General features: G+C 41.2%; 1 long non-coding RNA gene across 1 annotated transcript; it reads left to right on the top strand.

Moving 5' to 3' along the window:
- Positions 1 to 21,569: 21,569 nt before the first annotated feature.
- LOC139076340 (uncharacterized) lies at positions 21,570 to 62,577 on the top strand. The gene is made up of 4 exons (XR_011527834.1): positions 21,570 to 21,762; positions 57,799 to 58,692; positions 60,197 to 60,739; positions 61,753 to 62,577. It is a non-coding gene; the product is annotated as an uncharacterized lncRNA (long non-coding RNA).
- The last annotated feature ends 9,512 nt before the right edge of the window (positions 62,578 to 72,089 follow it).

The following is a 72,089-nucleotide window of genomic DNA, read 5'->3' as shown; positions in this document are numbered from 1 at the left end:
AGTGTGATTTTGCTGAGAAGGAAGAGTGAGCTGGGAGCCAGTATACACAGGGTCTTTCCTACTGCCCTACAGGCTTTCTTGAGTCTTGGGAAAGTCACTCTGAAGGAATGCCACTTCCCAGTGAACATTGTGAACACCTTGGCAACTCATTTCTGTAGGCAAATATTATCTACATAAGACATGAGGAAATAAATGATGACTTGATCACAGTTGGAGGGCCCACAGGACATAGAAAAGAGAATAATAGCCCACCAGAAGAAAGGAAACTGTGAGCGGTGCTTGCTCTAGGCCCAGCACTGCTCTTGGTGCTGTGCAGGGCAGCTCATTAGTCCTCAGGACAACCCGTGAGCTAAGTCTTGCTGTGATGCCAGTTTACAGATGAAGAAAATGAGGCACAGAGAGGTTAAGTGAGTTGTTCAAGATTATTCATGTTAGACAGTGGCAGAACTTGAATCCAGTTCTTAACCACCACACTATGAAAGCAGTTTAACAGGATGCTAAGTATGAGTCAGAAATGGAGAAGTTGGTACCGAGTCCTCGCACATTCCACAGCAGGGTTCCATGGCAGTTTCCCTGTTTTGGAGTCCCAACATGACCCCTGCCACTGCCATCGAGACTGGAAGAGTCCCATTGCTGGCACAAACACCTACAGGAATGCAATCCCTGCAGGAGAATTTCTCCATGACGAGAGAAAGGGCCTGGTAGGGGAGGTTTGATTAAGAGACACACAACAAAACGCTAAAGAAATACCAGGCTGGGATTTAAGAGGCTTTGAATCACTTCAGCCTGAACCAAAGGGCTAAGTCTGGAAAATCTAACAAGAAAGTCCAGAGCATCTCTAAGGGCCCAAGTGAAGTGACTTAATTAGGCTGGTAGTAAACAGAAGAGACAAAAATGATCAGGCCAACAGCCCAGTCATTGTGTGAAGCCAAATCCAGTTGACTAAATACATTGCCTACCCATAAACTACCTTCTTCATGGTTTACTCATAATCTGGTGAAATGGCTTTGCCCAATAAGCATCTGACTAACCAAGTTGTGCTGAAGACCACTAGGGGGCAGTATCATGGAGAAACAAAGGGAAAGGTCGCCTTTAGAGAAGAGCCCAATTCCTTCATACCATCCATGGAAGTTACTAGAAGGATGCACAACAGGCAGCCGTCACTCAATCCATTCCCTTCCAGTGGTTTTCTTCTTCTCTACTGTTATGTTTCATAGGGAAAAAGATTCATCCTCCCAAGTTTTGGCTTTGAGATTGCCCCAGGATGTAACATGTGGCACTGTCATGTCTTGACCAACAACATTGGCCAATCCCCCAGACCTGCCATGGCTGTGCGTGGAGCATTATAACAGAGCGTCATTACCAGCCTTCTCAGGGTTCCCACTGAGGCCCAGGACAGCATTTATACATCCCTTTCGGGCCACAAAGGGAAAGAAAAACCTTTCATCTTACCTGTCTCTCAGAGCCTCTCCTTTGCAAAGCAGTGTTCTTTTCAGAATGAGGCAGCCAGCACAGAAGACAAAAATTAGCACCCAAATGAGCCAACTCCTTGGTCCCTGCCCGAAACTCTCCAATCATGAGAGTGTTTTCCCAGTACTCAGCACCCGCTGGGACCTCTGTCCCCTCTTGCCTCCAGCTTATTCTGCCTGAAACATCCTTCTCTAATCCTCTCTTTCCTTAGACCTGCCTAATTCTCATTCATCCCATAGAAATTACCTTGGTCACCTCCTCCAGGAAGTCTACTCTGACTTCCCAAGCTTACAACATAAGACACTTAAACATATGGCCCCCTAGCACCCTGTGCTCACCTCACTATAGCATTTGTCAAGCTATGTTGCAATTTCTTAGTTACTGTTGTTTTCTTCTCCCACTAGACTATAAGCTCCATGAGGGAAGGGTCTGTGTCTGGATCATGGCTGATAACCAGTAATCCACAGAGTGTACATTCTAGGCCTTGACCAATATTTGCAGGATGAGCTGATGTTGGAACCCAGCAGGTGTAGAGAAGTGAAGCCATCATGCAGGAGTGGCGTGGGCAAGGACACAGTGACCGATGTCAGGCAGGCCTAGGAAGAATTCCAGTCCTGCCACTTACTAGCTAAGTGATGTTAGATCTGCCAAACCAGAATTCCCTGGTTTATAAAATAATGACCACAACAATGACTAGAAATAATAATGATTAGGTTTGTTTTTATTACAGTACCTACCTCAGGATTGAAACAAGGATTCAGTAAGATATTCTTAGTGATGAAGAGAAAAATCATTAATCTACTTGGAAAATCCTGAAATTCATATTTGAAGAAAGCAAAATGGAATTGTTTTTCAAAGATAGCCTCCAATCGGCCAGAAGCACTTAGTCATCTTGTACAGAGATGAGTAAATATCTGTCACGCTATCATCCGGAATGACTCATAGCAACAGAGCGTCTCATTTCCAAGGGTGCTTTTGAAGTGTTTTTCAAGAGCCGTTTTTAACTCACAAAACTAGCCATTAGGTGGCAGCCGAGCCGGGGTCCCTCAGAGAGAGGAGCGGCCTGACCCCTGAAGGCCGCCTGCAGAGGCCACGCTGCTTAGAAGCAAATATCTGAGTCATCCGGGAAGTGTTATCCCAGAAAATGACACGGGTTTATTTCAACCGAGTGTAAAATATAACATCGCTGGGCCCAGAGTAGTACAATAGTCTGAGCGTAATCTCCCCAGAAATAAAAAATTAAGATGGTTAACAAATGAAGACACAAGAGCCTACAAACTATTTTAGATATTTGCTATAAATTGGATCCCAAGATAATTAAGTGATATTGCAAGCAGCCTCATCTAATCATGTGTCTCCCCTGCTTAAAAGCCAGCAATGACCCCATCGGGTTTCTCAACCAGTGGTGGGGGGACAGGTCGGGAGACGGGCTTCAGGACCCCCAGAGGAGCAGGAGTGGTTTGAGGAGGAACATGCAATGTGCCTACTCCTTTTATAACACAAACACAGAAAGTAAAGCATGAGGGAGTCTATCTAGTGCTTATAGGCAGAAGATAGTGAAAAAGCATTGAAAGGGCATGGAGTTTTAAAAGGATATCAGAAACATGGACATAATATTCACAGCAATAATGATAATATACCATCAGTAATAGTGATATAACTCAGGCTCAGAGAGGTTAAACACTTGGTTTGAAGGCACACAGCTAGAATCCAGAGACAGGATTCAGATCTGAGCATTCTGAGTCCAGAGGGTACAGGAAGTCTGAAGTGGTTGGCAGGACTCCTGAATGCTCTGGAGTGTTCTTCCCTGCCTCCTCTCCTCCCAGGGGCCCCCAGACCTCTCAGTGAACTAACCTGCCTGCAGAGGAGCAGCTTCCTGGGCTGGCTGGACCCGCTAGGAGCTGAGGTGTCACCTGAGGTTACACTGGAGTGGGAAGGGACCAAAGGATAAACAGCTCCACCAAACATGTGTTTGTTGTCGTGCCCTCCATGGCTGGGTCCAAATCAAGGCATGCACTGTTCCAAGATGGAAACCTCCAAGTTTAGAACTTTCCAGCCCAAACAGGCTTCAACTCGTGTTTGTTAAAATGCAGTACTTCTTGCCTTGAACGCTTTGGGACTCTCTCTTCTCCATCTTTCTTCTTTCAAGGGCAGGGCCCCAAGCTCACCATGGTCTCTCACACACCCAGGCTTTGCACATGTTCACTTGGCCACATGTCATCAGCCGAGCCCTTGCCTCCTCTTGCTGAACCCCATTGGCCACCATCAGTGTTCCATGTGCGCTCTTCTCCGCTCCCAGGGGAGTCCGTGACAACCAGCACTGGAACACTTCTCTTGCTGCATTTTACTCCTTTGTTTGCCTCCCACGCTAGACTATGAGCACCCTGAGGGCCTGGACTTGCCCTCCTTCATCCTTGGCTTCTCAGTCCAGCCCGGTGCCTGGCGCAAAAGAGACGCTCACCGTTCTGAATGTTAACCAAATGAGAACTTAAATATTTGTTCTCAGGTTAGAGAGTGGAACACCTTAAGCCATAAAACCGGTTCATATTTAAAAGCAGGAGCAGGTTCTATGCAATCACAGTTCTTGGGATCCCAGTTTCTAGCATGTCTCTTATAAAGATAAAACAAAAGCATATTTGGGCCGGCTGGTGATGGATCGGTTAACTTCACGTGCTCTGCTTCCACGGCCTGCAGTTCAGATCCTGGGTGTGGACGTAGGCACCACTTATCAAGCCATGCTGTGGCAGGCATCCCACATATAAAATAGAGGAAGATGGGCACAGATGTTAGCCCAGGGTTAAACTTCCTCAAAAAAACAATAGAAAAGCTTATTTCCCAGTACTGTCTTACCAAAGATTTCAAAAATACATTGTGAATATTTTATGCTTATATTAGAGAGAGTAATGTAAGAAGCATCTGTTCTCTTCCCCCCAGCTTTGTCATAGGTTGACATTTTGCTGTATTGTTCCCAAATCATTTTTTTAAGAAGTAAATTACAGATACTGTTGAAGGTTCCTGTGGGGAGGAGGAGCTCCAAAATCAGGTTTCTCTCTCTCTCCACTTTCTTGAATTTTGATGTTTTTCATCCCCAATATTTTTAAACATTGACTACATATGTATGGATCCATAAATGAGATTTGTATTGTTTTGGACTATTTTTACAGTATAGAAATGAATACCATTGCACTGATCCTTCTGTAACTTGCTTTCTTCACTCAATAGTATTATTTTTAAGATTTTAAAATGTTGATACACATAAGACTAGTTCATTCACTCTAACTACTGAATTGAAGAATAGATACTGTATCTATACTGTGGTTGGTGAACATTTAGTTACTCTCCATTTTTTTCTGTAAAAGCAATACCACAAGGACCTATCTTATCACATCTACCTCTGCAATTTGAGAAAATGTCTCAGGAGAAGAATTGGTGGGTTATAGGATTAAATGTCAGACTTTTAAATCCTTGCCAAATTGATGAGAGGGAAATAATGTTTCATTGTGATTTTAATTTGCTTTTCTTGATTCCTAGTGAAGTTCAGAAGTTTTTCACATGTGTATTGACAGTTCGAATATACTATTTTTTAATTTGCTCCTTAATATCCTTTGCCTGTCTCAGTATTATGTTATTTACCATTTTTATAGGCTTATAAAAATTTTAGATATACTCTGGGTCCTAAATAATTGTCAGTTAAAGGCAGTGTTAGCTATGATGCTTGGCTATGCTGTTAAACAGAGGTTTTTAATTTTAATATTCAAATATATCAATCTTTCCCTTAATGATTTATGACCTTGTAAGAAATCTTCCTCCATCCTAAGGGCATAAGATGTTCTTGTAAACGTAAAGATACGTTTAGACCTTTTATTCACTTGAAATCTATTTTTGTGTTAGTGTGTGATGGTGATGGGGTCTAATCTCAACTTTTCCCGTGTAACGTGCAGGTGCCATTTATCGAAGTGCCCACCCTTTCCCCACTAATTCGTAGTGCCACCTCCGTCACGGTCAGGTTTTCACATACTAGCATTCTGCTGCTTCCACTCAAGAGTGGAATTGGTGGGTCAGAGGTTATAGACATCTTTAACGTTACTAATATTGTCAAGTTGTTCTCTAAAATGGTTGTATTAATCTATACTGCCAACAACAATGACAAAGTTTCCATTTCTTCGTGCCCTCACCAACTCCTTTTTGGGAAAAAACTCCATTGGTTTATTTATCTATCCCTGAGCCAATATCCCACTATCTTAGATTAGGTACATCTTTGCAATAAGTGCTGTTATCCGCTAAGAGAAGTCTCTTTCACCTGATGGTCCCAGGAGGAGGATGAGAGACATGTGAGACAGAGCCAAACCTTCTTGTTGTGCCTTAGCTGACCTCCGTCTCCTGCCCCTCACCACCCCCCCCCACACACACACACACATTGGCTAGATAAATGCTTGTTGATGAGTGCTACTGAGATTTTGTGGTTGTTTGTCATGTAGCATTCTAAGGATATTGTGAAGATAAAATGAGCAAGTCCCTGTAAAGTGCTTGGTACAAAGTAAGCGCACTATAAATGTAAGCTTTTATTACACTCTCAGTTAATGGCAGTGCACGAGCTGAGTCATTCAAGTTGGAGACCGGGAGCTCTCATGGATTCCTCCATTGTACCTCCACATGCAGTTACCAAGTCTGCTGGTTCTACTTCCTTGAAATGTCTCACACCAGTTACTTCTCCCCTTCCCCACTGCCCATGTCCTGGTTCAGGCCCTCACTGCTGCTTATCTGGATTGCTGGTCTCCCAGCAGCTCTCTTGTCCTTCCAATCCTTTCTCCACGGTACTGCCAGAATGATATTTCTAAAGTAAATTTGATTATGATAGCCCTCATTGCCTTCAGAAAATAATACACATTCTAGCTGTGTGACTTTGAGTAAGCTACTTAACATCTCATGTTTCTGTTTCTTGATTTGTAAAATGGGGATAATGGTAGCACCTTTTGTAGCTGTTGTGAACATATGATATAGTTCATGTATAGTGCATGGTGCATGCTGGGCACTCAGAAAATATTACTGGTTATTAGTGTCTCATTTTCATTGTTTGATGATACCTGTAGTAGTTCTGTGAAGCTGGTTGTGTCTCCAGATCCTCATCATTTTCCTTCTTTTTAACAGTATCTTAAGTCTCAGCATGTGGTTTGGGTTGGATTGACTCCATCCCAATTCTAGGAATGAGTCCCAATTGAATTAAGCAAAACCAGACCAATGGGAGCCACAAAGGTTTAATTCCAGTGGTTCAGTTTGCATCATTGAAATGTGGACTCTCCTTCCCTGGAGATCCTGGGAAGAATAATAAAAAAGAATTATAGTAAACAAGAATATTTGCAGCTCCAGGAGCTACAGGCTGCCATGTAGGACCACAAGTGTTGTCAGCTTTATGAGGAAGCAACTCTATGGAGGGCAAAGTGAAGGCTTGGAATGAAATATGGTTGAGCAGCTGGTTCAAGCCTCACCTGAAGCTAGCCTTGTATCTTGACTTTTCATGAGTCCATAAATTTGCCTTATTGTTTAGGTCTGTTTTAGATGGATTTTCTGCTCAGAGTCTGGAGACTCTGCAATATAGAGTCTAACACAGAGTACTTGAAAATGGGTTCTTGAGCCCTTCCTCTTCTTTAGGCCATACTGTTCTAAAGGAAGCTGACTCTAAAGTCCTTACCTGCTATGGTAGGTTGAATAGTGGCTCCCCAAAAGGCATGTCCACCCAGAAACTGTGAATGTAACTTTATTTGGAAAAAATGTCTCTGTAGATGGAATTAAGTTAAGTATCTCAAAATGTGATATATTGAATTAACTGAGTGGGCCCTAAATCCAATGACAAGTGTCCTTATAAGGGACAGAAGAGGATAAGATGTGGACAGAAAAGAGAAGAAGGCCATGTGAAGGCAGAGGCAAATGTTAGAGTCATGCATCCACAAGCCAAGGAGTGCCTGGAGCCACCAGAAGCTACAAGAGACAGAAGAATTCTCCCCTAGCATCTTCAGCACTAGAGCCTAAGGACACTTTAATTTCGGACATCTAGCCTCTAGAACTGTGACAGAATGAATTTCTATTGTTTTAAGCCATCAAGTTTATGGTCATGAATTTCCACCTTATACAGGAGAAGTTGCCTGAGCGTTTTTCTTCACAGCCGCTTCTTCACTGTGGTCTCCCATTGATTTTGATAACGAATGATTGCTTTCCATATCCATATCCTGAAATTTTATCTGGATCCTTTTATCTCCTTTTCTATCAAAATTTAAGCCAATCTAGGGTGGCCGTATGTGCCACTTTGCTTGGGACTGTTCCAGTTTACACCTACTGTCCCAAAGTTATTATTAATATCACCTTTCCCTCTTAAAAGTGTCCTGACTGGTTAGTTAATTCTATGCTCACCCAAGGTTCCACCCTTGTCGAGGAAATCTGGCAGCCTTTGCCAAACTCATTGTGTTTAAGACGCCAATCATCACTTTCCTACTCACACGTCCTGAGCAAAGATGCCCTGCTCAGCCCTCTGGTCCCTTAATGTCCAGCACCACATGTTTCCCCACTCATGACGTACTGGAGTGGCCACGTGGCTCAAGTGTACCTCATCCATAGGCTGGCCAGAAGCAGGTGATTTTGGTCATCTGTCTCAGAAAGAAGAGCGGGATGTATTAAATTCCTCTCTCAGGAATTTGAAACTGGGAAATCAAGAGACTTGAGTGATTAGGAACACTGCTATAATGGATGGGCATGAGGCAGCGCTCAAGACTAGAGTAACAATCTGTTCGTGCCCAGTGAAAGGGATGGACAGCGTATCAATTAATACTGCCACAGGGTTGCACATCGGGAGTTGTGCTCTAGGGGGCGCAATTCACACACAACGCCTTGTGATGTGTTCCCTGAAGCTGTGCAATGCGGTAGCTCTGATTGTCTGCTTCCTGGCGTCTTTCTGTCCCAGTTCCAGTTGCAATACATCTCTATCAGCGGTTCTCAAACTCTGCTGTACATTAGAATTACCTGGGGAGTTTAAAAAAATCCTGATCGCCAAGTCACACCCCAGCGTGAATAAATGAGAATCTCTGGAGAGAGACGCAGATCTCGGTAGTTTTAGAAACACCCAGGTGAGATGAATGTGTAGTCAAGTCTGAAAATCACTGACAACTCCCCGGGCCCCCTTTTCTGAGGTCACTTGAGTAAGGCTCTCTTGCAGCCAAGAGACCTGTGTCTTTTACTCTTCCCAGTCTATTGGAGGGCATTTGACAATTCCCTTGAGTTCTAGCTGGTAGGATATGGTCTATGACAGTTTTCTTATTGACCACCTGTCATAATTCTTATCTAGAAAAATCTCCTGCACTTTGCCTTACACTCTAAATGGTGAGGTAGTTCACTTGCTGGCTAATGTCATGAGCTGTTTGAATAGGTCTTTGCGCGAAAATGAGAATTATGTAGAACAGAATCTTGCTTCTGCTCATCGCTCTTGCTTCATGGCCCTGGTGCTTCTGTAGACAGGATGAGTCATCTCTCAGCTACAACTGGATTGGAACTTCTTTTAAAACACACAGCAAAAGTTGATTGTGCATTTTTTTCTTCCGATATTTCTTCTTATTGGTTTCAGCCTACTCATTTTCTACCACGTTTCTGTCCCATTGCCTGGATATAAACATTCCTGGCTCAGCAGCAGCAGCTGGCAGATGCCTATAGTTTATAAAAGAGTTAGGGATGTAAGAGCTATATCTGGGAACGGCCACTTCTAATGACAAACTGATTCATGCCCTGGAATTTTCTTTATTAAATGGACAGGGAGAAACAGACTTCTCTGCCCACCAGGTGACTTACTCCTACATTTGCTGGAAGAAACATTGATCATTTGTTGTTATTAGCAGCATCCACCCACCCAGCACCTGAGCACGACTTTTAGAAATGAGGTTAAATCCTCTGATTCCAGAGAGAAAAAATGTCTCATGACCAACAGTGACAGGCAAGACCTGTTTACACCCGGACACCACCAATGTGATTTGCTTAGTTGTCCCTGCAAAAAGGTAACAGAGAGAAAAGAATGAACTAAGCATTTTCCAGGTAGACGTATAGGCCTGGGCTCGTTTATATAGCTGCAAGCACCAGTCTGCCGTGGGCATTAATAATTCTTGGTTTCTCTGGTGATTCCAGTGCCCAGAGATTTGAACATGGACACCAGCCAAAGGAGAAACGTGAGAATTCTGGGCCAGGCATTCCGGAGAAGAAAGAGAAATGCTCATCAGTTTTAGAAGACGCCATGCTCTTTCTGTCTTTGCTTTTACACCTGCTCTTCTTACCTGCCTGGTGAACCCATTCTCATCTTTCAAGACCCAGCTCAAGCAGCACTTCTGTGAAGGTCCCCCTTATTTCCTGCGCTGGGAGATGTGGACCCCAGACATCACGTTATTATTGTCCTTACCATTCTTCTGAGTTCATTTGGCCATGGTCTGTCTTTCTCACTGGTTTAAAAACCCTCTGGAGGTGGGGCTGCCTCTCTGATGTGTCCCTTTACCCCACAGCCTATAAAAATGCCTGCTGGTCCTCACTCACTCTGTTGGTGAATTCGAAAGGCTGCGTAAATGACGCTAGAAGGTAAACAGAAATGAGCATTATGTAAGGATGTCCTATGTGCCCAGCACTTACACACATTATCTCATTAAATCTTCCTAACAACCTTATGAACTAAATATACATATGCAAATATTGAGGCTCAGGAATATTAAGGGTCTTTCACTACTAATAAGGGGCAGGGATGGGAGTTAACCCCAGGCTTTCTGACTCCCAGTCATCTCTCTCCACTCCATGACAGCCTGAGTTACTCTAAGAGCCTCTTTTAAAATGGAACCATAGATTCCTTTTCCTTAAATAGATCATGCTAATGAGCGTAATTCACTTCGCTTGAAAATTGCCATTCTGAAGATATTAACATAATTTTAGCCTCTCATATGCAAAACCTTTGAAAGGTGTAGGTATCCTCAAATGCACAGGGAAGCGGTTCTTTCAGGGAAAATTTGAGCATGACCCACGTACATATTCAGTATGTGAAATTCAAAGCATTAAGTGGTCTCATGAGACAGGAGTCCGCATCAGGGTGTGTCTTTTTCAAAGCGTCAGTTTAGAAATGCAGCACAGAGTGTGTTAGCACCTCTCAAAAGCAGATACATCCTGCAGTAATGACAGAATGATCTCAGACCCACAAGGACTGTAATAGAATAGCCCCATCTCTCGATGAGCGCAGAGAGGCATGGTAGGAGTAAGAGCCACCCTTCATCCTCACTTACTGTGAGCCAGAGACTGTGCTAAGTGTTACAGCCCTCAGCTCGGTGATCCTCTGCAAGCAGGATCATTGAAGAGACATTTGCACTCCCATGTTCACAGCAGCATTATTCACAATAGCGAAAACACGGAAGCAACCCAAGCATCCACCAATGGATAGATGCATAAGCCATTGTATGTACTACAATGGAATATTATTAGCCTTAAAAAGGAAGGAAATTCTGACATACACTATGACATGGGTGAACCTTTAGGACGTTATGCCAAGTGAAATATGCCAGTCACAAAAAGACAGACACTGTATGATTCCACTTATATGAGGTGCTTAGAATAATCAAACTCAGAATGTAGAATGGTGGCTTCCAGGGGATGTGGGGAGTGGAAAATGGGGAGTTTCAGTTGGTGAAGATGAAAAGAGTTCTGGAGATGGATGGTGGTCATGGTTGTACAACATTAGTAATGTGTTTAATACCACTGCACTGTACACTTAAAAATGGTTAAGATAGTAAATTTTATGTTACGTGTATTTTACCACAATAAAAAAATTAGAGAAACAACACAAAAATGGAGTCCATTTATATAGGTATATTTGGAAAATGGACAGAGAGGGGAATGGGAGGCTGGCCCAGGGGTGTAGTGGTTAAGTTTGCACGCTCCACTTCAGTGGCCTGGGGTTCGCAGGTTCGGGTCGCGGGTGCGACCTAGCACCACTCTCAAGCCATGTGGTAGTGGAATCCCACATAAAATAGAGGAAGATTCGCAACAGGTACTAGCTCAGGGCCAATCTTCCTCACCACAAAAAAAAAGGGGGCGGGGAATGGAAGGACACAAACCAATCTGATAATCTGATAATTCCCTCCAGGGTGGGGGTGGGGAAGGAACCAGGATCGATGGTGGCAGTGGGCAGAAGGAACTTGAGCCTTATTTGTAATGCAAAATGGGTACCTGCTTCCTCCTTTACTCCTCCTCTTCCTCCTGGTTCAGTTCCAAACCCTGCTCTACCATGAGTGTGTCTGATTGGCAGCCTCTAAACCACAGCCTGAAACCTGACTACAAGGAAGCATAGGATGTCAATTTTAGCTCCCCGCCTCCCATGCTGTGATAGAAAAGGGTTGGGCTGCGTGTTGAGCTTGTCAATCCACACAGTAATATTCTGGGCAATGAATGCTTTGGCAAAACTGCCAAAGAAAATCAAGCTAAAGAGAAAAGGAGGGAAGTGTGAATCACATGGATTTTTATGATTTCTTACTCCACGAGGTCAACTATAGTCTGAAACCGCAATAGCGTGAGTACACAAGAGAAAGAAGCTACACAAAAGATCTTGACCCCTATGAACCCTGACATTTCTGTCATTCTCCAGGGCACCCTCCTCCATCCAACCTGCTGAAAGACAGCCACCCTTACCAGCACAGTCACTGTCGTGAAGAAAGGCAGCGCCATGAAATGGTTTAGGGAAATACCTGGAAGCAAAGATGTTCATCACCAAGTTATTTATAATTGTAGAATTGAAAATATTTTAAACATTCAAAAATTGCAGAGCAGTTTTATTTATGTATTTATGGACTGAGAAAAAAGTCAAAAGCAACAGCTTAAAATGTTACATACAATTATTATGGGGATTTTCTTTGTAGTTCTTTTTTGCGTTTTCCAAATTCTCCACAGTGAATTTGTATTACTTTCATAGTCAGAAATACAGTAGTTTTGAGGGTTTTTTTAATTAAAGAAACACATACCACTTTCCTTTCTCATCATCTCTATCTTCCACTATTCTTGCTGCCTGTGGTCTGGAGTTTCGCCTCTTTACAGTGCTTATTTTCCAGACAAGAAGTTATGCTCTTCTTTGCCTGCTTCCATCTTGCTCTCCATGTCTGACATCATTTTGTTCCTGTTGAGAGCAGCTGCCTTCCCACTCCTCACCCACCGCACCAGGGGAAGATGAGGCTGTTAAGATGGAGGGATGGAGAATTTTCAGGTGCTCAAGCTTAACCCCACTGGCAAAGACCATAGGTAGGTGGAGGAAGGGACCATTTGGAGCAGAACTAGACAGAGGCACACTCTGAACCCCACAAATACCGACGTCACCTTCCCTGTTAGGAGCTATCCAGTGCCATCTGAGTGAGTTCCCAGTTCCTAGCTTCAGAGGCCACCAGAAAGTCAGTAAATGAATCATATGGAAAGTGGGAGAGCATGAGCTGTGATGACTATGAGAGCCCCCTCAATCAAGGACATACACAGATCCCTCCGTTACACACAGTTCCCTTCTGCTGTTGTCATTTAAGTTCACTTGGTCAGACTGACTGCCCTCTGGTAATTCAGGCCTGGTTGGCCATTGCTAATTTGACCTTTCTGGATCTAAGGTCCAGTCATGGTTAGGAATCCTTTCTTCCTGTTTTGCATTTAGGTAGTACCCTCGTGCAGGGGAGTAAGCCTCCCACAGGCTGGAGTCAGAAGGCTGTGCTGTCACCTGCGGACATCTCCAGGGACATCAGGAAGGTCAGTGACAAGGAATTATTTATTGGGCACCTACAGAATGTAGTGCCCTCTGAGCAGCCCAGACCTGGCTGGAAGAGCAGGAGGTCAGGCACAGTAAAGAGCCAGAGACGGCAGGGTTGTAAATGGGAACCTTGGGGGTTCATTAAGTGAACTAGGCTTGCTGATGGGGAAGCATTTGTAAGGGGAAAATGGCCAGATCCATCAGGTGGGCCTCCTCGTACACACCAGTAAACCTGTGGTCCTTCCAGTCCCTCACTGAGCGCAGCCCCGTGGCTGGCTGTGTATTAGCCCAGAAGTTTGCTAAGACTCCAGTAACTCAGGCCACAGAGAGGAAGGTGTCTTGAGGAAAAGACAAGTGACACAGACTTTCTGAGGAGCTTCTGCCTGTTGTCTGGAACAGTTCGGATGTCTGAGGTCATGCAGCTTAACGTCACTTGCCTGTGAGAGGGGGCTACTGTCCAGTAGCTAGTGAGGCAGGACAAGGGAAGGACCCATGGAGCCCAACACGTTTGTGCTCAACCAGAAGAAAACAACGCACCAGTTAAAAAGGGGGCTGCGGCAGAGGTGGAGAAATGTGGCAGGGCGCCCATCTGTCCGTGGGCCAATTGAGAGGGAGGCCTCCCTCACCAGTTTATCAGGAGTTGTAGCAAAAGGGAAAGCCCCCTGCGGTGACAGCTGGACTTCAAGCTCTGCCAAGCTCCAAGAAAGCAGAGACAGTGTGCATTTTCTTTACCAGCATGTCTGCAGTCCCAAGACAGTGTCTGAAACATCACAGTGGCTCAGAAAATATTTGTTGTCCAGAGAGAGAAACAAGCGAAGTGGGAAACTACAGGTTCGAAAATCTGCAAGTGTACATGGACCATTTCCTACTTCTCTCTACTCAGCATGACCTGGATGCCAGGCCTTTCTGGGTATGTGACTTTAGACAACTTCTCGGAACCTGGTGTTTTGTTTTGTTTTTTCATAGGGTTCTTGTAAGGATTAAATGAGATAATGTCTATCAAAGGGATTTGTGAACTGTGAAGTGTTATGTAACATTAACTTTTGCTGTTTTGTGATGATGACAACGACAATGATGATGATGAAGACAATGACAATAATGACAACGGTTTCTTTTAGAAGAAAATGACGTGAAAATGTGAAGCGAACTTTAGAGAATTTCATCTGTGGTACAGGAGCGGATGTGTCAATGGAAAGAAAGGTTCACAGAAGCCAGAGACCCCACTGCAGGATTTTGCTCACAAGTCTTGCATAATTAGTTACCCTTTATGTTTGTTGGCTTAAACCCCAGATTAGGGACGCTCATTTGAAACAAGGAGTATCTTTTGCTTCTGTTTGTTCCGCATACACCTTACATAGTACATTGCTCACAGCAAGCAGTAAACATTTGTTGGGGAAAAAAGGTGAATAAATGATTTGATGAAGGGTGACACAGCTGCACTGGCCAAAGAAAAATGAGAATATTAGTTGAGCAGAGATTGCTTCCTGAAAGTAATTTGTTCAGGCAGAATCAAAACTGATCTTGCCATTTCCTGATTTAAAAACTCCTTTGTCTCTTCATTGCTCAAAAAATAAAGTCCAAGTGCATTTTAGTAGGGCATAGAAGGTCCTTCATAAACTGGATGCAACCTATCTCTCTAGTCTCATCTTCCATCGCTCCATCTCCCCAAACCCTAATTCCTTCCACAGCTATCTTGACTCACGCGACATTCCAACGACGCTGAACTTCTCAGAGTCCCCTCACAAGCCTGGGCTTTTCTCCCCTTGGCGCACTACTGTACTTTCTTTCACATACAGCTTCAAAGCTCTCTGCTTTGTAAAATGCTCCCTGATGCCCAGGCATTTATTTATTCACAGAACAAGTATTTACTGAGCACCCACTATGAACAAGACACTGTTCTAAGTGCTGTACACAGCGACGAGCCAATCAGACCAGGTTTCTGTCCTCACGGAACATTCACTTAAATGAGGGACAGGGGTTCAAGAGGGAGAGTTAAAAACAGAAGAAAGAATATCAATATATGCCATGTTAGGAGGTAGTAAAAGTGAAGGGGGTGGGGACCTGGGGAAGGGGTTGAGAGTGCTATTTTATTTAGGGTGATAGTCAGGATAGGCTGGGTTATGTCACAATAACAAACAATCCTCTAGAATCTTAGTGGTTGATAACAAAGATATTCTTCCATCTCATGAGACATGACCCCTACAGGTCAGCTGGGCCTTAGCTCCACATTCCTCACTCTGAAGCTAGCCCCAAGCAAGAATTTCTAATTGCCCTGGCAAAGGCTAAAGAAAATGAGGGGAAGCATGCACCAGCTGTTAAGGGTTTCACCTGAAAACAGCCTAAGTCCCATCTGCTCACATGTCATTGGCCAAAATGAGTCACATGGTCACACCTGGGTTAAATAGGATGTAGATGAGCAATTCTACCAACTTCCTGAAAGTAGAGAGAACCAAGTAAATGTGACTAGCCCTAATGATTGCTACACACAGTCAGGGACGGCCTCTCTGACAAAGGGACATTTAAGCAGAAACCTCAAAAAGTAAGGAGCCAGCTGGTAGTTACTGGGGCTGGGGGACATCATCCTTCCAGCTTCTCAGAGCAAATGGCTTAGAGTCATCCTTGACCTTTCCCCTCTTCCTTTCACAGCCCATATCAAATGCATCAGCAGACCCCATCAGCTATACCTTCAAAATACATCCAGATTTGACCACTGCTCACTGCCTCTACCTCTGGTTCCGGCCTCATCTACTCGCCTCTGGATTGTTGCGGGAGCCTCCTAACTGTTCTTGCTGCTTCTGTCTGTGGCCCTTGCAGTCCCTTCTCCCTGCAGCAGCCACAAGAATCCATTCCAGATTCAAGTCAGATCATGACACTCCTCTACCCAAACTCTCCTATGGCTTCCCATCTTTCTCTGAGTAAAATCCAAAGTCCTTCCAGGGTCTTCTACTGTCCGTACCCCCACCCTCTGCCCAGCCCCACCCCAAAACCTCTCCAACCTCATCCACAGCTCTCCCTCTCACTCACTTTGTTCCAGCCACACTGGCCTCTGTGGTTTATTCATCCAGGTGGGTCAATGAGGATTTGATTACCTGCTCTATGCTAGGCACCATTCCCAGTACTAGAAATATAATGGTGAAAACACAGTCAAAACACAGCCTATGCTGTACTGTAATTAGTCAATTTACCCGTCTACCTCCCCTGTTACACTGTTACCTCTGTTTTAATATTATTCACCTTTGTGTCCAACACTATGCTTGGCATGGTAAGTGATCAATACATGTTTGAGTGGAGAATGGAAAAATGGATGGACATAGATAGACAGACAGACAAACAGACTTCAGCTTTATTGGAACTGTGGCATGTGCTATGGGTTCTCTGAAGTGGAATATACCAGCCTCTAACAGCCGAGGTCATTTGCAAGAAAGCCTAAAAAAAAAGAAAAAGAAAAAGGGGGCCGGCTCCGTGGCCAAATGGTTAAGTTCGCGCGCTCCGCTGCGGCGGCCCAGGGTTCAGATCCTGGGCGCGGACATGGCACCACTCGTCAGGCCACGTTGAGGCGGCGTCCCACATCCCACAACTAGAAGGACATGCAACTAAGATATACAGCTGTGTACAGGGGAGGTTTGGGGAGATAAAGCAGAAAAAAAAAAAAAGAAAGAAAGAAAGCCTGACGGCAAAGGGTCTGAATTGGATCAGCATTTTCAGGGAGACTATAAAAAAGAACAGACTTTCTGGTATGAAAAAATAGATTCCAGATTTGAAACAATTTAGTCTTGCTACATGAGTCAACCCCAGGAAAGAAACACAGGCTTAAGTGGCAAACCACAGCCCATTTGCATACCCCATGGTTTGACTTGAAGTTTGCAGAAAGGAAAGAAGATGAGTTGATGAGGTCAGAAATAAAAGTAACATATTATCCATAATATTGGAGGAGAGTAGATAAGGGTCATTCAAGGCTCCGTTTAAACTAAGTTTTCTGTCTGAAGCTCGTGGTTAAAATTCTTAAATGTGAATATACAATCTTTCTACTTTCCACCCATGCCAATTTCAGAGAGCTCAATTATTAAAATGTGGACCAGAAGCAAGTTTATCTAACTTGCAAGTTGTACCTTTGGCTGCACGGAGAAGTACTAATATGTGATGCAAATCTAGAAAAGAAATTCATCCAGAATATGCAAAAAACGTTTCTTTATAGAAGCCCCTACAAAGATGATCCCTTCCCTTTTAAGAAAGAGAAAGTTCCTCCCTTCTGTTTGGAAAAAAGTCAGCCGTGTGGTCTTGCTGCTTTTCGTGGAGATGAGCTTCTATGGTTTGCTCTCCTTCTGTCATCTTCTGCCACATGATTGGGAAGCTTGCCTTCCTAGAGCTAGTTGAAAGAAAGAGTCAGGGCAGTTAGCAGGAATGTGGGGAGACCACCAGCCGAGTTAGGAAGTCCTGAGCCCCCCAGGCCTGTTGACAGAGAACTCATGGCCAACACATAATGACACGAGTTGTCAGAGATTAGTGGGCAGTTCAAACAACTGGGTCTGTTCTAGATCTTCAAGAATTCTGCAAAGTGAGGAAATTCTGCATCTTTCCCAAAAATTAAAAGGATGTACCCTATATATTATGCATCAGCATGCACAATTTGTATTTCTCAGAACACATATGGACATGTTTATAGAATTACATTATGTTCCATATAATTGCTAGTTGTGACTCACAACCCAGGCAGGTGGTAAGCTCCTAATTAGAAGGGGTCATGTTGTCTACTCTTGAAACATGATTAATGGTTTTTATACACGGCTGAGTCCTTAACAGAAGATTAATATATGTCTATTGGACGAATGAGTGAACAGTAGGGTCTGTTGGTAAATTTCGGATGAGACAGCAATATAAATTAAGTGACAGTTTCAGGTTAAAAGGCTGGAGTGGGTCCTAGAACAGTCGTGTAGTAGTAGCTGAAAGCAAACTTAGAAAGGATGAAGGCATACATGTGCACAGCATGCAACCGAACAGCCTAAAAGGTTGAGGCTCCTTTTTTGGGGAGTACACAAAAAAGGAGACTTTCAATGAAAGGTTTATTTTCTTGAGAATTTTGTTCCTGTGGTGATCTGTATAACTTGCTAATATCTACTTGGCAATAAGCCATCTGTGAAGAGATGAAAATTCTCTCACTAGCTGACACAGAACCCCTTGGAACCAGCTTGCCTCTGGAAAGAGTGAAATCTCCCACATTACACACGGGCTCAGTGTGTCAATCTCAGGGCTCGGTGAACGCCACATTCACATTTGTATGAACCTGGCTATAGAAAGGGCAATCTTAAACTTACATGAGAATGAGAATTGAAGATGCCAGACACCAGAGCAAAGACAACTTAGGACTCAAAGTAACACAAAGACAAACAAAACAAGCAGAAGACACAAGGTACAGAAACCCTCAAGCCACCTAGAAATGAATTACATTTACTTACGCCTCGCCCATGATCTCCATAGGTGTTTGTTGGTGGGCGCAGATGGCACTAGCTGCAGATACAGGCAGCCCTCCCTCACTGTGGCCCCTCCGGACTGGCTAAACGAGGCTGAGCACTCTCTGCAGGAGTCCAGAGATCCGAGTTCTGGTTTCTGATTTGCTTCTTACTAGCTGATTGAATGTATCTTCTCTTAATTTTAGTTCTTTTATCTCTAGATTGGAGATGAAATACATGCCTGCCTTTTTGTGGAGGAATAAATGAAGAAATGCGTGTGACCATACTATAGAGATGTGAGTTCTAGTAGGTGGATGATGGCAGGATTTTTCAGAGGGGGAGAGATAGAGGTCATAGGGGATCAACGGTAACCACTAAGACAGAACCTCATAGCTGGCTGTCACAAAGTTACTGGGCTATATCAGTGTGCCCAGAGGAGACTAGCCTTAGCGGGGGTGGACGCATGCTAACCAAACTTACAAGAGATCACTGTTTGAATCAGAATGTCAATCTATTTAATATACAGTGGGAGATATCCCTTTACAGTAACAGGAATGCTTGTATCCACTACCCAGGGAATCTTCTTCCTTTATTATGGTGGCTGGAAGGTTGTTTTAGTGAGAAGATTGGTTATAGTTCTCAGTTAGATGCAGTAGAAAATGATTATGGTGGATTCAAGTAGAAAAAGAATTTATTAAAATTATATTGGATAGCATTTGGAATCATGAATGGCTATAGAATCATGTTTGGGTACACAGCCAAAAGCAAAGCTCCGGATCGTGCCTTAGAAGTGGTACGGTGAAGACATTCTGCTTCAGCCACTCGATATTAGGTACCACACTTTGCACTGAGAAATACTAAGGAATTTGAGCTATTGGGAGTCAGAATAACAAATGCCCACCACAGTCTACGCCTTTGACTGTCCAACATTAACAGACACTCTTCTTATCCTAAATGCTCCTGCCTAACAAAATGTAACTATCCCTCATGCAATTATACAATTTCTCACTCCCTTCCCAAGAAGATAATACCAAGCTTCATCAGGTACCACACCCAGAACATGTCCTGGGTCTCCGAAAGAAGCCTTTTCTCTTCTAGTTCAAAAAGAGGAATATCTATATTGATATTCTCTGATATCTATAATCTCCTATGGACTGGGTTGTAAAGGAAACTACTACCAACGCATTCTGTGCAAAATAATGGGGGGAAGAGAAAAAGTAGTTAAAATATAAACATGACACTATAAGGAAGAAAATAAAAAGCTGAAACTGTGTAGTTACCTGTTGTTCCACCATCAGTCTCTAACGGGGCCTACGGGTAAGCCAAGAGATATCTTCCAAAGGTGACTTGCTCTAAAACCTTAGGGAATCCTCTGTGATAACCCCACTGGGAGTTTCCATAGGCTTCGATCAACGTCACAATCTGCCACAGGTACATTGAGCATTGTTGCTCTGCTACTCCAACCGTGAGCTGCAGAGAATTCTCTTGCTCCGGGTTCCACTCAAAGCTGCTTGCCTTTCAACCGGTAATGGGTAAATGCAGAATACCCAAAAGTGGTGTGTGTTTTCTATAAAATGCAAATATTCCCATTAAGCATTTCCTTTTTCCTTAGTGGTAGGAGTTACGAGATGCAGCAAAACAAGTTTTTGGCTTTTAAGGTTATCCCAATGTACCCCAGACTGCTGGACCCTCAAAAAGCTTCCCTGAGGTATCAAGACTACTGTTTTCATAGGCTTATCTCCTGACTTCTGGCATCCTCAGTCATAGCGATCCATATCGAGTTCCAACAACTTTTTGTTCCCAGGTATTGATCTCATCCACGTAGGGGAACAGCATGTTCTTCTGTAGGATGATGAGATAATCAAGCTCCCTGCAGACTGACCTGTGACATCACAGACAGGGAGCTGATACAACCCGGAGGCAATACACTGAAGGTATTCTTCTCTCCCCACTAGGTGAAAGTAAACTACTTTAGGCATTTTCTGTGTGGGAGGATAGAGATCAACGGCTGCATAGTGATGCCAAGGGAAGTGTATATTTGCTTTAGTAAAAAGAGCACAACTAGAAGAGTAGTCGCAGTTGTAATTATTCCCTGATTAAGCTTACAACAAATTGCTGTCATTACCCAAAATCTATCCATTTTTAAAACTGGCCAATAGGGCAATCAAATGGGGATGTGAAAGTAATCTCTCTACTGTTTCTTTTCAGGTCCCTGGTGATGGCATTTATGTCTTCAGTTTTACCAAGAATGAGGCATTGCTTTTGATTTACTGTTTTAGTATGGAAGGGGAGAGCCAGGGGTTTCTAATTCACCTTTCCAACGAGAAGAAACCTTATTCCATGGGTCAAGGACCCACAGAGGGTATTCTGAAGATTGCTGAGTAAATCTACGCCAATGATACTCTAAGAAGCTGGGGGAATAACTAGGAGTCTCACTGAGCCTACTGTGAGATAGAACCCAGGTTGCATTTCCTTTTATCACATGACCTTGATAAGCCTCCACTCTAACTTGGCATTAGTGTGGCATTCTGGGTTTCTGGAAATCAGTGTTGCTCAGAGACAGTGTCTAATGTCCTGAATAGACTAGGTATTTCTTCCTCTAGTAAGTGATCACAGGACCGTTTGGAGAAGCTGCAGGATGATATACAATAAAGCACACATCAGATGATTGCGTGGTCCTTCTGCAAGCGGCCCCAGCCTATCTCCATTCAAGGAGCTCTAGTCTGTAAATTTACTCAACTTGGGAATAGAGAAGGAGAGATCAACTCTTTTGTGGTGGCTCAAGTAAAGCCTTTGTTCATAATTCTTAGAGTTCAGGAGGGTTACAAATTAAGTAGAATGTTTATGGTCTGCTTATCTATATTGATTCTCAGGACTTAAGATCAATTGGATCAGTGGTTGTCAAAGTGTCTGGACCAGCAACATCAATACAACCTGGGAACTTATTAGTTAGAAAAACAAATTCTTGGATCCCATCAATACCTACTGAATCAGAAACTGGAGTTGGAGCCCAGCTGTCTACCTGTGGTTTAATAAGACTTCCACGTGATTCTTCTATACACAAAGGTTTGAGAACCATTGACATAGTCACTTACAAAAGTTGTTGCTTGTGGTTTATCCTGATTTACATACTGACTTTGATGCCTATAATGCTGGCCATACTTGCTTTGCCTCTGATAGTTAAATAGTGTTACTTGGCCTCTGCCAGCCCAGTTTCCTGGTATCCCCACATAAAAGAGAGATTTCATTTCAATTGCAGTATTTCTCATTAGATTCCCTGGCCTACAGTTTATAGCCCCTACAGTACTTTTCAAATATGCTGACATTCTCCCCAGCAATCAATGTATTTCTCAAAGCCTTTTGATGGAGGTGTTTTCTGGGGCTTCTTAGGGAGATATATTTAGAGTGTGGGTGAGCAGGTCACACACTGAAAATCCCCTCCATCAAGCCTATTTCCCAACCCTTTGGCTTCCTTACCTTATATTATGGCAAAGAATTTCTAGTCTCTCAACTTCAATAGATGAGGCCCACCATTAAAGTGAGGTTTGAGTCAGCCAATGAAGCAAACATTTAGAAACATTCCAGCTGCTTAAACTGGTAGATTGAATCCAGAGTCTCTGCTAAGTGATACATCTGGATAAATTCAGTTTGATCTAAAGTTATATTCTCTATGCCTTGGTCTAGTACCCTCAACATCCATTTCCACAAATAGTCACAATATTTGCTGATATAAACTGACAAAATTTTGCCATCGTTTAGTTATGAATGTCTTCCCTCTGGGTTGACTTTGTAATGGGATCCCTGGTGCAGGCTGGTTTCTGACCCTGGTTTAAGTCTGGAGATAATGAGGAGTAGGGAAGATGGGGTTTGAGGAGAATTGACTGACCCTTTCAAGATAATTACCTTAGATAAGGTCATTTTCAAGTCTTCAAGCAAAATAGGAGTAGCCTTGTAAAAGAGCAAAGAGGAGCTGCCACAGTTGGCAAGTGAGTCTCCGTGGAGTTTTGGGGTTGAGGGGACTCTGAGTATGTGGGTGTTTACTCATTCAGAGTGTGCTGCCACATATCCTCATTCCAGTGTCCAGAGTTCCAGTCTTTCCCAAACAATGCCCAGATCCTCATATAACAGACCTGGAGAAACTGTGACTTCAACTGGTGCTGGAATTTAAAAACCCTTCAGTGTCAAACTTTGAGGAATTTTCTTTGTTTGTTGTTTGTTTGGTTGGCTTTTTTTGTTATTTGTTTTTGACTCTGAATTCTTGGTTCGAGGCAGGGACTGAAGATCAGGAATCGGAGCTGCTTGTTTTCTAGTTCTAAGCCGTCCAGACCATGGCAAGCAAGCATCCCATTTCCAGCCAGATGTTTAGATCATTCACAATCTCCATTGCAAGCAACATGAACCAAGTCTAGCTAACCTAATCAGAAAAAGGGTTTATTAAAAAGTTTTTCTTCAACTCTTCAAGTTGTTGTAAGGGCTGGAAAACAAGGCTCAGGACTTCCCAGTCAAGAATGACACCCAAAACCATGTCCAGAACGGGTCCTGTGAGTTCACACTGGCAGTGCTACTGGGCACAAAATACTAGATGCTGCCACTGTCATCACAGTCATTGCTGCCTGAGAAACTTGATTTTCCTGCAAACGTTTCTGCTGCTCTCTCACCAGAGAGTGTTCCTTATGATTCATGACTCTCAGGTGGGTGCATCTGATTGGTGGAGCCTGGATCACATACTGGTCCCTAGCTGCAAGGGAGGCTGGAAAAGTGAATATCTGGTATTTTCAGCTTTACAACAGAAGACAGATTTATCAAGTAGGTGAATTTTCCCAAAACATCGCAGAGAGGGGTTTTAGATGTTGAGCAGTCAAAATGGATCTACATGCCTACTACAGTAAACAGCATGGAATCAGAGTGAAAAAATGTATTTAGAGACTATCAATAGCCAATGGCAGTGGTCTGTGATGTCTGAAGCATCTCTCTTTAGAATCAGGAGATAACTACAGTGAGGATCAGGGCATCTTCTTCTCAGCACAAGGCTGGGGGAGCACTACCAAATGCCAGCTCTCTGGACTCCCAATGTCCTGGCTTTTCACTGTTCATTCATTTTTAATGAAGCATCAATTAGACTAGAGCAGTGCTTCTCACCTGGGGCCAATTCTGCCACCCAGTGGGTATTTGGCAATGTCTGAAGACATTTTTGGTTTTCATAAAGGTGGAGGGGGATGGTGGGGAGCTACTGGCATCTAGTGGGTAAAGGCCAGAGATGTTGTTAAACATCCTCTAATGCATAAGACAGCACCATACAATATAAAATTATCCAGCCCAAATGTCAATGGTGCCAAAGCTGGGAAACCTTGGGCTAGAATCAAGTCCTTCCCTTCCTGTTTTGGGCTTTGGGATACATTCTATTTTTAGATGACTTCTACAAGCACCTGATCTTACCTATCAAATACTGATTTTACGTCTTTGGCTTCCCAGGATGCCTCATCATCAACCCTAAGTCTTCCCTAATGGTGTTTACTACATGTGACCTGGGGAACTTTCTCTAGTCTCCTTGAATAGGATGGAAGTTGTAATTCATCTTAAAAGTCCAAGAAGATTACGTATCCCAGGAGTTTTCAACTGGGTACAATTTTTCATCCTAGGGGAAAGTTGGCAATGTTTTGAGATGTTTTTGGTTGTCAGAACTGAAGGAGAGAGGGGCAGGCCCTACTGGGTGGAGGCCAGGGATACTGCTAAACATCCTCCAATGCACAGCCCCACAATAAAGAATTATCTAGCCCAAAATGTCAGTGGTACCAAAGTTGAGTGCCCTGATGTAGCCTTGCTTAGATGAGACCTGGGCTAGGAGATTAGGCAGGTTGAAGGAAAATGGTAATCACAGAACCAGGGCCCCAAGATGCAATGTAGTTATCAGAGGGGAGGGCAGACTTGGGCTGGGCAGGGTATCCTCACTTGATCCCAGAGCCCTGTACCTTGAGGGGGATTCGAGAGAAAGAGAAGACAGCAGTACAGAAAATGGTGACAGTCCAAAAGGCACAGGAGAGCAAAAGTCAATCCTCACGTACCCCATTATTTTCCCTCAGTTTGAAGAATGGTGAACAAAGATCCTGAAGCCTGAGAGAGGGCAGGGTTAGATCAGCAGGCCAGCCCTTTACCTGGTGGAACAGGAGCCTCAGCTGTGGGGCCTGCCCTCAGTGACGAGGACTTGGCTGAACTGATATTTGTTCTGCTCAAGTCAACTCACAGTGATTGAGTGAGCATCTGCTATGGGGATTCCATAGACTGTGGAGGATTCAGAGGTGAATAAGATACATCCCTGCTCCAGGAAGCTTGAGATCCAGAAAGAGCGATATGGCAAGCATATGGTTGCCTCTCAGACAGGGAAGAGAGCATCACCCCAGAGACACGAACAGCCATGGGAGCACCAAGGAGGGCAGGGAAAAGGAGGAAGAAATACATTTCTATGTAGGATAAGCTGAAGAGAAGCATCTGCTAGGAAGGGAAGATGCTAAGTGAATTCTCTTGAAACTGCATTTGCATAGCAAGCACATTATTTTACTTAGGTTGCATTTCTATTTGGGGTGGCTTACTCAATAGGTTGAAGGAGATTATAGGGAGTTAACGGCCCTCCAGCCACCATTTGGTCCCACCATGGACCTTCCCTGAAGATTCTATTGTGGCTGATGCACTGGGCTTCGCCAAGAGCAGCAGGGGTGACGTGTGAGAACAATATCCAGAGAGGAAGTGTCTCAGGAGTTGTCACGTAGGGACAGAAGGTCCAGGAGGCTCACCTCTTCCACACTCTACTGAGAAGGAAAGCAGGCTTTGTCGGGGGAGCACCCATCATTAACTAGATCACTCGACCAGGATCATGAATGTGGAGCCCAGGTGTCCCTTCAGATGCCAGACAGAAGGGGAAGAGTCCATGGTGGACATCACACACACATGCACCAGCACAGGCATGTGCACATATGCTTGTGAGCACACACATGTATGCATAAACACACAGGTACACAGAGCTTCACATGACCTTTGACCTACATGCGTACCAAGCACTTGGGGTAAAGAACCAGTGACCGGGTTTGTCTTCTGAAACATACATACTCCCCATTCTGAAAATAGGAAGAAAAGCAATAGTTTTCAGCCAGCAGTTCACCTAAGTTATTCCATTCTTGTGGCTTCATGTAGTGTGGTGGCAGGGCAACCTTAGTTAAGCACACTGGCTGTGCATGGCACAACTACAGGGGTGTCATTCTAGTCATGCCATGCAATGGCTTCATCCAGTGGAAAGAGCACTGGATGTGGAGGGATACAAACTGAGGTTCAAGCTCCAACACTGGTGCATGCAACCTGGGCAGACTTAGACACCTTTACTCTAGGCCTCGATTTCCTCACCTGCACAATGGGAGGTCCCATTTACCTCCAGTAAGCTTGTTGAGGGCTCAAATAAGAGACAGGATGTGTGAGAGCATTCTAAAATTTATAGAAATATGGGGTCTCATTGTTATTATTATTTTCATACTAGCCACCTACCAGCACAGTTCCAGCATTCACTGAAAGGCTCATACATTCTCTTAGCCCCCTCCTCTCCATATTGATGCCACTCAGATATTCCCAGATCTCACCAGCCTGTGGGTTCACATGGAATCGCATTAGTATTAACCGTGTAACTGTAGGCCCTCAACCCCACCCCCCACCCCCACCATGACCCCGCCACCTTCTCATTTATCTGGGATTCTTCAAGTGTATCTCATGCATGTTCAGTGACAAGTGTCTTCACGCTCTTCCACCCTAACCTGCTCATCAGGGTCTGCTGCCTGCACTGAGGCCTTCTTACCTTTGTCAAGCTTCTGGGCCCTTGGAGAGAATAGAACTCAGTGCCCCAGTGTCTCCATTGCCTCCGCAGGCACTGCATCCCTCACAGAGGCTGCACTGAGCCTCCAGATAACAGAGCTTCATGGCGTGGGTGCCCCCTCCCCTACTCTGCCTTGTTCTTTGTCACCTGGACTCCGAAGCAGAACTCTCACAACACACAAAATTCCTTTACCCAAGTGTCCTTGGTTTCTTCCTGCAGACCATCTTTCAGAGGGTCAGACGTGACCCCTGGTGTGAGCTGGGCTGGGAACTGGACACCGACTCACCTCTTCTCCATCTCTCTCCATGTCCATGCCAATGCCCCAACTTCTCCTTTCCCCCCTCAGCCAAAAAGGAAGTCTTCATCCCTATCATCTTATGGCTGGTTGGGGGTCCGGGGGAAGGCCCTCTCTGTTTCCAAAGTTCCAACTTCCACACAGCTTTAGCCAAGACCACCCTGCTACATTGGATTTAGTAAAGTTATAAATAAAGGAATTGGGGAGATTTTAAATTTTGGAACCATCATAGCCAACAATGACTTTGAGAATGGGAGGGTGAGTGTTTCAATATATCTTGTTACAGTGGCTTGTCATCGTGACTCACACTTAGAAAGCCTCCATTTAGCACTGCATCAGCATAATGTTTTAATCCAGAAAGCAAGTGGACTTTAGTCATTGTCCCAATGCTACGTAAATAGATGCGTTCTCTCTAACTCAGAGATCAGCTTTTCCTGCTGTCATCAATCCTTGGGAGCTCATCTAAAGGATGACACACATCCCTTTCCCAATACACATGCATCCCCCCTCCCAGTCTTCTCCAGAAAGTTCTGTTCAGGGGCCTGTCTCCAGAGGCTCACGTCCAGCCTAATGAAAAGACGTGTCTTCTAATTCTCCCTGAGAATGAGTCCCAGGCTTGAGTCCCCTGAACAACCCTGTGATCCACTTCTCCATAGTGAACTTGTGCTTCCTTTGGGGGACCTAGTCTCTTGAAGGATACTCAATGACACTGCTGTTAATGAAGGGTATGTTCTGACAACAGGAACTTCGTTACTGGGAATAAAATTGGACACATAGGAATGCACCCCTTGAAATCAGTAACGGTCCCAATAACCTCCTAATAGCCAAACTCAGTGGATGCTTCCTAATCTTCCCACTTGATTTCCCTTCTACCTCTGACCAAGTTGAATCAGGGAAGCAGGAGAGATTAGTGGAAATACACAAACTGGGTTCAAATCCTTGTTTCACCTTAGTAGTCATGGGACTCAGGGCAAGTTAATTAGCTTCTCTGAGGTTAACTTTTCTTCATCTGAAAAATGAGTAAGGTGATGCATAGGGATTTCCAAGGAAGGTTATAACGCATATAGAGCTCCAGGAATACAGAAGGCCTGTGATAACTAGTTACTATTACTCTTTTGTTGTTACTCTGATTGATCAGTTTTACTCTTAAACATTTCCTTGGATATTGTGACACCTCTACACCCATGATTCTCTTTCTACATCATTTTCCATTCCTCATTCATATACTCGACAATATTTATTAAATGTCTACTATGTGCCAGGCTTTTTACTAGGTACTGTGGTTAGAAAAATTGATAATACACAGTCCCTATCCTAAAGAAGCTCACAGTCTAGTGGGGAGAGGAACATGCAAGCAATTATGACTCAATACGATAACTGCTATCCTAGAGGTCCACACATGGTGGTCTGGACACAATGGCCCAATGTGCTGAGAGGAACCTGAGAAAGCTTCAGGCTTGAGCTGAGCCTTGAAGGATGGATCTAAATTTGCCAGGCAAAAAAAGAAGGGAAGGGTGTCCTGATCAGAAGCAGCTACATGCATATGACCGGCAAAAACCACCTGGCTAGTAGCAAAATCAAAATCCTCAAACAGAAAGAAATGTTGGACAATAACATTTATTTTAGCTGAAGACCAAGCATGACATGGTCATTTTTGTCCACAAACTTTTGGATATGGAGGCAGTCTCATACATGATCAAAGTTATTCTTCAACATCACTTAGGAAGACTGATACAATCACTCTCAAAATGGCCAATAGTGTTGTCTTGGCTCTAGGGGGCATATGGTATGAAAACCTCTCTAAAACTCTAGAACCACAATTCTCATGTGTGAGATGTTCACACTAGAAGAGACCCATTAAAACTCAGACCAACTGAGGAAAAGCAAGTTCAACTTTTCATCTCAAACTCATATACATTCATTGAGTGGAATGGTTGGAAAGAATCACTATGGTTTAAATATAGTTTTTTACTCTGTCTCCCTCTCCTCTTTCCCACTTTCCAGGGAGTATAATTGATTTTGCTCAAGTTGAATTCATGTATGATGTGACTTCCTCATTTAAAGCCCTCCTATCAGAATTTGCTGAGATTTTCCTTTTATAGGCTGGAATATAAACAATGTAGTCCCATAGTTCACATTTTTATTACAAAAACTATAGAAGAATTCAATAAAGTGTTGTTTAAGAGCCCTTTAAAATAAGTGCCTGGGTTTGGTTGGTACCCTTATACATTGTTGATGCCCTTTTGAAAAGAAATTTGGCACTATTTATCTAGTCATGATGGTCAAGATCATGGTAGTGAGTATATTTATTGACTGCTAATTTATTGTGTATTTGTCATTGTGCAAGTAATTTACGTGTATTAACCCACCCCACTCCCCTTTGTAATACTATTATTATTATCCCTATTTGACAGATGAGGAAACTGGAGCACAGAGAGTTTAAGAAACTCACCTAAGGTCACACAGCTAGTAAATGGTAGATCAGGGATCCAAACACAATCAGTCTGACTCATGCTCCAGAGACTATGTTCTGAGCCAGTCACTATACTGCCTTTTATTGTATCAAATGCTAATCTCTCTTAACCCAGTTATTGAATTTCTGGGAATCAATCCAGAGGAAAAAAATCCTAATCATGGACAATGTTATATTTATAGAAGGTTTATAACATAAAAGAAGATTCATAACATAGTGTTATATGTCATTGGAAGCAAGCCAAATATCCAAACATTGGCGAACAGCTAAGTAAATGATGTACATCCAAACAGTTGACAACTTCAAACCATTAAAAATGGTGGTCATGGCTTCCAAGTAAACAAGATGGATTGGACACATCCGTATACTGTTGCTCCTTCCCTAAGTGACAGTGAAAGGATCTTTTTAAGAGCCTTAAATTGACAAGGACTAGAGTAAAAGAAGAGGCGACAATAACAATTTTATTTGCAAAGCTTGAAAGTAGTAGATTATCAAGTAGTAAATGACTTAGCACATCTGAGAAGACTGACTCCTAAATGGACAGTGGGGGAAATGTAGGAATTAACCTAATTTGTATCATAGGATTCTTTAAAGGCTCAGAAATTGGTGCATCGACTTAAAAGTGGAGAGAAGGGAGGTGCACTAAAATCAGGAGGAGTGGTTGAAAGTCTAAGAAGCAACAGGATATCCCATTATCTCCTCTGCTATTCTGCACAACCGGGAGAATAACCCTCCTCCAACCTTGGCAAATGGCAGGAGGTTTGCTCCTGGAGGGGTTACCACACAAGCATTCTGCAGTGGATGGATCAAAGGGTCTCTGAACTAGAGTGCTCTCATCAGAGCACATAGAGACACAGCTCATCACTCTCTCTTGAAACATTTCTTCAATTGACTTGTAGATAATTCTCTCTCTTGGTTTCCTATCTTCCTTACCAGTTCCTCCTTCTCAGTCTACTTTGCTAGTTCCTTCTCATGTCCTTGAATTCTAAATGTTGAAGTATTGCAGGATTCTATCCTTGGTCTACTCTCAATATATATTATTCCCTAGGCAATCTCACCCAATTTCATGAGCTTAAATACCATCTCCTGAATTTATGTCTCCAGCCTCTTCCCTGAACACCAGATTCGTATATCCACCTACTACTCTACACATGCATTCCACATGTGTCTCAAACCTAACATGGGCAAAATCAAACTCCTGATGCCTCACCAAAACCTGCTTCCCCCCTAATTTCCCCCAACTCAGTACATGGCAATTCCATTCTTCCAGATGCTCAGACCAAAAGCCTTGGAGTCATCCTTGATTCTTCTTTCTCTCTCACCTTATAACCAATCCATTAATAAATCTAGAAAATATATCCAGAATCTAACCACTTCTCAGCCCCAATCAGGCCACCATCCTGGTCCAAGGCACTACCATGACTTGACTGGATTGACACAGTAACCTCCTAACTGGACTCCCTTCTTCTGCCCTTGACCCCTACAGTTTATTTCCCACACAGCCATTAGAATGTCTATTTCCCCCTTACTCACTAGCTCAGTATGCTACAGCCATAGCCTTCTTGCTTTTCTCCTAAGATATCAGGGACTTTTCCTGTTGCCTTTGCTTGGGAGGCTCCTCCTCCATATATTCACCTGACTAGCTACCTTACATCTTTAAGGTCTTTGTTCAATGACATCTTCTCAGTAAAGTCTTCTCTAACCACTCTGTGTAAAATAGTCTCTTACCCTAGCTCTGCCTTTTCTTCTCTCCAGTTTTTATTTTTATTCATAGTATTTATCACTTTTTGACAAATCATTTATTTTTAAAGTTGATTGATTAATTGTTTGATTGTCTGCCTTCCTACATGCATCACAAAGGCAGAAATTTTTATGTTTTATTTATTGCTGCCTTCCTAGTGCTTAAAATGGTGCCTGACACATGGCAGGCACTCAGTAAATAGTTAGTGAATGGGGAAAACCAGATACAGCTAAAGTGAGATTAAGAGGATATTTTCATACTGGAAACAGAGTATCCCTACTGCACTCCCCCAACCAGAGCCCAAGAATATTCATGGCAGGGCTTTGAACTCCATGCAGGAAATTGGAATAGCTTTCTCTGGGGAGTCTGCCAGCTCAAAGGAAGAGAACCAAAGACACTAACATTAAGCTCTCAATGAAAATTTCCAGACAGTTCACCTCATAGAGATGATTACAACTAGGGTGACCTGAGCTGGGGCCGAGGGGTTTCCTGATACGTCCAATTTTCAGAGTTGAAACTGGGACAGTCCCAGGGCTGGCCTTATGGCATAGTGGTTAAGTCCAGCACACTCGGCTTCCATGGCCCAGATTTTGTGGGTTTGGATCCTGGGCACTGACACACACCACTCGTCAAGCCATGCTGTGGTGTTAACCCACATACAAAATAGAGGAAGATTGGCACAGATGTTAGCTCAGGGCTAATCTTCCTCAAGCGAAGAAAAAAGAAAAAGGAAGATTGGCAATAGATGTTAGCCCAGAGTGAATCTTCCTCACAACAAAACAAAACAAAAAAACTGGGACAATCCTGGGCAAATGAAGGTGGTTGGTTACCCTATCATAATCAGTAAGTCCCACCCATAGGCTCAGAGTTTCCAACCTCTCAGCTTTGATCAAACTTACTATAATATTATCAAGATTACTGAACATCTGAGAAGTTATCAGCCTGAAAGCCTGAGACAAAAATAAGTATTCAGTAAAAAAATAACTTGGAGAAAACAAAGACTACGCATGGAGGAGGAAAAAAAGTCATGGATATCCTCAGAGAGATAAGAGAATATTACAATCACGAAAAAAGACAGAAAATTGGAAATTAAAGATAAGAAAATTAGAGAATTAATCTGGAAGCTCTAATAGCAGGAATTCTAGTAAGAGAGAAGAGAGAACACAGAGGAGCAGAATCATTAACAAAAATAATTGAAGAACATTTCCCAGAGCAGAAAGACTCGAATTTTCACATTAAAAAGGGCCCACTCCATGACCAGCATATTAGGTGAAATTAAACCTACACAAAGTAAGACAGAGCAATATGAAATTTCAGATCATTCGCTACAAAGAGAAGCTCCTACAAGAAAGAAAAACAGGTCACATATACAAAAAAGGAGAAGTAAGAATGTCCACAGACTTCTGAATATCAGCACAGAAAGTTATAAGATAATGGCGCAATGTCTTCAAAATTTTGAAAGGGAATTATTTTAAACATAGACTTCTATACCAAGCCAAACCATCAATCAAGTATGAGAGTAGAATAAAAACATTTTCAGGCATACAAGGCCTTAACATTTTTACATCACATGTATCCTTTTCTCAGAAAGCTACTGAAGGATGCTCTCCATTAAAACCAAGGAAATAAACCAAGAAAAGAAAGACTACATGGAATACAGGAAACAAAATCAACACAGAAGGTGAAGTGAATCCACAGAATAATTTTGAAGTAAGATTTCAGGATAAGAACTGTAAACCAGATATAAAGGGTAACCAGCCCAGAATGGAGCAAATCACAAGAATCTGGAAGAGATTTCTTCAAAATGAAATTGATAATTAAACAAATAATTCTGATGGTCTGGAAGGAAGAGTTAAACAACTGATAGAGCATTTGTGATTGAAACTCTCTGAAAACTGAGCAAGCAAACAAAGAAAGGATAACAGAGAAAACAAGTGAGCAAAAGAGAAGTGACCACAGTTTATTACATGGCTTAGCTGTAAATAGCACTTTATGGAAAATATCATATAAACATTGAATATTAATCAAACCAAAATTATAAATAATCTGCATTGGGGAGATGTAGTAGTGAGAAGGACATACCTATGTACACGGAGGGGTGAAAGAAAAAGAATTACATTCCATCGTCTATGTTTGGAATAAATAATGCTTAAAACTGAAAAATTAAGTGCAATCAAGCCTGTTATTTACAGCTATGGAGGTCAAAAGCAAAAGAATCACTAAAAAAGTTGAAAGAGGTTATCCATCGTCCCACCTGTGGGGAGACGGGCATTGCAGGGTGAGAGGTAAGGGAGTGGGAACCAGAGAAACACTGTTTTTAAATCTTGTAGAACTGTTTGACTCTTCAAAAGATGTGCATGTAAAATTCCTTAATTTCTTATTTTTAAGTAAACATTTTGTTGAAATATTACATAAGCAGAGAGAATTATACAGATAAGTTCAATGCATTTTTCACCATGTGAGCACACCATACAACAGCACCCAAATCAAGAAATAGAACTTTGCCAGAAAGCCACCTGTGTGTCCCCTTCCTAGTCACCAACATCCCACCAAGGATAACCAGTATCCTGACTTCATGTCAGTATTCAACCAGTGACATCATAACTCAGTATTCTTTGCTTTTGAAATTCATGTTAAAGGACTCATATTTGTGTACTCTTTTGTTTCTGGCTTCACTTGCTGGTATGTCTGTGAGATTCATCTACATTGTTCTGTGTAGCAAGACTTACAATATCACTGTGCAGTATTCCCTATAATGAAAACACCACAATTTATTTATCCATTTTCCCACTGAGAGACCTTTGGGTCCTTTCCAGTTTGAGCATTTTTGTACATGTGTGCATGTATAATTTTGATAAAAGTAAAAATTATAATGAAACAACATGGAGACATGCATGTGGTATGAAAAAGTAGGATATAAAATTATAGGTACATCAAGACTGAGACTATTCATAAATCCATTCAACCACAACAAAAGTTTTTAGCATCTACTATGTGCCAGGCAATGATCTGGGCACTGAGGTTTCAACATGGCTTGAAGACAATATAGCTTTTTTCTGCCTTCCAGGGACTTAGAGAGTAAGAGAGAGAAGAAATCTGTAAATTACATGTCAGATGACTATTGTGGAGCAGAATTGCAGGGATCTAGTCTAACTTTGTGACATTTCTATTGAGATCTGAAAGAAGAAAAGAGATTAAACTGGGTGAAGGGGCAGGAGGAACTGGGAGGAAGAGCCTCCCAAGGAGGAAGTACAGAACATTCAGAAGGCCCAAGGACGGAAAGCACAGAGTGTCTGCAAAAAACACGTCAAGCCCACAGTGCCTGGAACACGGAGGAGGGGGAGAGTCCTGCGGGCCTCAGCTATTGAATGCCATTGATGGGCCAAGCAAGCTGAGAACTGAAAGGAGTCCACTAGGTTTGGGACACTGAGGTCATTGGTGACTTTAACAAGAGCAATTTCAGCAGCCTGGTGGGGGCAGAATCCAGACTAGGATGAGTTAGGAAGGAGTAGAAGGTAAGGATATAAACTTAAAAAATAACTAGAAGGAAATATATGAAAATAAAAAGTTGTGTTCTAAATTAGGATGAGATTATGTATGTCTTTTTTCTTCATATTTTCTTTTAGATCCATCATCTATTTATCTAGCTATTGATTTTTCTTTTTCTTAGGAAAAGTGAACTAATACCTTCAAATGTAAAGATTTACGTGACGGTCAAAAGTTACTGTAGTTCTTAGCGGGGTGTGCATATCAATTTTATTCTTAGTCTTTCTGGATTACATTAATATCCTACATTGTAAAAATGAAGTATTTTGAATGTTTCAGAGATACATTGTTTTCACAGGATTGTGAAAACACTGGTAAATGTAGGAATAATAAAGAATGTAGGGCCTGGGGAGTCCACATTTTCATTTGCTAAACACACACACATACACACACACACACATTTTTAATACAAAACACATGGTGTGGTGAGGTCAGTCGGTCTGATGATTCAACTTTGGCCCAGAATCAGAGACAGCTTCACAACTGCTAGTGCCTTCAGGCCCCAGGATGGAGGCAAATTGGAGCTGACTGTCACAAACAAAGAGAAGTTCATGTTTATGGAAATGGTTCCTTCTTCAGGGAATGTACACCTTTGCCAGAAACACTCTCTACATATTTATCTATGCTAAAGGCTCTATTGAGAAGATGAAAGGTTGTATTTTATTTGAAAACCAAGCCAAAAGTAATCCAAGTAATATGCAATATTTAGGGAAAGATTATTCTCCTCCTCATGAATTCTCATACCACTTGAACACTATTCTCTTGTGGCCCTTTATATTTTCTTTGTTATATGTATGTGTCCTGTCTCTCTTGATTTGGTAACTCATCTCTAATTTCCTCGAGCACTAGTCCTTGCACAGAAAAGCAACTTAATAAGTTCTCCTAAGTTTATTCCTTCATACATTCGTCCAGCATGGCAGCGGACAAGGTGTAGAAATCTTTACCTTTTATGACTGTATTTGCTTTTCCTCTTCAAACTTGCCTTGGTTTTCAATGCTCCTTTGGCTACTAGGTCACTGTTGTTACTGAATCTGCAGAAATCTAACACGGTCTATATTGCATCAAACTTTGGTCCAGGGCCCTCTGAGTAATGAGTAATAGTTTCATCCATCAGAATATTGACCCAAGATTTGAACCAACTGCACACATTATGCTCTTTTTCTGGGCTAGTCTTACCAACAGCAGCTATGTCTTATAATTAACATTATAATTATAATAACATAAGCCTTTGTAATTAATTTGCTCACTCACCCTCTATTCCCAAGAAACAGTGACTCATTATCCTTAATTTGCAAAAAACGCTCTATTTTTTAATTTTATATTTAACATAATGAGATACAAAATTAATTTATTCAGTGTCTTATAAAAACAGAATTGCTAAGATAGGATTAGAGCACAATTACCAAGTTCCAGGTATTAGTGTCGTGTCACAGTCATTCTAACAGTTGAAGTCATCTGTCCATCCATCCATTTATTCATTTGGTATAACTTTATTCTGCTAAACTCAATAAAGACAAAAAATTATTGTTACTGCTCTCAAAGAGTTCACAATTTAGTTGACAAATACCCACAAGAAAACAAGCAATTTAAAAAAAGAGAGAAAGAAATAATGCAATGATTGGAAATGTGTTGTGTGTTCTGCAAACACATCTGTAGCTTTCTGACATTTGAGTTGATAAAAGTTTTCATACTTTCTTTGAGACCAAACTATTGTTTCCCAAAGACAACTAACATACCATCAGCACCATTTGGGTAGGAATTTTACAAGTGGGAATATTACAGTTATTTGAGAACCGTTTTAGGATTTATGTGACACTGGTTTTTGAAGTTTTTTCTTTTAAGCCATGGAACTTGTCCTCCAAAGGAAGCTTTACAGCCATGTAAACAAACCAAATACAAATGAGTTGCCCTAGATGAAGGCCAGCAATAGGTTGGAGCCCCAGCCAATTGGCTTGCCCAGAGTTTTCATGAAACCCCAAAGCTTCCTTGGAACACCATCGTAAACCAATGGAGAAAAGTCACCATCCTTTCAAGTTTGAGTACCAATGTGTAAAATTAGTCCAATTTTTATCAACTATAAGAATTAACTTAGGGTCTGATATCTGAATCAAAACTGGCTAATTTAAGAATGCTCAGCCTGTGAGTAAGAATGCTCTACTCTGTTACTAAGCCTCAGCAATACTTCTGTGGCTGTTCAGGTTTATCAGTGGCATGATTTTTTTTTGTCCCCTTACCTGTATAATATGAAGAATGCTTTCAGCAATTTTGAATAACTTTGCCTTCTCAGTCTCAAGAACTGAAGAAGTATTTTTGAAATCTAATCGTGTGTCGAGATTGGAAACACAGTGGTTGGCAAGACAGCCACGCCCCTTCCCTACAAGGAGCCATACTTGGAAATAAATACCGCTAGGGAAGACCACAAAGTCTAGGCAAGTATAAAAGAACACAAGTTCATTATAGCTGACATTCATGCAATGGTCTTATAAATCAGTTCAACAAAATAATTATTGTTACCTACTAAACACCATGCACTACATTAGACGGAGGGAGAAAAAAATGAATGCTACCTTCACGTTCAGGAAGCTCACAATATAGTACATAACAAGGAAAAGACAAGCACACAAACGGCAGGCCACTAAATGTCAAAGTGGACCAGCATCATGGTTTCTGAAGAGGGTGAGATTAGAATGCCCATTACAATCAGGTGCGGAGAAGCTGCATGGCTCATTAAGATGATAACTTTCTTTGGCGGAATCAAAGGACTTGTAGAAATTCTCTTCTCTCTGAGAGACGGGTGGGAAAGAAGAGAAAGGAGAGGCAGAGAGAGAGATCAATTTATGATATCTTCACTCAGATGCTTCCCTTGGATTTGGCTTACTAACCTCTTCTTTTTCCTTCTTCCCCCTCTAGATAGGTTACCATCCAGCCAGCTAATCATCCAGTCATGCCCTTGACTCCTGGCTCACCCTCACTACCTCCCCCATCCATATCCAATAAATTATCAGGCCTGTTGATTCAGCTTACTACATATATCTTGACTATATCCACTTCTCTCTGTCTTTCATGCTCAAGCATCCTTTTTTTCAAAGCACTTAAAAGTGTTATAATGCATTATCTGCATAGTTAGTGGCTTGCTATCTCAAATCACCCCATTTACCACACTCTCCCCATCTCCACTGTAAGCTCCATGAGGCCAAGGACCATGTCTGCTGTGTTCACTACTTGATCTCCAAAACCTAGAGCAGAGTCCAACAGAGTATATGCTCAGAGGAGGGAAGGAAGGAAGAAAAGAAGGAAGGAAATAAGTCAATCAAAACTCAGTAATAATTACTTCTTGCATTAAAGTCCCTTATGATTATGTGAAAACGAAATGTAGAAAGAAACTTGTGCATATTTTTCTGATTCACTATAAGACATTATTTCACTGAAATAGTCAACTTCTGACAAGTCAAACATTCAAACTTAGTCTGTTTTATGATGTTCAATTTAAGGATTAAGAAACAACACAGTGTATATGTATATCAAATCACCATGATGTACACTTTAAGTATCTTACAGTTTTGTCAATTATATCTCAATAGAGCTGAAATTAAAAAAAGAAAGGAAACAGAATTACACATCCTTTTAGGAGTCTATACCGTGCAGCAACAGAACCCAATTGTTCAGATTATGTCTTTTAATTAACCTGCTGACCTGTAAACACTGAATGGCTTGTGCAGTTGAATTTGCTATGCTCATATGGAGGCCCTGCCAAACACCCGGGAGCACTTGAATGAGAGTGTGTCCCAGACACATGTATGAGCGAATCCAAACTTAGCATCTGTGATATGCTAAGTCCTCAGTTTATGCTTATGTTTATTTCATTTACCAGGAAATACAATAGGCTCTTGTGTCCCCTGTTAATTTGGAAACATGTCCCCCGCTATCAAGGTTGTCTCATAACATAGTCACAAGGTTTCCATGACTAGAGCCAACATTTCCCAGATCGACACACTTTAAAGCAGAACTCAATTTCAGCAGTCTTTTTCAGGAGGGAGGGGCCTCCAGCTCACCTTTGGAAGAGTAGGACATCTGCTTTGATTTGGTAAACGGTGATGTTTCATCCCCTGCCCGCCTGCTGCAGACGGCTGCATATCACAAAACCCTAAATGCCACTTGAGGATTCAGCCTCCAGGCTGGATGCTCTTTATCCGGTCCAACCCGGCAATTCCCACCAAGCAAAGTCAACCTCATTACGGCCATTCCATCTGTCTCTAGTCTTGGAAAAGGTTAAAACTTTGCAGAAGCTTAATGAACCATGTCCTGCCCTGAGAAATACAGATTTGTTATTGCTTTGCACAGAAATGAAACAAGTGGAATAAAAACAGGAGTGGATCATCTGAGTCACAGGATGTGGGTGAAGAGCTCATACTAAATTGAGAACTTAATACTAATTCATTGAACTGACAGCCAGGATATTTGAGGTCAAGTTCTTTCTCTGCACACTGAGCTGTATGACCCTGAGTAAATTATTGTACTCCTCTGGGCCTCTGTTTCCACATCCCCAAAATGAGAATAATAATTTCTATCCTAACTTCCCTTCAGGACTGATAAAATGATGAGATAACAGGTGTGAAAACACTTTCTAACTCTAAAGAAAACTATAAACTAAAAGGTATTCCAAAATAGAGGTAAAACCCCAAAAATCACTCCTACTGGGAGTTTGAAGCAAGGATGTAGGTTCCTTTGCAACAAATCTGTTTTTCTAGATGAATGTTAAATTTAGCATTTTCTTGAGTGTGCTTCTGCATTTCAAGAGCAAGTTTTTAGAATTGGGAAGGACAGAGGTTAGAAGAGAGCTCATGATTCAAATTTTTCAACAGAAATTTCAAAAAGTAGACAATCAGGTTCATTCATGCATATGCTTATACACTGGTTCTATAAAAAGTCATTCAAGTCCACAACTGTTTATTGAACACCTACTATGCTCTAAGTGCTGTGCTGGCTGCTGTGGATGCAACAAGGATAAAGGCAGACCTGATCCCTGCCCCTATGGACCTTCCATCAGAGCATTTTTTGAAATGCAAGAATTAATCAGATGTGACTTCTACCCTGAAGCAGTTATAACTAGTAGAAAAGGAAGTGACCATAAAGCAAAACTGAATCATTCTCCGAGGACTCTGCCTTTAGGAGCAAGAGGAAAAGAAGAATGGTTCTCAGCAATTCTCTCTCTTTCCTGGACCTGCAAACAGCATCAATAGCGCATATAGACATGATTTACTAGCTTCTGTCCTAAACCCTCCCTCGACCTTATTCATTTTCATAGAAAAACTTCTTACAAGACTTGTCTATTGTCACTGTCTCCATTTCCTCTCTACACTTGCCTTCCTCAAACCAGTTCAACTGGGATTCTCTCCCTACCACTCTCTTGAGACTGCTCTTGGCAAGGCCTACCAATGGCCTCCATCTTGCCGAATTAAGCGGTCACTGAATTCAGTGTCAATATCTTGTGTTGATATTTTGTTCTATTTACTTCATGATTTTGAATTCTATAGTTGTATCTTAAAAACATCTCTTTTCTCATGGAGAGTCAATCTTAGTCAACTTATTGAGCATTTTCTCAGACACTGTGCAGAACAGAATGGCAAATGCTCACCTAATCCTGTGTCCAGGAGAGACACTGCTCTTCTTTATGGTACTTTTTCCACTCAGCCCAGGTAGCAATCTCAGGCTCCTTCTCAATACAGGGCTCTGGACAGCTACCACCAATGATCATAATTTACAAGCAAAATGATACCTATTTGCTACCCCTGGTTTAGACGACATGAAGACTGGATTTGATGAATCTAGATTTAACAAAATAAATATTAGATTTAAGAATAGTTTGCTTTGGAGTCTTGAGGTCTTGAAAAGACTTGGTAAATAACCTGCATTGATCTGTCGGAAACTTTCAACAGGTGGGAATTAACCTCACAGCCCCGCTGCCCTGCAGACTGTGCTCTTGCCTGCTCCTTACAAGGGCTACTTGTGGAGAAGGTATGCTTATACTTCTGGCATCTTCACCTTAGCTGGTTCACTTGGAAGGTCCCATTTACATCTGTATGCTTCACAGTATTTTTGTTCTCCTCGAGCTACATGCAAGACGGTGTTGCGGAGAGAGAGCAGACATGTGAGTGTGAACCAAAACTCTGCCACTTACAAGAAATGAGTCTTGCTTAACCTCTAATGACTCAGTTTTTTCATCTTCAGAATAAGTTTGTTCATCTTTCAACCCTTGTGGGGTAGTTGCGAGAATTAGAGAAAACGCTTAGAAAGTACCTGACACATAGTAGGTCATCAATGAATAGTATAACTAGATAGGCTGAGAATTTAGCCAAGATGTATAGCTACAAAAAGAAGTAGAGTGGGGCTGGCCTGGTAGTGTAGTGGTTAAGTTTGTGCACTCTGCTTTGGCAGCCTGAAGTTCGTGGGTTTGGATCCCGGGCATGGACCTCATCAAGCCATGCTGTGATGGCATCCCACGTACAAAATAGAGGAAGATGAGCACAGATGTTAGCTCAGGGGCAGTTCTTCTCACCAAAAAAAGTCGAGGAACCAAATTACCTTGTTCATAATAAATTTAGTGTGGTAAAATTCAGTCTCCGGGGGCCACAAATATCCACAGACACCATGAGATTGTCAGTGGTAAAAGAGAAGGACAAAGACATTATCTGGACGTCGGGGTGGGAGTATAGAGGAGAAAAATTCAGAGATGAAACAAAACACTGAAATGCTACCCTCCATTTAAGTGATTGATGTGCATGTGCTGTTCTTAGTCCACTCTGGTAAAATGGTTCTATGAATCACAGATGGGGCGATGGGAGGTAGGTGGTGATTTTAGCTTCTGCTTTGTTCATTTTATTAACAGCTATGGGGAATAGAGACCCTGAACCTCTCTTCCAAGTTAGAGCCTGTGGTTCAGCACAGGTTGCAGACCCCACCATTGTCACCTCCTCAATACCTTCCTCACCCACCAGGAGGTCATTTAAACATAGACCATGGGGCCAGCCTGGTGGCATAGCAGTTAAGTTCACACACTCCACTTCGGAGGCCTGGGGTTCGCCAGTTCGGATCCCAGGTGTGGACCTATGCTGTGGCAGGCATCCCACACATAAAGCAGAGGAAGAGGGGCACAGCTGCTAGCTCAGGGCCAATCTTCCTCAGCAAAAAGTGGAGGATTGGTGGTGGATGTTAGCTCAGGGCTAATATTCCTCAAAAAAAAAAAAAAGATAGACCTCACTTCCCCGGGAGCCAATGGAAGAGCAATGGAAGCAGAATAGCAGTGTGATCTGCCTTCTGCAACAGTCAGGGGTTGCTGTTTTGGCAGGAGGAGAGGTCTCAGTGCCATAATGAAAAAATCAGCCTGTGTCACTTATAGCCACAAGGCCCCTGTCAGTCTGACACAGCTGTAATGTAAAAATGCATCTGCTCCTACCCAAAATGCCCCAGTCTTGTCCAAGCTTTCTCCATCTATAGGACCAAAGCTATCTTGTATTCTCAGCAGCAGCATGTTTATAACAGAAATATTATATAAGTCGAGATGATAACAGAGTTCTACCCACTTTTCTGGAATACCAGGAGTATAAGCTTCCAGAACAATTCTTGCTTGTATATGACAAACACAAAAGATCTCAGAGGTTGTGGTTTAGAAATGACGTCCTTTCCCATGGAAAGGAAGCTCGCAAGCCTCAGCAGATGACCTGGGTTGTAAACGGAGACCTCTACCTCTCAGCCTAAGAGTCTGCTCTTGCTCTTTATAACCGGCTGCACGTAGCTGAGAGTGACCACACCAAAAATAAATTCAGAATCAGAATCACTGCACTCTGATGATAGCAACAGATGGCAAGGCCCTGTAGGTTATCAGGAGGCTTGTAGGTCAGGCCCAAGTTCAAAGAGGCACCACTCAAGGGAACGTGCACTGTATTTCTCCTAGTACTTCCCATGGCTCCGAGCAGAGCCATCTATCATTTTTCTGAGTGTAACATTCACCAGCTTGACCTAAGAATGTAAAAATGAAAAGCTAAATGGGAAAGTCCTGTATGGTCATTGATTTTTCACAAGCAGCCATTGACCTTGGGCTTAAGAAGTATTTTTCAAATCATAAAGCCATAGATCAGGTAGGAACCTGGAGTTAAGGGTTATCCTACAGAGAATGCACACCAAGCCTCCAACCCGCCAATCCTCTATATTCCTTCACTGTAAGAGATTCTATGCCAGCCTTGATAGCTTGTCCTAGGGCTTAATGGCTTCTCAGTCAAAAGGAACTGCATCTCATCTAATTTAAATCTCCCTTACCACACACAGTCAAAATGTATTGGCTCAAGATCATAGCACACATGCAAAAAGGCTGCTTGTTCTCCTCCATACAAATGCATATTACCTCTTAGAAGACATTTATTTTTTATTTGCAATTTGTATCTCCCACTTAATAAAATGATTAAAGTGTCAGCAGAGAATTATTAACCATACTTTCTCTCGTCTGGCCAATAAAGATCTTTTCCTTTTCAATAATTCCTGCGTGGTTTCACACAGACAAATCAATTCTGAGCTGACCTCCCTGACCTGTGGGACCCACCACTGCTAGGCTTCACCCTCCTGTCCAAATCCATTTCCACCACTCTTGCCCTCTACTCTGGTGAGGTTGTTCGTCCATGAACAGAACATCTTCAGGCCTCCTTTCACTCACGTTGAGTCTCTCATCTGTAATACTCGTTTTCCCATCCAATCTTCCATGGCACTTTCCATTTTAGCCCTTACTAGACTCTCTCTGCTTTGGATTCCTGAAAAACTGTCTGCACTCCACCATTTAGCGTTTCATAATCCCATCACCATTCACCATTGTTCCACATGAGACCTGTCCCCTCCTCATTTTTTAAGTACACTTTTTACTTTACAGCAATTTTAGATTTACAGGAAAGTTGCAAAAATAGTACTGGGAGTTCTCATATACCCCTCACCCTGTTTCAGTTCCCCCTAATGTTATCATCATACATTATGATAGCATAGTGGTCAAAACTAAGAAACCAATATTGAAACATCACTGTTAACTAAACTCCAGGTCTCATTTGGATTTCACCAGTTTTTCCTTAAAGTTCCTTTCCTGTCCCAGGATCTAATCTGGAATACCACATTACATTGAGTCGTCACTTTTCCTTAGAAGTATCTTCTTGTCTTCCAGTGAGAGTTTCTCAGTTTTTCCTTGTTTTTTCATCGCCTTGACCTTGATAGTTTTGTGAAGTACTAATCAGGCATGTCCCCCAGTTTGGGTTGTTCTGTTGCTTTTCTTATGATAAAACCATGGTTATAGGTTTTTGGAAATAATAGTACATAGGTGAAATACTCCTCTTATCACATCATATCTGGAGCATGTGACAGCCACAGGACATTACTGGTGAAGTTAACCTTGGTCACCTGGTTAAGGTAGCATTTGCCAGTTTTCTCCACTGTAAAGTTTCTATTTTTCCCTTTCCATACTCTCTTCTTTGGAAGCATGTCTAGCTCACACTCAAAGTACCTTCACACTCCTTTTTAACCACCTAATTATTTTCGCTGCAGTTTTGAAGGACCTTTCTAAATTGTCCATATCTCTTCCCAAAGTTCATCTCTAAAAGGAGTATAACACCTTAATATGGATTCAATCAACAGGATAAACATTTCAAAAACTTCTGCACACTATACTCTGGTCAGTTGTTTTTATTCTTGCTACATTACCCTACCCTATAACTCGTTGCAGCTATTAGAAATATTAATATAGAAATATAAATATCACATAGTCAATATTTTTTAATCTATCTCTTTCAAAAGGTATTTAAAAATATATAGAAAGGAAATGATCTTAGATCCTTTAAGAAACAGTTGCAGAACAAAAAAAAGAGGAGAACTGGGCTGTGAAAGACAAGGCCTATCCGGGGAGCATTTCAGCAATACTGAAGCGATGAAAAGATAAAACTGGAACTGAGAGCTCAGAGCAAGTTGAAGGAGGAGCACAAACGTAGTAAAGTGTCAGTGTAGGTGGCAGAATGGCCACAGGGGAAAGAAAGGCAGTGTGTGGAGCTGCGTTTCTCCTCTGTAGTTGTACAAATGAAGAAAAAAAGTTAGGTATTTTTATTGATTGGCTCAACATTGGGTAGAAAGTTGGGGGTGAGTGACCAATAAGATAAACTAAATTTTTAATAATTTTATGACTCTACAGCATTCAAATTAATTGGAAAATTGCCAGAGTTTTGCTTTTGTTCATGCAATGTTGATCTAGCCCAGATCAGTGTTTCCTGGTGTTTATGCAACACGACACTAGTGACATGAGACTGTTCTCCACCAAAGGTTCTGGGATCCATATATTTTGAGTGCTTTGCTATAGACTACTGCAGACTGCCATACTATAGACTAGGGATTGCCAAACTTTTTCTGTAAAGGGCCAGATAGTAAATATTTTAGGCTTTGTGGGCTACATATGGTCTCTGTTATGTATCCTTTTTTTAACAACCCTTTAAAAATGTAATATAGATTTTTAGCTTGAGGGTTGCGCAACAACAGAATATCCAAATGTACATTAGCACAATAAAGACTGAAGAGATCTGTAGGATAGAAATCTGTTAACATTGTTTAACCAGATTTATCCCAAACTTACTTAACCGTGGAAATCTTTCTCTGTTACTTATTTAACATCTCACATAAGTAGTTTATATGGAAAATACCTTGGGAAAGTCTTGCCTTTTTCACAAATAGAGAATAATGAAGTTTATCCCTACCTCACCCCATATGCAAAGAAACACTCCAGATGGCTTAAAACCATCAACAGGAAAAGTGTCGGAGACTACCTCTGTGAGCTTAGAACATGAATAGATTCCCAAGCAAGACTCCAAAAGTATTAAGCATAAGGCAAAAATCATGGACTTGACTACATCGAAATTAAGGACTTCTGTTCAACAAATAGCACAATATAAAAACTTAATAACTGAGTAAATGATTGGGTGAAAATATTTGCAATGTCAAAAATCATAAAAGATTATTATTTCAAGGAGCTCTTGCCAATTAATAAGAAAAAGATTGCAAACCTAATTTAAAACATGGGCAAATGATATGAATGAGTAATCTATAAAGGGAAAATCAGAATGATTAACACACATAAGAATAAGATGTTTGACCTCATTAGTAATCAGAGGAAAGCAAATTGAAAGAATTAAATACTCCTTTAGACTCTACATTGGTTGGCAAAAGTTTAAAAATTGGATAATAGTCAACGTTGGCAAGGATGTAGGAAAATAGTTTTTCTCATGGACTAGTAGAGGAAGCATAAGACCACCGCAACCACTCTAGAGGAAAAATTGGCAGAACTTAGCGAAATTCAGTACGTACTCACTCTTGGGTATAAACTCAGAGAATAGGATCCACAGATCCAAGGGTGACGAAAACAATGTTCATCATAGCATTTTATTTTGTGGTAAGGGCATGGGAGACAAGCTAGCTGCCCATCACTAGGGGAATGGATAAATAAAATACGGTAGGAGCTCATTTTGGAATATTGTACAGTAGTCAGAATCAATAAATTGGAGATACATAGAGCAACATAGATAGAGCTCTCAAAAATAGTGTTAAGCGGAAAAAGTAAACAGTGAGATCTATAGCATAACGTCAATTGGTTAAACTTAAAATGTATATACATATTTAAATATATGATATATATATATATTTAAAGATTCTTATCAAAGTATATATACCAAACACAGAGGTGGGGTAATAGGGATGAAGGGAAAAAATAGTAATAAGATAAAACTAGGGAGGACTTTGCACAGATGAATGATCTTATTGTATCATGAATGGAAAAGTACAATAACTCAACTCTTGCCCGCTGATGCTAAACTAAAAGTCTTAGTTATATCAATGTAAATGCCTATTACTATTCTACTTTCTCCAAGATTCATCCTCCTTCAAAGAGAAAAATTAAGTTGATCGTATGGTCTTTATCCCCACACTGACCTATTGATCAGTACTCAATAGAGAACACCTTGATTTAAACACATTAAGAGAATTTTTTATGTGGGAAAATATACATAACACCAAATTTATCGTTTTAACCACTGTTAACTGTACAATTCGTAACATTGTGTATTCACAGTATTGTGCAACCATCACCACCATCCAGAAATTTTTCATCTCCACAAACTGAAATTCCACACCCATTAAACAATAACCCCCCACACTTCCTCACCCCAGCCCCTGGCAACCACCATTCTACTTCCTATTTCTATGAATTTCATTATACTAGGTACCTTATATAAGTAGAATCATAAAATGTTTGTTCTTTTGTATCTAGCTTATTTCACTTAGCATGATGTCTTCAAGGTTCATCCATGTGGCAGCATGTGTTAGAATCTCCTTCCTTTTAAAGGCTGAATAATATTCTATTGTACATATATACCACATTTTGTTTATCCATTCATTCATTGATGGACACTCAAGTTGTTTCTACCTTTTGGCTGTTGCAAATAATGCTGCTATGAATATTGGTGTACAAATATCAGTTTGAGTCTCTGCTTTCAATTCTTTTGAGTGTATACCCAGAAGTGGCATTGATGGATCCTATGATAATTCTATGTTTAATTTTTTGAGGAACCTACACACAGTGTAAGTGTACCATTTTTCATTTCCACCACAGTGCACAACAGTTCCAAATTCTCCACATCCTCGCCAACACTTCTTTTTTAAAAATTTTTTTTGTTATTAAGGTATAATTGATCTTATTTTATATTTTGTTTTGTCTTTTATAATAATCATTCTAATGGATGAGAAGTATCTCATTGTGATTTTGATTTGCATTTGCCTAATGATTAGTGATGTTGAGCATCTTTTCATGTGATTGCTGACCAGGAAGAGAACATTTTAAATTACACAATAAATTAAGAAACTCGTTTTATCTATTTCTCTGCATAACTTCTTCCATGAAGTCTTGAACACTGATATATTGATTTGAAGTCTTTGTTATAGAATAAAACAAAAGAAAGAAAAAAATACTGAAAGCTTTAAGGATGCCTAGAATTGTCAGCCAGTTAATCAGCATTCACAATTCATTTTTCTGAGCAAGTATTAATGCTTACCCAATGTCTTAATCAGGGCAGACCATTTGCAGTAATGACCCCAAAATCGTAGTGGCTTAACATGGTAGATGTTTTTATTGTTCACATCACACTCCAATGAGTGTCAGCAGGGAGCTCTGTTCCACAGTCATTCAGAAACTTGGCCTCCTTCGGGCTAGTAGTCTGCCATCTTAGGAGAGCTTTGGAGTCCGCCACTGGATCCTCCGCAGTTGGCCTGCTGTTGAAGAAAGAAAGTATAGCCCAAAGGCATCCCAACTGTTAACTGCCCAGTCTGGGGCTGACACCCATCACTTCCTCTCAAATGCCACTAGTCATACGGCCCCACTTAGATGCAAAAGAGCTAGGGAACGTAGCCAACGAAGAAGAGAATGCCAATTTTAGTGAAAAGTTGCCGAGTCTTTGCCACAGCTAATAATAAGAGGTTAGAGGAGAATTTTAGATTTGAGAAGAATTTTTTAAAATACAGATTTCTTTTACTGTCTAGAAATTATTTTTAAGACTGCGAATTATTTACTGGTTATAATTCTTAAATTTTGTACCAAAAGTATATGACTTTCTCAAAGAATACATTCTCCTGAGTACCTGGAGTGATAATTTTGTTAGTGTGATTCTTGGATTTTGTTAGTGTGAACTCTATTCATGTCCCATATGTAAACAAAAGCTCTCTGTGAAAAAGCAGTTCATTTTGGGAGGTACTATAAGATATGCAAGAGTTTCTTGAGTGTGTAAAAATAATGTGGATTGATTTTCCCAGATGGAGAAGCAGGATGAAGCAAATGCACCTAGGACCTCAGCATTCATTCCACCTTTGCATATTTTGTATCAATTTCAAGCGAGATCACAAACTACAACCTGCTACTACAGGACTGCAAAGTCAGAGTAAATTTCCTATCACAAAATTATCGAGGGTAAAAAACGCACACATGAGGATCTCAGCAAAATGGGCTGAATTAGAGCTTTTCAGCACACACTCTGAAAAACAGAAACACAAAACGATCACGGGCGGGCTATAAATTGTCCCGAGTTACACAATGGAGTAATAAGACAGACGACCTGGAAAATGTGAGCTGGCAGGGTTGTCTGAGATTGATTAGTTTGCTGCACTAATGCTCAGGTAATAGGATGCCTTTCAGCTCTATTCTGCTTATTTTAGTTCAGATTTGTTTTCCCTACTGCCTTAAAAATTAGAAGCGATCCTGTCGCTTCATCCCTGCAATCATACAGAAGCTCACTCCCTTCGCGTTCCTCCAAAATACACAAATGCGATCTTTTTTTCTCTGCAACAAAAATGCGGTTCACGTTCATCCACTGTCATCAACACAGTTTCACAAAGGACTTCCTAAGGGACTAGTTTCAAAACATTGCAAAATGTCAAGAATTGGACAGGAGGATGAGAAAACAAAAAGGCAACAATCTAATAGATGCAAAGAAGGAAGCCATGAGCAAGTTACAAAATTGAAGAGAGAGATGTGAGTGAATCAATCTCTAGGCTACAGACTTCACAGGGAAACTGAAAAGGAAGCATTCGTTCCAAACCCACTAAGGAGAGGCCTGACGAGGTGTGTCAAGGGGCATGTGGGGAATTTCAGAGCCACGTTTTGGGAGTAGGCAGAAAATCAACCAAACAAATCAATTTAGAAGAGATAGCCATGGAATGACTTGATGCAGAGGGGACAATGGGAAAGACAAAGGACAAGCTTAGGAGTAGATACATGATTTGCAGCCTGTCAAAAATCTCCAACATGAAAAGTTATGCTGTAGGCAGTCTTTTATAAACCTCCATCTAGGTAATCCTAGTTAAATTGCTTTCTGCTGGGGAGAACTCCAGGCTAATCCAACCTGGAGCTTTCGCATAGAGGTTTGTGAGCTGTCAATGTGAGTATTCTGTTATCTGAGGGGGTGTTGTGCACAGAAAATATTGTTTATAGTTACTGGATTTAGAGTTAAACTAGTTGATGAAATAACAAATTTAAAATATTGTTTACTTTAAGACCTGAGGTTAAAAATCTTATTAGACTATTTATGTATCTGGTAAATTTTGTAAAACAAAATCCAGGAGGTCTTTGATTGGTACCTGACCCACTCACATTGAACATTCTAAGCATCTGTCACAATGAATCCCATTTACAAACTTAATCTGATCCTTTTCAACATTTTAAAGTTCATTACTAAAAATAACGTATTCCATTTCTTTTTAAGCCCTTCAAATGCCTAAATAGGGAGGCTTACAAGCAGAAGAAGTAACACTTACTTGAAGTACTTAGAAACTTTTGTAAATCTAATGAATTAAAATTTTAAGTTCTTTTAAACAGTGTCATACTGCTTACAGGCTAAGTCCATTTTTTGTATTCCTTTTTGCTTAAATGACAAGCCTAAAATCAATTACACATTTTAAATCAGATGCACAAGAGTGACCTGTCAGTTTCTCTAAAATACTAAATTCTCTAAGACATGACATACACTTTTACTATCAAGCGTTCATGAAATATTCCTATACTTAACACATGTGTATTAATATTAAGGATTTGTTATACTTTGTCATCTCTATATTCAATTCTTATCTTATAGTTTCATATCTTAGGCAAATTGGGGTTATTACCTTGACAATGACCGCAATAGGATCATTCTCTCAGGCAGCCTGAGATTGCTTATTGATCACAGATCTGAGGCCAGCATACAGACTTGGGGGATGAATAAATCCAATAGGATTCTTTCTGAGTCATTGAAGGACATACTGAGCCTTTTGGAGATGACCTCTATGACAATGAAGAGCATCAAATCCCATATCCTTCAGATAGGGTGAGTTGCTCCTGGTTTAAAGTTATACTTTATGTAATTCTTTCAGCTGATAATCTCAAGTCATCAACACCTTACCCAGACTATACTATTTTCTTTTGTATATCACTGAATTTTAGATTCTTTTCTTATTATTCATGTCTGTAGACCACCAACTTCCTGGCTTTTTAATGAAATCCACTCCTCTCACACTTTTTCATGCTGTGTGGTTACAACTCTAAGCTGATCTAGGAGCAGGACGAGGAAACGCAGCAAAGGGGATGGACTTGTGTGTGGATTCTGTCACTGATTCTGGACCGGGTGACTCAGCCTAGAGGGACCAAAGAGAATGTTTTCTCCATAACACCTCCCCCGAGTGTCCCATTCAAACTTCCTTCTCTTCCGTGCTGCCAGTTCCACAGTAGTACAGGGCATGTGCAAAGTGCAGCATGTCCTATTTTACTGCGATGAGCAGGATCTCAGGTCACAAGCTGTAAATTAGTTGCCTGTTCTCAGTCCCCGGCCACTCCATGCGGTTTGACTTAGCTCCAAGTATTCACATGTGGTAGGCTGAATAATGGCCCGCAAAGATGTTTGTGTCCTAATCCCCAGAAACTGTGACTGCATTATCTTATATGGCAAGAAGGACTTTAGAGATGTGATTACATTAGGGATCTTGAGATGGAGAGATTATCCGGGATGATCCAGGTGGGCTCAACAGAACTACGAAGAGTCCTAATAGAGGGAGGCTGAAGATGAGAGTCAAAGAGGGAGATATAATGGAGGAAGGAAGAGATTAGAGCAAATGGAGGAAGGGGCCACAAGCCAAGGAATGCAGGTGGTCTCCAGAAGCTGAAAAAAACAAGGATTTTCCTCTGAAGCCTCCAAAAGGAACCAGCCCTGATGACATCCTGACTTTAGCCCAATGAAACTGATTTTGGACTTCTGAACTCCAGTACTGTAAGAGAACAAATTTGTGTTGTTTTTAGCCAATACATTTGTGATAATTTGTTACAGCAGCATTAGGAAACTAACAGGACCAGTCTCTTCCAGACAGCTGTGATTTTGGTCATGCTGTGTGGCTCCTCCTCAGATCTGAACTTCGAATATCACAGTGCCCTTTCTGCCGAGGCCACCCCTATCTTCATGCAGTAGGGTCATTGGTCATGTGCTCTCAAATGCATTCCCCTGCAAGCTGCATTTTCCGGACTCCCATCACCTGGCTTCTGGCAGGAACCAGCCAATGGAAGATACTAGAAGACTAGAGGGCAGGATGGAAGGAGAAACCAGTGCATTTCTTACCCTCTTTCTATGCCATGGAGAGGGTACCTCCAGGAGTCACTGCGTCTCCTCCACAATTCCTGCTCCCAACTGTCAGGATGACCCTCCTAAGTCCTGGCCTCCACAGTGCAGGACGCCCATCCTCCCCCCCTACCCTCCTCCTCCCCGCTCCACGAAACTATCACTGTGGCTCTACCACCTCCTCCCTTGTCCCTCTAGCCAGGGGTGGGAGCAGCTGCTTTCTCTATTTGCTCATCTGTGTTGCCTCACCTTCCCCCGTTTGGCTTTTCAATTCTTCTAAACACAGTGTATCTCATTTTCTGTAATAAATTTCCACCATGAAAAAACTTGAGGCGTTTCTGTATTGTGCCACAGTAATACTGTTTTTCTCCGTGTCCTCGGTCATTGCAGTGCGGGGAGGGAATGTGGCTCTTTTCTGATCCTGCAGTCTACCTCGGAACCTGAGAAGTTTCCTGCCTCTCACTTCTCTAGGCCTCCTGGAATCCTGACCCAGAAACGTCCTCTGACTCTGGCCCACAATTTCCCAAGCCCTGCCTTTTCCTGAGGGTATGCCCTTGAATATTTTTTAATTTCATAGCATCTCAACAGTCTTCTTCATACTAATTTACCATTTGTATATTAGTCACCAACTCTGGCTATCTTAAGCTAAAGGAATTTGTTGGAAGGACACAGGGCTCAGAGAATCAACAGGAGGCTGGAGGCATAAAACCTTTAAAGTCAGCAGGAACCGAGGGAACCCAGAGGACGAGGTACAAGAAGAGCCACCGCCACGCAGTGCCGTGGGTTGGTCAGCCCCTGCCCAGGCTCCTGCGATGACAGTCCGTTTCTCAAGTCCTTTCAGCACCTGCTCAAGATTCCAATTCCTGAGACAGTGAGTCTGATTGGTTGAGCTCAGATGGTGTGTTGTCCCTTAGGGAGAGAAGGATGGATTCCTTTCAGTTTCCTTAGAGGAAGGCATGTGCTCTCTGTGCCATCAGGTTGACACATGTCGGGGAAGCACAGTTCCCTCCAATGAAATCAGGATGCTATGAAAGGGTATTGATGTTGGATGGCCAATAACAATAAAATGACCATTTTCTACCCATTATCTTGTGTTTCCAAATCCATGACTGACCTTTTTGATATTAACCTTCTCACAGCTCCACATTTCTATTTTATCTCACAAACTCTTTGTTCACCTTTTAATCCGCATCTTTTGAAAAGGCATTATTCTTGGACTGTATCGTTGATGGTTTAGGATTTTTTCAAACTATTTTTTATAATTAATTTCATCATCTGCAACATATTTAATGAATGTGAAGTGTGAAGACACATTGTATTATCATCCCCTGTAAAGCAAGTTCAAATGAGACATAACATTTCCAGGCATTGAATAAGTTCCCCAGTTTAGTGCTTTGGGATTCCAGTAGACATCTGGGATAAATAAGAGGGTTTTTTCTTTTTAAACTTCTGGTTTAACTGTCAACAAAACAGCATGTTCTCCACAAAAATGCTCTTAAGATGCATGGTATTTCTCCAGTGAGACAAACATACCATTCACCAGTCATCAGATATTTATAAAGGGAGTCCTTACTTCACTATTGCTCCACTGCCCATCAGGAAAGGTTTCAAGCCTCAGCCTTCATTCCTAGGTTTTCTGTATCAGCCAAATCTCCTTCCCAGGAGCCCTCATAAGTTTCATCTGCACCATGCTTGCTGTAGCAGATGAAATCAAGTTGTTGCACGTGGCGCACATCAGTGCTTTGGTGCTGGGACCAAAGTGAACATTTGGTAAACAAGCCCGCTGCCTTAAATTCCCCCTGAATCACTTTTCCTGTTACACAACCATTTGGTAAAGGATATGCAGTCCACACAGACGAGTGGTGAAAACAGTGGCATTTCTCTAAACCAGCATCAGTCTACAGAATAGGAATGGGACTCTTGCTTCTTTTGCTTTGTGCCACAGGCCTACAGATGCTGACCCTCTCCAGGACGCTGCTGCAGAATGACCTCTCCCCCTCTCTCAGACACAGAAACCTCCACCAGCTCATGCTGGCTGCCCAGGATGTATTATGTAAAGCTTACTGGGTACTGCCTGTGGTGAGTCACCAGGTCAGATTGCGCTTGTCTAGAACAGAGAAATCCTTAACAAAACGCACAAGGTTTCCAAAGAAGGAGGAAGTTATTGATAACTTTCCTTCCATCATTCTGAGCTACATCACTAACTTGTCTTCTGTGTTATTTTTGGAAGCAATTTCATTCCTTGCTTCTTGGTCCCTGGTTACTTATCTTACTTTAGCATATTTCATAAAGAAGATGAAGAAGATCAGCCTCTTTTTTGTTATGCTTTGTCTTCTTTAGAATCACAGCACAGCATTCACATACCACATACCAAGGGACTATTTAAAAATATGAAAACAAACGACAATATTGTCTGCCTCATACAAGCTCAATAAATACTTGTTGATGAACTGCCAACCCCCAACCAAAAAGAGAAGGAATGTCAGTTATACAACGATTCTCTTTATAGCAAATTCAAGAGCATTCACTTATTCACTCATTAAATTTATTGAGTGCCTACCACAGTCAGGCACCAGACTAGGCACAGGGGAAACAATAGCAAACAGAGCAAGATATTGTCCTTGCTTTGGAGCAACAGATATTAATCAAATAATTACACAGATATGCAAACTACAATGGTGACCAATGTTAGGAAGAGATACGAAATGCTATAAAAACCTACACTAATGGGGTTTGATTAGCTAGGCAGGTCAGGAAAGCCTTCCCTGAAGAAATGGTACTTGAGTTGAGATCAGAAAGATGAGTGGAAGTTACTCAGCTGAGAAGAGCATCCCGGGCTAAGAGAATAGCTTTGGGGCAGGAGGGAGTATTGGTGGTAAACACAAAGAACTGGAAAGTCATTGTGTTTAGACAGAGAGAATGAGGAAACTCAGGGAAGGATAGGAGCCTGAAAACCTAACCATGGGCCACACTAAGGAGTTGTCTTATCATAAGAACTATGAGAAGTCACTGAAAGATTTCTCAGGCCCTGGAACAAGAAGACCAGGATCGGGTTCAAGGATGGGGAACATGAAACCTGTGGGTACCAGTCAGTTCCCCTCCTGGGCTTTTTGAAGCATCAAAGTGGATATAAGAAAAGCATGGGCAAAAGATACCTGCCAGGTTCCCCCTCTGGTTCTCATGGGTCTCATAGTCTCATGGGTCTCAGTAGTTTGTCAGAGTGACCAATCCCTTAAATGTGACAGTCCTTGAACCGTGGAGTTTCCAGTATTTTTTTGTCTACCCACGTAAGGAACAATTCTGGCCACTCAGCAGTCCACATTACCCAGGCCTAAAGTCCCAGTTCTGCATGATGAAATTCTTGCTGGACTGTATTTAAGGATTTTCTGTGTCTTTGTTGCAGAACCTAGGAATTCTCTGTTTAGAGACTTTCTATTGGCAAAGCCTGCCTGTTGTTGATCACAAGGGTTTTGAAAAAGGATGAGTAATACAGAGGTTTTTGTTCTGGAAGCATCACTCTGGCTGCAGTGTGTGGGACAGTTACAGGAGGACCACAGTGGGCGCAGTGGGAGCAGGTAGGAGGTGAGGTGGTTTGGACCAGCATGGGGATGACGTGCTACTTATTTAGTTATTTAGGAGATAAATGTCAACGGGGCTTGGTGGGTGATGTAGGGATGAGATTCTAGGTTTATGAATCACTCAACTAGATGGATTCTCAAACTCATTAAAAACCCATAATAGGAGGGCTTCCACATGGAAGGAGCTTGGAAGTTGCCATTCCATCCTAACAACAAGTAAAAAGCTGAACAGACTGAAAAATCAACAGCTCTTCTTGGATCCACAAGAGGAAGGAGGCAAACTGTTGCCCCATGATCAGGAAGACAGACAGCAGAATACAGGGAGTTAGGGCTCACCAGAGCAGAAACTGCCATGGGAGCCAGTGCCCGGGAGGGAAAACATGATCTGCAATTGATGAATTGCTGGATCCCGTGTGTGGACAACTCTGAGTTAAGAACTCCAGGGGGCCCCAGTCATGCAGGGGATAGAGGGACAAACATTGTGAGATTTACCTCCAGGAGCTCCACCAGGTTCCCACAGTAAACATCAGAGAAAAAAATTCCCTCATGTTTCCAGCAGGGGGAAGGGAAAAGGAACCATTTTGAAATACACCGGAGCACTCTACTCTTCTTAACAAAAGCAAGGGGAACTAGTTAACCAGAACTTAACCTGCTGGGGTATTATCAGAGCCTAACTGACCAGGAGAAGGGAAATACCCAGCTCCAGCCAGCTCTAGCCATCCTGTCCCACCTAAGAGGGGAGAAAAAAAAAACTGAGAAACGCTTGTGAAGGTCACAGTCCAGAGGCACAGGCTAAGACTGAGACGTAACCACAGGACTATAGAACTCTTCTCCTCCCCACGCCTCGCCACCACATCACTAAAGGCCCATTTACAGCAGTTTCTTTTGCCCTGAATGTCATGTTCACCTATCAAGAAAAAATTATAAAACATACTAAAAGAAAAAAACACAGTTCGAACAGACGGAACGAGCACCAGAACCAGACATGGCAGGGACGTTGGAATTATCAGATAGAAAATTTAAAACAATATGATTAATATCTTAATTATAAGGCATATAACATCTTATAATGGTTCTGATGGATAAAGTAGACAACTTACCAGAACAGGCAAACAATGTAAACAGAAAGATGGAAATTCTAAGAAAAAAACAAAAAGAAATGCTAGAGATGAAAAACACTGCAACAGAAATGAAGATGCCTTTGTTGGGCTTGTTAGTAGACTGGACATAGCTGAAGAAACAGTCTCTGAGCTATAAACTGGTAATAGTGCCATTCGTTAAGATAGGGAACAGGGCAAGAGGACCCAATTAGGTCTTGGATATGTACATCATCAAAAGCAAAACTTTTAAAGATGAAATGTTTCTCTCCATGCTGAGAAGGAACTGTGGCAGGTTTGCCCTGTGTACAGGGAAGTGCGTAGGAACTGTGTGGGAAAGCAAGATGGGGAAAAACTGGGCCAATGAGGAAAGACACAACTTCGATGGAAACCACAGGTAGTTGTTATTTTCCATACCATTTTCTTAAGACTACAGAACAAAGTGTATGAAGAAGCTATGCAGATAAACATAGGAGACACCAAGATGGAAAGAATTTCCCAAGTATTCATTATCCATCAATTGAAATTTTTTATGCTCTGAAGCCAAGTAAGGCAGAGAAACTAGATGTTAGATATCTGTTAGACTCCAACAGATGATAGCTGGTGTTCAGAGGTCAGGCTCTATGGAACATCAGCACAGCTCCAGGCGTGGTGATGAGAATCTTGTTTGGTGGGAATGAACCAAATCCCCCCAGCATGTCTAAGATCCATTCTATTCCTAAAATTTGATAATGCTGTATTCACTCCAAACAAGACTCAAAACACAGGCCATCATATCTCTGATCTGTTTTTGATCTCACAGGTGCGTGTCACATCTTCCTTCTTATGGCCACAAGCTTAAGTTGGCATAGAATTGGGGTATTAGGCCCATCTGGCTGGAAATTCCCTAATAAGCCTGGGAATTCCAAAGGTGATGATGGAGCCCAAGGGGAAGAGAAGGTAGGGATGCTGCAGAAGCACGGATCACAGCAGGGGCCAGTGAACAGGTCCCCTTCCAAGACTCTGCCCTCCCACACCAGTTATTCAGTCAGCACTGGTATTGCATTTGGCAACAGAAACATAGAGAAATGTAAGGTGACTTGGAGTGCTAATTCAAACTATACCTGGCAAATATTATCAGCCCCCTCATTTCCACTAAAATAAATCAGTTGAACTATTTTTATTCAGTAATTGTACTCTGATTTTAAACAGTTACTAGAAGCTAAAACTTAGCTTTTAGCTTCAGAGTGATGCTCATTGTTAATTTTTAATCAGTCTGCTGTATCAGTGTCCATTTACGGATGACAGACAATTAAAGCAGAAACACCTTTGTTTATATGTTTTGTCTGCAGATGTATGTCTACAGATGAGAAGGAACAAAGGAACTCATTTACTGAGAAGCAGAAGATGGGCCTTTTCTCCATTTAGAGACAAGCAGTACAATCCTGTGGGTGAACAAGGTTTCAACACCTGCTGCAGGATGGAGAAGAAGGGCTTTGGGCTAAGTACCAATCCCGGCATACTGGTGCTAACTCGGCTATTTTTGCACTATTCATTGCGATGCACCAATGTGAGGGGCAACCCTATAAATATTACCTGCACTATAGTGGACCATAACCATACCATCAAGCTGCAGACTGAGAACTCTATGATCATTTTTGCAGAAAAAAATATATAAAGTATTTTATTCCTTAATGCAAGCGTAAAAGGGTGAAATTAAGCTGAACTACAGCTATACCTGGCATGATACTCAAAAGCATGGATCACTGGAAGTTGAGAGGAGCAACCAAGAGAGAGGGTGATGAACCAGAACACAAAAGGATCTTGGCAAACCGGAAGGGTGTATCGTATCTATCAAGCTGACGTTTAATAGGATGAGTATAAGGAATTTCCCTCGCAGCCAAAAACCAATTCCACAAGTGTAGGTTGGAGGATATGTGGTTTAGCGATAACACAGGAAAAAAGTTTAAGGTTTTCATTTATTTTACAGTCCATATGATGTGAATACACAAGAATAATTAATCTTGGTTCCATTTATAAACTATGAAAGTATCGGATAAAATATATGTAAATATTTTGCTCTGGTAAAACCTCAATACAACCTGATTATTGTACCCATTTCTCAGGAATACCTAAGAGGACCTATTTTGGTTAGGATAAGTCTAGGCTACTGATTCAATGAGATCCATTGACAGAGTGGCTTAAAGAACAAAGAAGCTTGCTTCTCTCTTGTGTAATAGTCCCAGGTGAGTGCATTAGGATGGCAAGTGGCTCTGTTCTGTGCAGTCATTCAGGGAACCAGGTTCCTTCCACCATCATTACTTCATCACCCACTGGGGTGTTATCATCTACTACAGGGTGGCCACTATGACCAGGTTTCAGTTGAAGGGATAGAGAAAGGGCATAAGGAAGACATAGCCACTGTCTTAAGGTTCTGAGCAATAATTGGCACTCATCACTTCTGCTCATATTCCACGGTCACCCAGTGTGCCCATCCCTAACTGCATGGGAGGCTGGGGAAGGGAGCTGCCCCAACCACCTGACTATAATTCTACGGTAATGAAGGAAAGAAAGAACCGATTTTGGTGGCTAGACCGTAGTCTCTGCTACAAACCATTGAAGAAACAGCGATCAGAGTCACGGGGACAAGTTGCATATTGTGTTAAGAACCTATCACATTAGAAGAAAATAAGCATTGTGTTTCCCGTGAAAGCGATTAGACTAGTTTAGTTCTGTGTGGCTAAAGGGGCTCAAACTAAGATAAATAGGTAAAGGACTTTCTAAAATGGTTATCAGAAGATAAGAGGGCTTCCTTCTAGAGGCGGAAATTCCCTCTTACTAGAGGTGTTTGAGCAGAAGCTGGAAGACCTTTGAACTTCTTTTAGGGGTTTTATAATTTTTTCAGGCATTCTCAGTGGCCAAGTGAGATCATTAATGCCCCTTTCCAGCACTGGGTTTCTAAGATTCTATCTAAACTTGTGTTTTTAGGTAATGGGGTAAGGGAAGGGAATCTCAAAATGTCTTAGGTGCTTGCTGTATGGAGGCCTCACAACAACCTTGGGAGGCAGGCCTTGTTCACATGTTACCGATGCTCAGAAAGGTTAAGGACCCAGAGCTATTAGGTGGCATTACTGGAAATGCAATCAACACTGGTCTGATTTCTAAACCCACCAGGTTACCATCTTGCTGCTGCCTCCCACAACGAAAGTCAAAACTGAATTGTGTTCCCTCTTATTTACTTTCACTCTCCCCCCACGCTCTAAATCCTTTATCTTATCAGGGTCCACTATCTAGATGGGACTGGCTGTTCTGTAGGATTTAGCACAAGAAGATCGGATCACTTTGACATCTGGTCCTTTTTCCAGCTCTTTCCACTGGGGCAAATAGCTTATTCATCACCCACGTTATCCCTCAGCCCAGAGGCAGAGCTGCCTATTCATTCAGCAGCCTCTGCCCCTCGCTCCTCCCTAAGATGGGTGCCGGGATTCTCCTGTAACCCCAGACCAGACCACAGGGAATCATTTTCTGCTTTCACCTGCCAGTGTTGTGGACAAAAGTCAGGTTTAATTTGAAATTAATTCTCCAGCCCTTGTGCATTGAAATGGATGTCAGAAGTGAATTAATCACCACCAAAGCTTCCACCATAGAAAATGTACCCAGATTCCCTCCAAAGAGAGGATGACTCATGTGAGCACCTGTTTTGTCTCCTTAGTAACTGGTCTTCGATTTCCCTTTTGTATTTGCATGCAGGCGAGCACAGCAAATTGACTGGGGGAAGGGAAGAAGTTCACGGCATACGGCATATGGAGTGTGCTCTCGGCAGAATGTCACCTGTAACACTTTGCAGACCATCTTGCGCTTTGTGCACTCACTTGGCGTCTCTGTTATAACCCCAGCATTGATTCAACTGCAGACTCAGGGTGAACATAAGTCTGGAAAATTATTAATGGTCTCAGGGAAGGTTTGGTGACACACAATGAAATTGGTACTGGTGTAATCTCTGTATTGGGAAGATACATTCATCTCTGTATTAGAAATATGCCTTTCTTGCCTTTAACCTTTGCTGCAATTAGAGTTAGGCACACAACTCTATCAAGAAGGAGGTGGGTGGGGTGGAAGGGAGAGGTTCAACCAAACCACTCTTCCGGCTTAACCACAGGAAACGATATTCTGAGAATTGGTTTTATGTGGTTCTGTGTGGTTTTGTCTATCTTTTTCACAGAGCCCTCTCTCGCAGGCACTGTGGTAAAATACAAAGAATATTTGGATCAAGAGCTTGACACCCACGTCCCGGTATGTCCTCAGCCACTAATGAGCTGGTGCCTGTAAACTAATCACTTGGCTTCTCTGGGTTTCCTCTTTGGAAACTGAAGGATCCAACTAGATGACGCCATTATCCCTCTCAATTCTGAAACTGGGACTCCATTTCCCAGGATCTTATTGAGTTTTAAAGTTAAAACTAGGTAGCTTAACACTTAAATTTATTGGGCCAGAGATCATCCAGAATGGAAGGTTACCTATCCTGGCCTTTTATTTCACAAATCACGTCCAGAGAAGTTAAGTCACTTGCCTGAGATCACATGGAATTCAAGTCTTTTCATAGATTTACTTTTTAGTTTATACTTTTTTCATAATTCAACATGCTTGTGGTTGCAATCAAATAGCTCCAGAAGATTTGTTATGAAAAATAGTAGTTCTCAGCTGCCTTCCTTTTTCTACTCCCCAAAGGCAGCTACTTTAAAAAATGTTTTTAACAAATTCTCTTGGGTATTTACCTCAATATCTCTAAATAATATACTGTTTGAGCTTCAGCTATTGCCTCAACTACAAAACACAGATTTCTCATCCCCTCTTCTCTCTGTGTGGTTATATATCATAATTTTATGGTCACATATCACTTAACAAGGGGGATACATTCTCAAAAATGTATCGTTAGGTGATTTCATCATTGTGCGAACATCATAGAGTGCTCTTGCACAAAACTAGGTGGTGCAGCCTGCATCATACCTAGGCTATATGGTACTAATCTTGGGGGAACCATTGTCATATATGTGATCTGTCATTGAGCGAAAAATCATTATGTGGCACATGACTGCACTTCCATCGGTAATCTGTGTTAATTTGAGGACATAAATATTATTCACAGTTGAACTATGTAGCATATTATAATTACTTTCCCTTTATGCTTTCTTTTCCCTGAAGTTAATAGTTATCATGTTTTTATTTCGTTAATTTTTTATGAACATCACAAATTCAACCCAAACTCCCTATAATTGTGGCTATATTGTATTTTGAAACTCGTTTAGGTGTGGTACAAACTTCATCTTCTCGAAGACATATCTCCCAGGACCTTCTGATCTGATCGACCTCAGTCTGGACCAGTTTTTCTCAAGGCCTCCTGTACAGTGGTCTCAACTTGTTCTCCCCGTTGACTGTCCTCCTGGGAATACCCTTCACCTCCCTCTTGTTTTGGATCTTCAGCGTCCTGGATCCCACATATTCTGTCTTGGTTTAATCCCCAATTTTGACAGACTATTTCTTCCAGTAAATTCCTAAGAAGAGGTACACGGAAGGTAAATTTTTTGAGACCTTGTATGTCTGAAATGTTTTTATTTTTCCCTCAAGATGATTGATAGTTTTTCTGGGTATACAATCCTGGATAGAAAATTATTTTTTTCCTCAGAAGTTTGAAGGCATTTGTGCATGTTAATATGATCCAGTGTTGCTGTGGAGACAAGTAGGGCTTTTAAACTATTTGTGAAGGGGTGCTTTCTGACTTTGACGCAGATGTTCATGGGATCCCTAAGAGATCACTAAGCTTCTTTGTGTTCATCACATTGACTCATCTGCATCTTTTCCTGTACCTGCCACTAACTACTTGTTTGCCTCAGGGCTCGGTTCATAAATCCCTTCTTTTTCTGCAGCTTCATTTACAATGAAAACGTGACTGACACATGGACTTACTACTCTCATAGTGATGTGAGTTTCAATGAAATAAGCATGCACTGTGGAAGTATTTGCTTGACAAATAGTACCTGGATACTCACAAAATCTGACAGGAATTTTATTTCCTTAATACCCACTAGTTTCCTTCACAAAAGCTTTAATAATAAAATAATAGCCAATGGTAACTATTTCCAAAGAGAGTTTTCATTGAGGATACATTAATTGTACTAAAATACTATTAGTTGTAGCCTTATACATTGTTTGAAAATATGTAAATAGCAGATAGCCCAAAAAGAGATGCTTGTTGAGAGAATATTGGATTAAAAAGGCAAACATCTATCTTTCTTTCTTCCTCAAATCTCTTCAAATGACAAAAAAGATTTTAAGGAGATAAAAAAGGAACAAGCTTATAATGTCACTGGAAGACAAGGGGGTGGGTGCCACTAATGACCCAGGGCATATGGGAATTCTTGGAGGAAAGAAATCAGGTGGAAATTGCAGCTACAATAGCAACTTTAAAAACCTTAAAGGATTACTATAATTAACTTTATGCCAATTAAGTTGAAAGCATAATTTTTAAGACAAACATAAATTATCAAAAGTACACCAGAAGAAATAGTAAGTCTGCTGAATAAATCAGCTATTTTAAAGAAATTTAATCAGATAAGACAGGATGATGTCAAGATGGTGGCGTAGGTGGACTCTGAACTCACCTCCTCCCGTGGACACAACAAATTTATAACTACTCTTGGAACAATTACTCCTGAGAGAGGACTGAAAACTGGATAAAAAGAACCCTCACAACAATGGACAGTGCTGACTGAGGTGGAAGAGGCAGAAATTCTTTTCTGGAGAGGAAAAAGTCGCATTTTAGCCGTGACACTTCACGGCCAGCTGGGAGTGCTCATAAGGTATACAGCCTTCCCTGGAGGAGTGGAGGATCTGAGTGGGTGAGCGTTACCACAATAAGCAGCTTTTGGACTCAGCACAACCGAGATAAGTGTCATAATATCCAGCTTTGCTGGCTATTAACTACAATGGAGAATATCCCCAGAAAAGATATCAGACATAAGGGGGAAAAAAGCCTACTTTTAAAGCACACATGTACAAATTCACCCATTTCAGAAAGGAACCTAAAATACCAGAAAGAAAGCTGCACAGTCCTTTGGTGAAAAGAGATTCACCTGGCAGGCTTTAGGTGCATCTCAGTGAGAGATGAGATCTCCCCAGGGACTGAGGCATTGGTGGCAGCCATTATTTTGACGTAGTACAGAGGTACTGACACAGTCACTGGCAAACGCCATTGGAGTTCTTCCCCTGGTCTGTTAGCACAGGGGTCTGCCCCATCCACTACAGCACTGATTTAATCCAGCTCAGCCAAGGTAGGCAGTCTGCTCTAGGGACCAACCCCATCCAACAGCAAGCCCTTGGGCAACTTGTAGGCCCGCATAGGTGAGGTGCCCAGAACCCCTACAGCCAAGTGAATGAGTCCACTTCTGCAGGGCAGGGAGTGTTCAGGGGGTGGGCCTGCATTCGTGGACTGAATGGAGCCTCTGCAGTGGGGTGACTGGGTCCAGTGCAGTGGGTCAAGGCACATGCAGAGGGCAGGACTGTGTTGACGGGATGTGGGGCCCTGCGGGTGGTGGGGCTTGTTAGTGGCAGCAGACTTGTGCTTCTCAAACAGCCACGCAGGGGATCAGTTCCACTTTCCAAAACCTGAAATAATTGTGTGCTTCCATGCCTGGGGCTGGCCCCACTCAGCTACAATCCTGAGAGAACAGACAGCAGCCTTGCAGGCCAGAGGCCTACAGCAATGATAAGCCCCTCAGCCTAGCAATCAGCCATGCTGGGGACCTACTCACTTAACAGAAAAACCAAACAGGAATGTGCTATTAGACCTTGCAGCCTACTATACCGGGGCTCCCCAGGCATGATAAAGTGACTGAAGAGATCATAGCAGCCACACTCAGCTGAGCATTACAACCAGCAGACCAGGGGGACAGCCTAGACTCCCCAGGCACCTGCAGCAAGAGCAACTCTGCCACATCACCATGACACATGTAGTCTACACAGGGAACACTCCTAGAACATTTGGAACTGTCAACAACAGGGAAGCACACTGCTGGGCCTCATGAGGCATCTCTTACATAAGGCCACCTCTCCAAGATTGAGAGATGTAGCTGACCTCCCTAATACATAAATATAAGCACAGAGAAAAAGGCAAAATGAAGAAGCAAAAGAATATATTCCAAGTAAGGGAACAGGACAAAAGCCCAGAAAAAGAACTAAATGAAACAGAGATAAGCAATCTACCTTACCATGAGTACAAAACTAATAGTCATGAGGATGCTCACTGATCTTGGGGAAAGAATGGGTGAACTCAGTAAGAACTTCAACAAAGAATTGGAAAACACAAAAAATAACCAATCAGAAATGAAGAATACAACACTGGAAATGAAAAATTCACTAGACAGACTCAATAGCAAAGTGGATGATACAGAAGAACAGATCAGTGAGCTGGATAAAAGACTAGAAGAAATCATCCAAGCTGAACAGATCAAAGAAAAAAGAATTAAAAAGAACCAGGACAGTCTAAGGGACCTCGAGGACAACATCAAGCACACTAACATCTGTATTATATGTGTCCCGGAAGGAGAAGAGAGAGACAAAGGGGCAGAGAATCTATTGGAAGAAATGATAGCTGAAAACATTTCTAACCTAAAGAAGGAGACAGACATCCAGGTGTAGGAATCACAGAGAGCACCAAACAAGATAAAAAAAAAAAAGAGGCCCACATCAAGATACATTATAATTAAAATGACAAGAATTAAAGATAAAGAGAGAATCCTAAAAGCTGCAAGAGAAAGGCAAGAAGTTGCATACAAAGGAAACCCCATCAGCTGACTTCTCAGCAGAAACTTTACAGGTTAGAAGGGAGTGACACAATATATTTAAAGTGCTGAAAGGAAGAAACCTTTAGCCAAGAATACTCTAGCCAGCAAGGTTATCATTCAGAGTGGAAGAAGAGATAAAGCATTTCCCAGACAAGCAAAAACTAAAGGAATTTATCAACAAGAAACTAGCCTTACAAGAAATGCTAAAAGAACTTATTTAAGTGGAAAAGAGGAGACCACAAATAGGTATAAGAAAATTGTTTTTAAAAAGGCAATAAAATCACTGGTAAAGGCAAATATACAATAAATGTAGCAGATCAACCACCTATGAAGTTGATATGAAGGTCAAAAGACAAAAGTACTAAAACTATCTAATTCCATGATAAGAGTGTAATGGATACACACACACACAAAGAAGTTAGATATGATATCAAAAACAAAATGTGGGAGCAGAGGAAGTAAAAGAATAGAGCTTTTAGCAAGAGGTCAAACTAAAGAGACCATCAACTTAATATAGATTGCTATATATATAGATTATTGTATATGAATCTCATGGTAATCACAAACCGGAAACATATAATAAATACACAAAATATTAAGAGATAGGAACCAAAACATAATGGTAAAGAAAGCCATCAAACCACAAGGGAAGAGAGCAAAAGAAGAAGAAAGGAATAGAGAAGAACTACTAAAACACTCATAAAAAAGTAACAAAATGGCAATAAGTGCATTCTTATCAACAGCTGCTTTAAATGTCAGTGGAATAAATGCTCCAATCAAAAGTCATAGGGTGTCCCATTGGATAGAAACAACAAGACCCATATATATGCTGCATACAAGAGACACGCTTCAGACCTAAAGATATTCACAAACTGAAAGTGAAGGGATGGAAAAGGATACAGCATGCAACTGGCAATGAAAAGAAAGCTGGGGTAGCAATACTTATATCAGACAGAATAGACTTTAAAACAAAAACTGTAACAAGAGACAAGGAAGGGCACTACGTATTGATAAAGGGAACAATCCAACAGGAGGATATAACACTTGTAACTATCAATGTAGCCAATATAAGGGCACCTAAATATATAAAACAGTTATTAACAGACAGAAAATGAGAAATAGACAGCAACACCTTAATAGTAGGGGGCTTTAACACTCCACCCTCACCAATGGATAGATAATCCAAACAGAAGATCAACAAGGAAACATCTGCCTTAAACGACACATTAGACTAAATGGATTTAGTAGATATATACAGAACATTCCATCCAAAAACTGAAAAATACACATTCTTTTCAAATGCACATGGAACATCCTCCAGGATAGATCACATATTAGGCCACAAAACAAGTCTCAATAAATTTAATAAAATTGACATAATACCATGCATGTTTTCTGACCACAATGGTATGAAACTAGAAATCAACTACAGGAAGAAAATCTGAAAAGCCACAAGTACATGGAGATTAAGCAAAATGCTACCGAACAACGATTGGGTCAAAGAAGAAATCAAATGGGAAATCAAAAAAATACCTGGAGACAAATGAAAATGAAAATACAACATGACAAAACTTATGGGATACAGCAAAAACGGTTCTAAGAGGGAAGCTTATTGCAATACAGGCCTACCTGAACAAACAAGAGAAATCTCAAATAAACAATCTAACAGTGCACCTAAAGGAAGTGGATAAAGAAGAACAAACAAAGCCCAAAATCAGTAGAAGGAAGGAAATAATAAAAATCAGAACAGAAATAAATGAAATAGAGACTAAAAAAAAAGAAAAAAATCAATGATATTAAGAGATGGTTCTTGAAAAGCTAAACAAAATCGACAAACCTTTAGCTAGACTCACCAAGAAAAAAAGAGAGAAGGCTCAAATACATTAAATCATTAATGAAAGAGGAGAAATTACAATGGACACCTCAGAAATACAAAAGATTATAAGAGAATATACAAAAAGCTATACCCCAACAAATTGGATAATCTAGAAGAAATGGATAAGTTCTTAGAACCATACAACCTTCCAAAACTGAATCAAGAAGAAATAGAGAATCTGAATAGACCAATCACCAGTAAGGAGATCAAAACAGTAATCAGAACCTCCCAAAAAATAAAAGTCCAGGATCAGATGGCTTCCCTGGTGAATTCTACCAAACGTTCAAAGAAGACTTAATACCTATCCTTCTCAAACTCTTCCAAAAAATTGAAGAGAAGGGGAGGCTTCCTAACTCATTCTACAAAGCCAACATTATCCTGATACCAAAACCAGACAAGGACAAAACAAAAACAGAAAATTACAGATCAATATCACTGATGAACATTGATGCAAAAATCCTCAAAAAAATACTAGCAAATCAAATACAACAATACATTAAAAAGATCATCCACCATGGGAAGCGGGATTTATTCCAGAGATGCAGGGATGGTTCAACATCCACAAATCAATCAACATGATACACCACATTAACAAAATGAGGAATAAAAATCACATGATCATCTCAATAGACTCAGAGAAAGCATCTGACAAGATTCAGCATCCATTTATAGTAAAAACTCTAAATGAAGTGGGTATAAAAGGAAAGTACCTCAACATAATAAAGACCATATATTGGACAAACCCACAGCTAATACCATTCTCAACGGAGAAAAATTGAAAGCTATCCCCCTAAGAACAGGAACCAGACAAGGATGCCCATTGTCACCACTCATTTAACATAGTATTCTATATTATAGAAGCTCTATCCTATGTCTATAAAGGTTCTAGCCAGGGCAATCAGACAAGAAAAAGAAATAAAAGGGATCCAAGTAGGAAAGGAAGAAGTGAAACTCTCACTACCTGCAGATGACATGATTTTATATATAGAAAATCCTAAAGAATCCACCAAAAATCTTTTACAAATAATAAATGAACATGGTAAGTTGCTGGATACAACATCAACATACACAAAATCAGTTGCATTTCTACACACTAATAATAAAATAGTGGAAAGAGAAATTAAGAATACAATCTCATTTAAAATTTCAACAAAAAGAACTAGGAATAAACTTAACCAAAGAGATGAAAGACCTATACACTGAAAACTGTAAAACATTGTTGAAAGAAATAGAAAACACAAAGAAATGGAAAGATATTCCATGCACTTGGATTGGAAGAATTAACATACTTAAAATGTCCATACTTCCTAAAGCAATCTACAGATTCAATGCAATCTCTATCAAAGTTCCAAGGACATTTTTCACAGAAATTGAACAAAGAATCCTAAAATTTATATGGAACAACAAAAGACCCTGAATAGCCAAAGGAATCCTGAGAAAAAAGAACAAAGCTCTAGATATCACACTCCCTGATTTCAAAATATACTACAAAGCTATAGTAATCAAAACAGCATGGTACTGGCACAAAAAGAAACACACAGATCAGTGGAGCAGAATCAAGAGCCCAGAAATAAACCCACACGTCTATGGACACCTAATTTTTGACAAGGGAGCCAAGAACATACAATGTAGAAAGGATAATCTCTTCAATAAATGGTGTTGGGAAAACTGGACAGCCACATGCAAAAGAATGAAAGTAGACCATTATCTTACACCATGCACAAAAATTAACTGCAAATGGGTTAAAGACTTGAATGTAACACCTGAAACCATGAAACGTCTAGAAGAAAATAAGGCAGTATGCTCTTTGACATTGGTCTTAAAAGCAGTATATTTTCAAGTACTGTGTCTGACCCGGCAAGGAAAATAATAGAAAAAATAAACAAATGGGACTACATCAAACTAAAAAGCTTCTGCACAGCAAAGGAAACCATCAACAAAAGGAAAAGACAACCTAACAATTGGGAGAAGATATTTGCACACCATATATCTGATAAGGAGTTAATATCCAAAATATATAAAGAACTCATACATCTCAACAACAAAAAACCCTACCAACCCAATTAAAAAATGGGCAAAAGATCTGAACAGACATCTCTCCAAAGAAGATATACAGATGGCCAACAGGCACATGAAAAGATGTTCAACATCACTAATTATCAGGGAAATGCAAATCAAAACTACAATGAGATGTCACCTCACGCCCATCAGAATTGCTATAATTAACACAACAGGAAACAAGTGTTAGAGAGAATGTGGAGAAAAGGGAACTCCCATATACTGCTGGTGGGAGTGCCAACTAGTGCAGCCACTGTGGAAAACAGTATGGAGGTTCCTCAAAAAATTAAGAACAGAACTACCATACAACCCAGCACTTCCACTGCTTGTTATTTATCTAAAGAACATGAAAACACGAATGAGTAAAGATATATGCACCCCTATATTCGTTGCAGCATTATTCACAATAGACAAGACTTGGTGCCCATCAAGGGATGAATGGATAAAGAAGATGTGGTGTATATATACAATGGAATACTACTCAGCCATAAGAAATGATGAAATCCAGCCATTTGTGACAACATGGGTGGACCTTGAGGGTATTATTCCAAGTGAAATAAATCAGAGGGAGAAAGTCAAATACTGTATGATCTCACACATAAATAGAAGATAAAAACAACGACAAACAAGCACATAGAGACAGAGACTGGATTGGTGGTTACCAGAGGGGAAGTGGGGACAGAGAACAGTGAAAGGGGTCATTAGGCACATGAGTGTGGTGATGGCTTAAATTCACTCTTTAATTATAACAGTTTATCTTTGTGGATTTTCAATGTACTCAATCATATTGCCTGCAAATTATGACGGTTTTATGTTTTCTTTTCCAATATTTATGATAGTTCTTCATTTTTTTTTTGCCTATTTCATTGCCTGGAACCTCCAACATAATGTTGATTAGAACTGCTGCAGACATCTCTTTCTTATAACTGATCTCAGGAAGAAAGTTTTTAATATTTCCCCATTAGGTACAATGTATGCTATAGATTTTTGCAGGAGCATTTTTAATTTTAGATTAGAGAAGTCCCTTTCTATTTCTAGCTTTCTATACATCATTAAGTTGCTGAACTTTATCAAATAATTATCTGCATTTATTGAGATGATCATGCAATTTTTTCCCTTTATTCTATTAAGGTAGAAAATTTCATGGATTGATTTTTCTAACGTTAAACAACCTTGCATTCCTGTAATAAACTCGACTTGATTATGATGTATTATTCATTTTATATATAATATTGAATTCTGTTTGTAAATATTTTGCATATGATTTTTGCAACTATGCTCACAAATGTGAGTAGCCTGTAATATTCCTCTCTTGTTCTATTCTTTAAAAATTTTTATATCAAGCGATATCTCTGGAATCTTGGCCCCTAAAGTCCTGGCTGCTTTGGTTGCTCTGTGATATCTTCAAATAGCTGGATTTTTTAAAAATGCAGTTCGTCTTTTACAATTGCTCTCAAGGGAGGGTCTCTGTGATACGTCTTCTCACTGATAGCCACAAACAAAATATTTGCCTTTTACAAACTTGATGAACAAATAAAACTTCAAACAAATTTCTAACCTCTACTTAACCTTTTGACCTGTTTCCGTTCCTGAAAAACTCCTGGGTTACTAAAAGTGTCGTTTTGACTTTCAGTGTCGTTTAATGCCCTCACCTGCTAAAACAGAGTTGTAGGGAAATAAATGAAATTTAATTACAGTCATAATATTTTGTCCCTGTAAATAAGGGGAAAAATGGTTTAGTTGGAAAATATTAATGTGTCAGGTCTATGACATTTTTAAAATATTAATTATTATAGTAAGGGGCACTATAGCACTCTCAATAATGGAACTCAAACACTTCACTAGACTAAAGAGATGAGGGCTTGACTATTCGCATCCTATAACAGCTATCAAGCAGAGAAAGACAGTATCCAGGCAGCAAGGCGAACAAACTATACCCATTAATTTTCAATGGATGTTAAATAAATTTCTTGGAACTGCCTAAAGAATATGGGATGCACCCTATCGCAATGAAATCTGAAATAGGTATAAACATTTAGAAAGGGGAGAGTGAGGTGAGGGTAGAGAAGCTGAGACAACTCTACCATTTTTAGAACTTTTGCTATGTGCTAGAAGCTTTGCTTGGGCCTTTTGCTGCCCTTATGTCACTTAACCTCTGCAAACATAATGAGGTGTTTTTGTCCTCATTTTATTAAAAAAAAAGGAAATGGAGGCTCAGGTAGAGTAAATAACTTCCCCAGGAGCACACAGATGGTAAAGGGAATTCAAATCTAGCTCTGTTTGACTCTAGAAACCATACTCTTTCTGCTTAAACCAGGCTTAAATTAAATGGAAGAGAAACTAGGTTTTCTTATCAGAAAAGATTAGATCCTGTATTAGTAGGCTCTGCAAAAAAATGGGTACTGGGAAGGAAAAGTTTAGTTGCCTGTTTATGGTTTGTTGGGTGAGGATTTTATTTGAGGTGTGTATTTCCTTTGTCTCTGGAGTTCTTGGTGTATTCTCAAATAAAAACATTTCCTGTTTACTGCTGAATGGGCTAACATCCAATAATCAAGAAATATAAACAAATTCCGACATTTTTCTGTCCTCTGTAGGGTTAGATTCTGTGGATCTTTGGTTCACTGCTCAGTGGTCCAGGAAATAATGCCAATTAAGGCCAGGTCAGGGTTAGATCTGCATTTCCTGAGCATGTTTTACAGATCATACCAATTCTACATGATGTTGACAGACATTATTCAGGAAAAAAATAAATGTTTGGGCATGGTCTGTGGTCAAAGATGTATAATAAACACTGGATTAAATCAAATTAAACAAATTTCTTTGTTTCAGATTTTTCTAAACTTTAAAATACTAATATATACTGTGAATC

Source organism: Equus przewalskii, chromosome 16, assembly GCF_037783145.1.
Source record: "Equus przewalskii isolate Varuska chromosome 16, EquPr2, whole genome shotgun sequence".
NCBI classification, from domain to species: Eukaryota; Metazoa; Chordata; class Mammalia; order Perissodactyla; family Equidae; genus Equus; species Equus przewalskii.
Note: the sequence above shows the minus strand (reverse complement) of the source record. Positions and strands in the feature narration are given on the sequence as shown.